At 39.4% G+C, this 72089-nt stretch overlaps 5 protein-coding genes and 2 long non-coding RNA genes across 11 annotated transcripts; 4 read left to right on the top strand and 3 right to left on the bottom strand.

Annotated features, from left to right (window-relative positions):
* Positions 1-33825: 33825 nt before the first annotated feature.
* LOC139780124 (uncharacterized) lies at positions 33826-35700 on the top strand. The gene is made up of 6 exons (XM_071718629.1): positions 33826-34125; positions 34297-34429; positions 34529-34729; positions 34816-35002; positions 35097-35278; positions 35375-35700. The coding sequence occupies exons 1-6, from the start codon at positions 34114-34116 to the stop codon at positions 35620-35622; spliced, it is 963 nt and encodes a 320-aa protein (XP_071574730.1). The 5' UTR covers positions 33826-34113; the 3' UTR covers positions 35623-35700.
* Positions 35635-37899, bottom strand: LOC139780122 (putative nuclease HARBI1). Its single transcript, XM_071718628.1, has 2 exons — positions 36623-37899; positions 35635-36503 (listed from the first exon to the last, which is right to left on the bottom strand). The coding sequence occupies exons 1-2, from the start codon at positions 37238-37240 to the stop codon at positions 35802-35804; spliced, it is 1320 nt and encodes a 439-aa protein (XP_071574729.1). The 5' UTR covers positions 37241-37899; the 3' UTR covers positions 35635-35801.
* Positions 37900-45144: 7245 nt separating this feature from the next.
* Positions 45145-68293, bottom strand: LOC139780128 (uncharacterized). The gene is made up of 8 exons (XM_071718634.1): positions 68153-68293; positions 47241-47595; positions 46906-47144; positions 46561-46825; positions 46136-46347; positions 45882-46047; positions 45574-45667; positions 45145-45413 (listed from the first exon to the last, which is right to left on the bottom strand). The coding sequence occupies exons 2-8, from the start codon at positions 47575-47577 to the stop codon at positions 45293-45295; spliced, it is 1434 nt and encodes a 477-aa protein (XP_071574735.1). The 5' UTR covers positions 47578-47595; positions 68153-68293; the 3' UTR covers positions 45145-45292.
* LOC139780127 (uncharacterized) lies at positions 50051-54281 on the bottom strand. 3 transcript variants are annotated; one of them, XM_071718633.1, is made up of 10 exons: positions 54141-54281; positions 53836-53896; positions 53455-53671; positions 52856-52980; positions 51965-52444; positions 51675-51849; positions 51504-51572; positions 51160-51275; positions 50590-50803; positions 50051-50518 (listed from the first exon to the last, which is right to left on the bottom strand). In XM_071718633.1, the coding sequence occupies exons 3-9, from the start codon at positions 53663-53665 to the stop codon at positions 50744-50746; spliced, it is 1236 nt and encodes a 411-aa protein (XP_071574734.1). In that variant the 5' UTR covers positions 53666-53671; positions 53836-53896; positions 54141-54281; the 3' UTR covers positions 50051-50518; positions 50590-50743. The 3 variants fall into 3 exon arrangements, with proteins under 3 accessions (XP_071574734.1, XP_071574732.1, XP_071574733.1); XM_071718631.1 differs by having other exon boundaries at positions 53836-53963; positions 54141-54262; XM_071718632.1 differs by having other exon boundaries at positions 53836-53954; positions 54141-54226.
* LOC139780130 (uncharacterized) lies at positions 54607-59008 on the top strand. Of its 3 annotated transcripts, XR_011720135.1 has the most exons (6): positions 54607-54745; positions 54844-54909; positions 55380-55516; positions 55628-55681; positions 56428-56712; positions 57016-59008. It is a non-coding gene; the product is annotated as an uncharacterized lncRNA (long non-coding RNA). The 3 variants fall into 3 exon arrangements; XR_011720133.1 differs by lacking the exon at positions 55628-55681; XR_011720134.1 differs by having other exon boundaries at positions 55380-55681.
* LOC139780131 (uncharacterized) lies at positions 60636-61871 on the top strand. Its single transcript, XR_011720136.1, has 3 exons — positions 60636-60879; positions 61028-61590; positions 61683-61871. It is a non-coding gene; the product is annotated as an uncharacterized lncRNA (long non-coding RNA).
* LOC139780112 (uncharacterized) lies at positions 62763-65662 on the top strand. Its single transcript, XM_071718613.1, has 2 exons — positions 62763-65589; positions 65637-65662. The coding sequence occupies exons 1-2, from the start codon at positions 62763-62765 to the stop codon at positions 65660-65662; spliced, it is 2853 nt and encodes a 950-aa protein (XP_071574714.1).
* Positions 68294-72089: the final 3796 nt, after the last annotated feature.

The following is a 72089-nucleotide window of genomic DNA, read 5'->3' as shown; positions in this document are numbered from 1 at the left end:
ATCTGCGAGCGAGGAGAGAGCCCTCGGCACAGCGGCGAACCTTTTATTATCTCCGAGACGAGGCTCTCTCCGAGCTAATCACCAATAACTTTATCGCATTTGACAACATAGAAGGTTGTTAAAGGACTCAAGTGCGTGATTGGTAGCCACAGGCCGCTCGCGGAAACGTACGCGCCTGACACGCGCGGCGCTCGGATTTCGGGAGGGTGATTGGCCATCGGCGGCCCACGTCATCGCACCTACGTCACAATTTTCGGTCGGCGATCCGAAGAGATCGTTGCTTGTTTGCGATCACGATGTTATAGCATGGATTTTTTGCTTGTTTGTGCGAACTGTTAGCTTGACTTTGTTATTAACGAAATGTTAGCGAATGTTCCGGAATGCGATGAAAAAATCCATGCTATGACTTGACAATGTGAAAGGACCACGCACTAATTATATGAAAAAAGTGGCCGTCGTTAAAATCGACCAAAACTACGGAAAAGTGTAGTTTGTGTGATGCCGATCAAAAGTTCGAATGGGCACAACCCTCAAAATATGCTAGTTTTTAAGCTACGAGCCTATAAAGGTAATATTGGTGGTATAAAACGTACACATATTATACATAGTATACCCACTCTTAGCGTTACCCAAGATCAACCAGCGTGGAGGTGGTGAGTGTCTGATCTCCTTTTTTGTTCTTGTTTTTTTGTTCTTATTTTTTAAATATTTTTTATAAAACAAGAAATTTCGTCGGCCTAACTGGCAGTAAAGTTAAATAGTTTAAATTTTCATTGCGAAAAAATATTACCCCAGCCAGGGTTTGAACCTGGAACCTCCCGTATACCGTGCGGGTGTCGTGCCAATTCGACCACTGGGGCTGTGGTAATATTTTATCGCAATAACAATTATAAAATCGACCATGATATATAACGTCTTTCCGATATGAACATAAAAAAACTGTGAGCCAACTTGCTTTGTCGGATTCACACAGTACTTTTTCGGATCAAACATCGAGACATTATTAATTTCGACCATGGGTTTTTGGTCAGTTGATGTAATTTCTAGAAACCTTCCATTCCGTTGGGACACCATTACTAGGCCAGGTGTATCAAATTCAATAAAATAATTCCTTGCCAGTGATCAAATAATAAAACAAGAAATTTCGTCGGCCTAACTGGCAGTAAAGTTAAATAGTTTAAATTTTCATTGCGAAAAAATATTACCCCAGCCAGGGTTTGAACCTGGAACCTCCCGTATACCGTGCGGGTGTCGTGCCAATTCGTCTATTTTTCTATGTTCATATCGGAAAGACGTTATATATCATGGTCGATTTTATAATTGTTATTGCGTTAAAATATTACCACAGCCCCAGTGGTCGAATTGGCACGACACCCGCACGGTATACGGGAGGTTCCAGGTTCAAACCCTGGCTGGGGTAATATTTTTTCGCAATGAAAATTTAAACTATTTAACTTTACTGCCAGTTAGGCCGACGAAATTTCTTGTTTTATTATTTGATCACTGGCGAGGAATTATTTTATTGAATATTTTTTATTTTATATTTTTTTAATATTTTTTATTTTTTTTATATTTTATATTTTTTGTTTTTTTTTCTTTTTATTTCAAAGTGTTTTTCTATTGTCTCAAACTCCTTGATTTGCCCTATTACCAGCATCAATGATGTTATGCAATAATGCATTGCTTGGATATTTTACATTTGGTTGATGACGCGCATATCCGAGATACCAAATCACGCTTGCAATATGTGCACAGGTTCCCAGCGTTTTTGCCCCAGTCTTGCAAGTACAGTAATAACTCAATATAGGCTGTTTTCCTTTTAGTGACACAGAGAACACACTCGTTTCAAATTGACACACCTCGCTTTCCATTTACGAGTGTGTTACAACTAAAGCAGACACACTTTGACTGTTCTGAAGAGCTACGCTTTTCTTTTAGGCGACACAGGCGACATACTCGTTTCAAACTGACACACCTCACTTTCTATTTACGAATATGTTAAAACTAATACAGTCACACTTCGACTCTGCTGAAAAGAAGAGTCGCAGAGTGTGTGATTCAATTGAATCCAATCCAAGTGCGTCGCACGAAAGTACATAGGTTAGGGTTGATACCTTCTGTAGGAGATTTAGGGCCGTAGGGCCGGTATTGATGGGAGATCGGAGAAATTAGCGTAGTAGTGGAGCAGTCGTGGGGTAGCAGCCTAATACTACGTTTACGCGAGCGTTAATTTTTCCGTTAATTTTTCCTGTCGCTTACACTTCTTAATGCCTCATATGCACGTCGCGGATTTTATACTACTGGAGTGGTAACGCCGACCTCTATACTTTCCGACCACTTGTATACTAGCCTATCTATTCGTATCTCAAATAATTCATTATTTCGCAGCAGCCTGTGAGTCATTACGACACCGTCGTTAAACTCGTCGAGCGGCCTCCGCCTCTCGGCGGTCTCGGCGTTATTCGAGAGCTTCACCAACGAGCCAACTCTCTCGTGAAACCTCAACCTGTTCTCCCTTATCGCGGCAGGAGTTGGATTCTTCGGTAAATTAACGTTTACATTGACACTTAGATTAACATTTAAGTTAGCGACTAGATTTGTTGTCGAAGAACTAGAGGTTTCCCCCACAGCGTAGTCATTATTAATTTCGACTTCGTCTTTCGGCAGTTTCGGCACATTACACAAAGCGGCAAGTCTCGGGTGAGCAACGCTGACCTGTACGCAATCACCGTTGTTACGTCCCGAGGGATCGCGGCCGCGACGCGGTGCTCGGTTGTCTAACGGGGCTAGGTCGCTTTGTCGGGTCGTTAAGCCGAGGGGCTCTACCCGGGGATACCCGCGACCGGGGTAATTCGCTATCCGGATCCCGTTACCAGCGGGTCGCTCCAATTCGAATCCTCACGGGGAGAGCTTAATTATGGGGTTCTTCGCGTGCGTTTAAGATGTATCGTTCAAATATTTCTTCGACCTCGGTGCAATAGTAGCACTCGAGCGCGGGGCGGTGGTCGGCTAGGATTTTGTTGCAATCAGAACACGTTGTAAACTCCGTTTGCGGACCGTATTGCACGAAATGCCAAAGGACGCCCTCGAACTCTTGTCGAGCGGCCTGGTGGTTATTGAGTAGGCAATCCTCGCAAATGATCGCGTGAGTAGCTCTGTTTCGAAAGAATATCGAATATACACAAATCCCGGTCATCAACCAAATCTTAAGGGGAAGTAGGGGGAGTGATTATCCCTAGAGGTCGACGATTGACCGGGTGTCTGGGACACATTGATGATAGTGTTTCCAATTTTATCGACCGTTGGGTGACGGTAATAGTGTTCTTAATTTTACCGACCACTGGATGTCGGTAATAGCGTTCTCGATTTTATCGATCGTTGGATGTTGGTAATAGCGTTCTTGTTTTTATCGACCGTTGGATGTCGGTAGTAGCGTTCTTGATTTTATCGACCGTTGGATGTCAGTAATAACGTTTTCGATTTACCGACCGTTGGATGTCGGTAATAGCGTTCTCGATTTATCGACCGTTGGATGTTGGTAGTAACGTTTCCGATTTTATCGACCGTTGGATGTCGGTAATAGCGTTCTCGATTTACCGGCCGTTGGATGTCGGTAATAGCGTTCTCGATTTACCGACTGTTGAATGTTGGTAGTAACGTTTTCGATTTTATCGGTCTCTGATTTGGGAGATTTGGCGATAATAGTAGGCTCTATGTCTAAATGTTGTTGCCCCCCTTCGTGTATCACCGAGCGCGTTACGTCAAGGTATATCTCTGAACACGTGGAACACCCCGTGGGTCCCTGGATTTCCCCGATTATAACGTCGCACGCGTCGCACTCCTCTAATTTGTACCGGAACCCGATATGCAGGTAATGTCGGACCAGGAGGTTGTAGTGGCTGCGCTGTTGCGCCGTTAAGTCGCGGTAACACGATTCGCAGAGGTAATGTTTACTGTTTTGATTCTGATAACACAACGCGAAAACGCAGATCGCGCGGGACAGCCAATTCCTACGCGTAACTCGAGAGACCAGGGGCGAGAGTCGGCGGGTGGTGGATCGCAATTGGGTCTCGCTCATATCGGCTAATTAAATTTAGGGGCGTCGCCACTTACCTTCAATCGAGCTCCAGCGGGTGATCCGCAGTCCCCCAGTGTTCAGGCGTAGGGGCGTCCCAGTCCAGGTGCAGGATCTCAGCACGGCGTTGTATCTGTCGAATCCGGCGGGGATCGTCCTCTCGAATGGCCGCGATAAACTCACAGGAGGGAATGGGACGGGCCGATGGCAGCGTTACCGGAACCAGTCGATAGCCCTGATTCCTTAGTGCCCGGTATTCGGCTCGTGATTTGGCTTTGTCCAATGGGATGTAACTGCACTGCTCACTTCCGTCTTCGCGCACTAAAGCTAGATCCTTGGCGCTCGGTTTCCAATCCGCTTTGCGCGCGGTATTCGCGTTAAAGTCTCTCTCGTACTCGAGATTCGACGCGCACTCGAACTCGACTCCCAGCAATGGATTCAGGAGAGAGGTATGTAGAAGGCGGTTTAGTCGGCGGGTGCGCCACTTGATTCTTCCTTGGCGACACCTTGGCATTTGTTTTAACCAGGTAATATAAAGATTTACAGAAAGGAGCGTTCTCTGGTTGATTCCCTGTTGCTACGGCGAGAAAGCGTGCCACTCGTATAGCACTGCCTCTTTCCGGACACCCGCAGCCGAAAGCGTGCCACTCGTATAGCACTGCCTCGTATGCGGATGTGGCGCAAGGGGAGGACCAATGATTGCGGTACTCTATGTGAGCACTGAGTAATTGATGTTAATGGTGGAATCAGCGTTACCCGATGGATGTGGGATACGTGAAGGTTGGCGAAAGAACACGTGTAGTACGAAGGTTCGGTTAAACAATAATGTATTACTATAACTTTACACGATAACTTCACATAAACTGTTACAACTAAACGCTTTGTTAATATTACAACTTGAATAGACGCGTGGTGACGCTTCTAGATTATTCGACTGATGCAATGCTACGCATGGGCCTTGAAGGTTTCGGATATACAACTGGCTGGAAGGTTTCGGGTGTACAACTTAATTCGGTCCGTTTTTTGGCTTGAAAAACGCATTTATTTGAACGATAAAATGAATTAATACCTTATTCAAAGTACTGTCCATCGCTAGCCACTACTTTTTCCCATCTTTCTGGCAATTTATGGATTCCGTCGCGGAAGAAGCGCTCATCTTTTGAAGCCAAGAATGAATCGAGCCAATTTTTGATACCCTGTTCTGAAGTGAAGCGTATTCCAGTCAAAGCGTTCTGCATCGATCGAAACAAATGGTAGTCGGAAGGGGCAAGGTCTGGGCTATAAGGCGGGTGAGCCAGAACTTCCCATCCGATATTTTCCAAATAGTTTTTAACCGGAACAGCAACATGAGGCCGAGCGTTGTCATGGTGAAAGATTATGGATTCGTGTCTGGTCACATATTCTGGACGTTTTTCGGCTATAGCTCGCTTTAAACGGATCAATTGTTGCCTGTAGAAGTCTCCCGTGATGGTTTGACCAGGATTTAGCAGCTCATAGTGGATCACACCCTTCTGATCCCACCAAATACAGAGCATTACCTTGGCACCATGGATATTTGGCTACGGCGTTGATGTTCCCGGTTGGCCGGGCTTTACATACGATTTTTTGCGTTTCGGGTTGTCGTAGTGAATCCATTTTTCGTCCCCGGTAATGATTCGATGCAGAAAAGACTTCTTTTTGTACGGTTCAAGCAACATTTCGGACATGCAAAATCGTCGTTCGATATCTTCGGTTTCAATTCATATGGGACCCAATTTCCTTGCTTTTGGATGTATCCCGCGGCTTTGAGTCGTTTCGAAATAGCTTGTTGAGTAACTTCCAATGTTTTTGCGAGCTCTTCTTGCGTTTGACACGAATCTTGATCGAGTAATGTTTTTAATTCTTCATCTTCAAACTTTTTTGGTTGACCCGAACGCTCTTTGTCTTCAACACTAAAATCACCACTTTTAAATCGTCGAAACCATTCTCTGCAAGATTTATCCGATGGTGCAGATTCACCATACACTTCCACAAGCATTCGATGCGCTTCAGCTGCACTTTTCTTCCAATTGAAACAGAAAATCAAAACTTCCCGCAAATGGTGCTTATTTGGAACGATACTCGACATTTTCAACGCAGTAAAAATTAAACTTGTTGTGCAAAACTCAAAGGCTTGTAAACAATATTTGGTTGACAGATGTTGACACTTCACGATACAACAAAAATCAGCTGTCGCTGTCAACCATTTACAGCACCTAGAGCCATCTTTTGAAAACGGACCGAACTAAGTTGTACACCCAATAGAAGGATATGGAAGGCTTTGGATGTAGAAGGATATAGAAGAATATGGTAATGCTCACTCTAAACTGGGAAGTAGTGTCAAGTCCGCGTCCGAAGGATAACTGAACTTGTCCCTCGGGATGCTCGTCCTTATATTCCCATTTGCCTGGTGGCGGGGGTGGTTGAGTGGAAGGGTTGAGTTGGCGAGAGAGGAAGGGTTGCGTCATTGGTCCTGTCTTCGCTTCTTCTCCTTATATGGTCATGTTCCTGGTTTCCTTCCTTCCCGTTTGCCTGATAGCGGGGGTGGTCGAATGGAAGGGTTGGTGAGAGATGGAAGGGCTGCGTTGCGTCATCGGCTCTGTCTTCGATTTCTCTCCTTATATGGTCATGTTTTCGATTTCCCTCCTTATATGGTCATGCGGTTCGTTGGGTCGAGTGGATGATTCGATAGTTTTCCGGAAGGTCCGAAAAAGTCTGAAAGGGTCAGGAAGGGTTTATGTTGCTTGAGGAAAAGGGATGCGGTGTTCTCTTGAACCAAAGGTTGTAAGTTCTATCGTTCGTAAATTAACTCCTTACGGCTAAGATTAAAATAGGCCTTATAGGCATCGCAATGACTTATACTCATTGTTTATATGCTATGTGGAACTATCGTTGGTATGTAACTAATTCTGATGTACGAGGTCCGATTGTCGGTGGGTTCGACTGTCGGTAGGTTTAGCTGTCGGTAAGTTCGATTGTCAGTGAGTCTTATCGATGGTAAGTCTGATTGTTGGTAAGTCCGAATAACAGGGTTGACTGTCGGTGAGTCTTACTGATGGTAAGTTCAACTGTCGGTAATTCTGATCGTTGGTAATTCTGATCGTTGGTAACTTTCGAATGATAGATTCGACTAGTGGTAAGCTTTACCAATGATAAGTGACTTAACTATGGTTACTCTTATAACTAAAGTCTTGATTTCTCTGGTGGGCTATACTTATTCGTGGCTTGGGGATTTAAACCTTCTCCGGGGAATAAAGGGATTTTCCGAGAAATAACGGGACTTTTTCCGGGAAATAACGGAACTTTTTCCGCGAAATAACGGGACTTTTCGAGGAATAACGGGACTTTTTCCGAGAAATAACGGGACTTTTTCGAGGAATAACGGGACTTTTTCCGAGAAATAAACGGGATAAAGGTTTTCAGTGTATGCCACGTCTTTTACTCTTATCACTTATTTCTAAAGTTAAAAGTTTTAAAACTTTCCGAAAGTGTGTTGGGGCGGACGTAACAATGTACAATAGCCTGTCATGACTTACGTTTATCTCTACCTTGCTTTACGTCCACGACTACGGCAGATGTAAGCGCCTACGTTTTCTGCCATCAACCTTATCTCTTGCTACTATCTCTTCCTGACGTTGTTCTGGGCAGCGATCACGTAACTTTTCCCGTAGGGCAAAAACGTGAAAAATAAAAAGTTTCATGTAACTATCTCTTTCTATTGGTGTTGAATCGAAAGAGATAGTTACATGAAATTTTTCACTTTTCACGTTTTTACTCTAAGAAAAAAGTTACGTAAGCGCTGCCCTGACGACGTAATTTGTGGCGGTAAACGACGTTCGCTATGGAGATCGTAGAGTTTGAATTGCTCGAATACCGCATGAAGAAAAAGCGGTAAAAACATTCCCTTATCCTTATTCCAAATAGACTATTAAAAGAATATACGCTTCGTTCCAGATTATCAATTTTAATGTCACGAATTACGATCGCTAATGTTCTATCTTCCAGATAGAATTACGGATCTGGAAGATAGAACATTAGCGATCGTAATTCGTGACATCAAAATTGATAGTCTGGAACGAAGCGTATTTTCATTAACCAAATCAAATAATTACAAGCTACATCTTATTATAAAAAAAACCACATTTTTTTATTGTATTAACTCTTGGAGTAATTGGCATTTCTCTTTTTCGACCCGCATTCGATCTCTGTGACGTTCATCTTTATTTTTCATTTTGCGTTTTTGAACTGTTTCTTTCCACAATAACTGTTTTTGTTTCAGCAATAATTTTTTTTTTAGAGCATTTCTTTCATCAATTCTAATTAATTTTTCATTCTCCTTTTCTTTGTTCGCAGATAACATTTGCAGATGTTCGAGACATTGTTTTTCCAGTTCTAATTTTGTCTTAGCGACATATGTCGTTAAACCACTATGAACTTTATTCGCTTTTTTCACAGGCGATGTTAACTGCTTGGAAAATGAAAATTGTAATGTATGATCGCAGTTGATATTCTTTCTATGTCCAAACATATCCTGCATTTCATTGAAATAAGGAAACATCTTTGGATCTCTTCCAGATTTGGAATTATGATTAACGCATTCTTTATATTTTTTTATTAAGGAATTCATTTTTTTCCATCGTGTTTGATCAGAAGTTACCTAAAAATTATTTTTGATGAGTTATTTTTTTGACATTGATTCAAATGTTGTATATGGATCTATAGATTCCACAGTATAAACAGTAGCGACAGTGAACATTTTTAGTGGGTCCCAATTCCGGTTAGTGGGAATACACCAGGAATATGACGGCCTGTATGTATGACAAAGAGAAAGATACTTCTCTCTTTTTCTCTTAAGCGTTCATGCAATCAGAAAGACGGCAGCAAGTCATGTGACCTGGCAACCACTACATCAAAAATGCAGACGCTTACTGTCGCTATTGTTTATACTGTGTAAATTCGTTTAAAAGCAATTACATATATATATATATTAATAGTAGACCCTCAAAAATTCAAACACAGAAGAAGACAGGGCTATCAGGGTCGAACGCAGGTTTTGGTGCGTGATGTCAATCAGTAGATTTATTCATCTAAATACAATAGTCCGAACGTTTCGGCTCCATTCGAGCCATCCTCAGCAATAACAATAATGTGTCACACGTTCCACATGCCATATGGTAAGTTTACCGATTAGAATTGTCGGAAACATCGACCAAATGATCGATATCTGAAAATTATCTATGTTAGAGTCAAGTAATAAAAACCGAAACTTCAGCAACTCACCAAAGGGCCGAACAACGCGGAAAATAAAACGGTGTATAAGCAGAATAACTCGCGAGGAGACTCAATAGTCTCATCGACACGCCAAACAACGATGAAATGACAATCTTTCAAGGGAGAAGCGTGTCAGCAGTCTAAACAGTAGCGCGGATAATACATAGTGTGTAAAGTCGATGAGAAAAATAATAGAATAAGTATAACCAATTGCAGGGCAGGATCTAGCCGCGTCACCAAGTTTTTTATCTACAGATAGTAAAAAGTACATAGGTGTGACTTATAATTTATTTAAGACCTCTATATATGCGTGGTGTAAAAATTCAGTATCATTTTGTGAATTAATCCCGTTTTTTTTGTAGCTTAATGTGAGTCATCTCAGAGACCAGTCTTCTGGAGAGATATCTTTCACTATCTAAAATTTCGACATTCTCCCAATCAAAATCATGATCAAAATTCAATCTGTGATCAGTAATAACCGATTGAGTCGTGGTGCTTCTGTGAATGTGGTTACGGTGTTCTGAGATTCTCGTTCTCAATTGCCTCTTCGTCTGGCCTACATACGACGCGTCACAGTTTTTACAGGAAATTTTGTAAACCACATTCTTATTAGATTGAAATGGGAGAATGTCTTTTTGTACTTTGATAAATTTCTGAAGTTTATTTAGACTATAGAAAGACAGATTGACATTTATGTCCTTAACAACCCTTCTAAACTCTTCAGAAATACTCGGAACATATGAGACAGTAAACCAATTCCGACGATCCTCTTCACTCGTGGAAGGGGGTACATTTTGTTTACGAGTACATTTGTAAAGTAGTGATTTTATTCGCGTGTTAATGGTATCATAGATAAATGCCACAGGGTAGTCATTATCCAGAAGAACGTCTATAATGAGCTTAATGTTCTTAGCATGGTATTTTGGATGAGAGAGTAAAAAGGCTCTATCCACCATACCCATGATCGTGCCTCTTTTTTGAGAGATAGGGTGCTGCGACAAGAAGTTAAGATAACGACCAGAAAACGTTGGTTTGTGATACCAGTCAAATTCTATTATGTTTTCATTATTAATGATTGTCAAATCTAAAAAATTTAACCTATCGCCCCCTACTTCAATAGTGAACTGAAGTCTAGGATGATAAGAATTAAAAAGTTTCAAAATAGTGTCAAGAGCGTAAAAAGGCACCGCCATGGCTATGTCATCCACGTATCTAAAATAAAAAGGTAAAATAAAGGTGAGTTGTCGCAAAACACTATCTTCTAGATCCTGCATTACTATATCCGCTGCAATGGGAGAAAACGGAGAGCCCATGGGAGAACCAAATTTTTGTTTGTAAATAATCTTGTCAAAGCAAAAATAAGTAGAATTTAGTATTAGTTCGACAGCTTTAATAAAATCGTCTTTAGGTATCTTGCAGTTTTTTGAGATATGTGACCATCTATTTGAAATACTTTCTAAAACTAAATCTGTCGGAATGTTCGTAAAAAGGGAGATCTAAAGAAATCAATACGTAATCGTTATTCAATTGAGTTCCGTTTAGTTTCTTAGCAAGTTCAAAACTGTTATCAATGTGGCTATCAGGTTTCGGAATACTTTCGGAAATAATCTTATGTAGAAAAAATGCTAATGCGTATGTAGGACTGTCAATAGAAGAAACTATGATTCTGAAGGGATTACCTGTTTTATGAATTTTTGGTAATCCATAAGCTCTCGGGAGAACCCCATCGGTACACAACAATTGATTGTATTTCTGCTCAGAGATATATTTCTGATTTTTCCATCTCACGATAATCTCCCTAATTTTTCTAGTGAGTATTTGAGTAGGATCTTTATTGATTGTCGAATATGTGGTTGTGTCCGATAACAAATCTGTGATGCTTTGTCTGTAATGTTCTTTATCTATGATACCATTAACACGCGAATAAAATCACTACTTTACAAATGTACTCGTACGGTTCGGTCTTCCGTGTCTTCCACGTTTAATCAGCACTTCGATATTAATTAATTTTTATCTCGAAAAGGATGCGTTATATCGAAAAATCGCAAGAGGGCATTTATACTTCAAATTTGACGCAGAATATGACCATATTTTTTTTAATTACAAATTTTAAGTTTCGATTTTTTGTCCGCCATATTGGATCCGCCATTTTGAATTTTTTTAAATCCAATATACCTAACGTAAAGTACACGAATGAACACACAATTTAGATGCAAAACAAAATTTTACTCTGTGGTTTTATAATTTTTTTTTCAAGTTATAACTTTTTATTGTGTGACTCTCTTTATTCTAGGCGCCATACTGAGTCCGCCATTTTGAATTTTTTAAAATGCGCACTCGGTATTCGAAAGCTAATATGTTTACATAAATTTTGCACCCCAAAACAAATTTTTAAACCCTCTCAAATTTTGGGCGTGGCGCTGTTCCGGTTGACATGGAATGTCCCATATATATATATATATATATTGTATATATATTGTATATATACTAGGTGCGCAACTAAGTTTCCGGGTTTTTTTGATCAATAAAAAATGGAAAATTTCAAGAAAAATACAAAAAATGGTTTATTCAAAGTATCGTCCCTCGCTAGCTATACATTTTCGCCATCTCTCTGGCAATACATGAATACCGCGACAATAAAACGACGCGTCTTTGGACCGAAACCATTCATCCAACCAGTTTTGCACTTCTTCGAAATTGGTCAAGTGTAGCCCAGCCAAGCCATGCGCCATCGACCGGAACAAGTGATAATCGAAAGGCGCCAGGTCTGGCGAATACGGCGGGTGCGGTAGCAGATCCCATTTCAGCGTTTTGATGGTGTCCTGGACGATGGAACTGCGATGGCACGGAGCGTTGTCGTGCTGCAATATCACTCGTTCGTGTCTCGTGTCCCATTCTGGCCGTTTTTCGAGCAATGTATGGTTTAAATTGATCAGTTGTTGTCGGTAGCGATGCCCATTGACAGTTTCGCCCGGTTTCAGCAGCTCATAGTACACGATTCCTTTCTGGTCCCACCAAACGCAGAGCATTGTCTTCTTTCCAAAACGATTTGGCCGTGCCGTCGATGTTGATTCTTCACCAGGTGAAAGCCACGATTTTTTGCGTTTGGGACTCTCTAAATATATCCACTTCTCATCGCCAGTAACAATTCGATGAAGAAAACTCTTTCTTTCATGCCGCAAAAGCAAAATTTCGGAAGTGGCTCTTCGATTTTCCATCTGTCTCTCAGTCAACTCATGCGGCACCCATTTTCCTTCTTTTTTAATTTTTCCCATGGCATGTAAACGTTTGGAAATACCTTGGTGAGTCATGTTTAATGCCTCCGCAAGTTGATCTTGTGTTTGCGTATCATCTTCATCCAATAACGCTTGCAGATCGGCGTCCTCAATTGTTTTTGGTCTTCCGGAGCGCTCCTTGTCCTCAGTGTCGAAATCGCCACTTCTGAAGCGTTTAAACCAATCTTCACAGGTAGTTTTCGATGGTGCATGTTCGCCGTAGGCCTCCTCAAGCAAACGACGTGCTTCAGCTGCATTTTTTTTTCAAGTTAAAGCAGAAAAGCAAAGCTTCCCGCAAATGCTGTTTATTTGGCACAAAACTCGACATCTCCGTTGTTAGAAAAAATATTTTTGCGTTGCGATATGTGTTTATATAACGACTGGTTATTGTTAACAGATGTCCAAGCTATAACTTCAGACAACTTCAGACATGTAAGTCGAGTACATGTGTTATTGGTGCCATCTATGTGTGAAACCCGGAAACTTAGTTGCGCACCTAGTATATATATAAATCAGTTACTTTGACGACGATTTCTAGTACGAATTGGCAAATTTGACGACTTCTGGCTATTTTGACAACGGTCGTCAAAATTTTACCAGTAAATCGTATACTTCAGCGACGTCGTCAAACTAACCCGGAACAGAGAAATAGTTACTTTGCCGACACTGTATACTTTGACTACATTATATTTATTTTTCAGCGATTTTGACGACAGTACCCATACAGCACAAAATATTTTTTAGGAAGATTAAAATAATTCACAAAAATATTTTTAGGGTGTTTCTATGTCCGCCAGATCATGTCAGGAAAATTTTTTCAAAAATATTTTTAAAAGATTGCAAATAAATATATTCAATAATATTTGTAAAATCTTTTAGAAATATTGCTTACAAAAATAAAATATGTTTAACCCAATTAGCAATCATAGTTTCACGTTTGAAAGATTTTTTTAATATTTGAAAAATATACATCTTTACATTTTACTTTGGAAAACATTATTTTGTATATCTATATTCTATATCATCGCACAGCAGTGTTGAATGAGCTATGCGTTGTATTGCTGGCAAAGATATGTCTTACAAATGAACGAATGTCATGATTTTGCTTCGCCGGAGGCCTACTTATATTAGACCCCAACAGAAATTTACTTACGAGTTGGTCTTACCGTTATGCGTCGCCTAGCGGCGTTGTTGCAAACTAGCATGGAAAGATGCGCTACCATGCATCTTTCTTAATTAAGAATATTTCATAAGATTTCACAAATATTTGAAAAAAGATTATAAATAAATCAATAATAAATTTTAAAATATTTTTTAAATATTTTGGACCGAGATTATAAAACAATAAATATGTAGATTTGAATTAATATTTCAAAAATATATTTCAAATATTTAATAAAATATTGTCTGGGTGATAAAAAAGAACATTTTTATAAATATTTTTAAAAAATTCTTAAAATATTCTTAAAAATGTTACGATACAAGGTTTTTAAACTTTTTAAAAATATTCTTAAAACTATTTTAAAATGTTTCTTGCAATATTTTTATAGAAACTGTAACGGCCTGACTTTAATCGAACGCGGACTGGTGCGTTGGATCGGGAGTTCGATGACAGGCCCAGAGACAATAAGCAAGTGGTAGTTTACACGGAAGATTTATTCCAGAGATTACATGAGTGGCGGAACGCGGTATATTACATATAATCGCGGGACGCGATACACGACAACGGTCGGTAGGAAACGCGGGATATCGCACGGCGGATTTCGACGGAACGCGGCTTACAATCACATAAGTGACGGAACGCGGTATATTACATATAATCGCGGGACGCGGTACAAGACAACGGTCGGTAGGAAACGCGGTATGTTACATGAGTGGCGGAACGCGGTATATTACATATAATCGCGGGACGCGATACACGACAACGGTCGGTAGGAAACGCGGTATATTGCACGGCGGGTTTCGACGGGACGCGGCTTACAATTACATACGTGACGGAACGCGGTATATTACATATAATCGCGGGACGCGGTACAAGACAACGGTCGGTAGGAAACGCGGTAGGTTACCGCGGGCGGGCGTGCATATGCCCTCGGTGCGGTGCCGGAGTACGGAGCGCGATGACGCAGGAGTGCGGAGTCCCGGGGTCACGGCGGTGAGAACCCTCGCGACGAGGCCGAGCACGCTCGACCTCGTTGGGCCGTGGCCGTCGGGAGCAAGTGGGCTGGAGCTCGGGGACGCTTGAGAACACTCACTCGAGGCCCACACTCTGGATTTCGTTTAGCGCGTCGCCCTAGGATATGGTGGGTAGGCTTCGTCAGGAACAGGCGGATTGCCGTGGTAGAGACGAAGTGCCGTCTCGCCGCGCGTGCCGGCTTATATACCGCTCGGCGCGGCGAGTCCGGCAGGAGGGAGGCCGATCGTCAGGCGCGCCGCGTGGTGGTGGGAGCGGCGCGATTCCGCGCGTTTGTCTTCGGCGGGGATCGGCTCCCGTCGGCGCCCGTCGGCGTCGTGCGGGAAGGCACCGGTGCGGCGGGTTTCCCGCGCACACGGTGCGTTTCGAAAGATTTAAAAAATTGGGCGCACCGCGCCCTGTCCCCGCCCGACGGAGGACGGTCGGACGGCATCCGGCGGGTGGTGGCCGGGAACGATGCCTTATTAAAGGGCGCATCGTTACACCACCCCTCCCCTTAGATGTGCCTGAATCGAGGGGCACAGTGTCCGGCTGGTTGATGGTGCCGGTCGGTCGTGTGGCCTCTTAGGCTGGCGGCTTCCGGGATTTATCCTTCACCCAACGGACGGAGCCGTCCCCGTTGAAGCGGATGTGCCAGCGCCGATCCCCGATCGTGCGCTTATATTGCCGGGCGACATGGCACGAAAAATGGGGGACCTCCACGATCACCCCGGGTGCGACCTGGACCGAGATCGGGGGTGCCGGTAGCGGCCCCATCACTCGGGCGGGTTGGAGCGTCGGCCGCGGTCGTCGGGGGGCCTCGGCCAGTGGTCGTGGGCGCCGTGGTGGCGGTGGTGGCGGGGCCAGAAGCCATGCCTGCTTCGCCCGATTGGCCGCATCGGATCGTTGCACGATCGTGCCGACCCGCGGCACGGTCCTCGGCGGGGCCGGTCTGGTCGGCGGCGGCGGCGGCGGTGCTGCGTCGGGCTCGCCCCGGTACAGGGTGGCCCACCCTTGCCCGATCCCGGGGTTGGCCGGATCGTACTCCTCTTCGTCTTCGCCGAGGATCTTGGCGATCTCCGTGAGGATGTCTCTCTCCTGCGTCGCTGTTTCGTCCGTCATGGTTGCGGTCGCTCTGACGATCGGTTCGCTTCTGTCTCGGGACGCCTGGTGCTCTAGCGCTTGTTATCATTTTTCGGCGGTTGACAATGTTTGGGTCGCGGTAGGTCGCGTGACAGCGGTTCGTTCGTCGGCGCTCTCGTCGGGACGCGCGCTTTCCGGTCGCGTATGTTTGCACGGCGGCGATGGTCGGCGCGAGCGCGTCCCCCCCACCGAGGTCCGGGCCAGGTACGTCGGGTGGTGTGTCGGCCGGGGCGCGCTTCAGATCCTGCACGTGGACGTGCCGGTACCATTTTCCCGCGCGGCTGCGGAGGTCCACTATGACGGGCGAGATAATGCGACGGATCTCTAGCGGGCCGATAAATTTTGGCGCGAGCTTGGCGTTAAACGCCGCTGCTTTGTTGGAGAGCGGGCGGTCCCGCTTCCATACCCACTCCCCGATGCGCGGTCTCCATTTCCGCCGGCGGAGGTTATAGTGTTTTTCCTGGTGCTGGAACGCGCGGGCCAACTGGACCTTCACCAGTTCGTACGCTTCTGCTAAACGGCGATGCATGTGGGTCGGCGGCGTTGGTTCGTCGCGCGGCGCGTCCTCCCCGGGGCGGCGTAACTCGCGGCCGTGATTTAAAAACGCGGGCGTGTAGCCCGTCGCGTCGTGGGTTGCGGTATTATAGGCGAACTGGAGTTCTGGCAGGTGTTCGTCCCAGGTTTTGTGCCGTTTCGCGTACTGTGCGATCATGGTCTTGATTACGCGGTTGGTACGCTCCACGGGGTTGCAATGTGGCGCGTATGCCGGCGTGAAGCGGTGGCGGATTCCACAGTCGGCGAGGAGTTTCGCGAGCTGCCGGGATTTTAATTGGGTGCCATTGTCCGACAGGATTTCGTCCGGGCATCCGTGTCGGAGAATAATGGCTTCGGTTACGTGTTTCACGATGGCCGGCGCGGTGGCCCGTCGTAATGGCCGGAGCTCGACCCACTTCGTAAACCGGTCCTGGATGTTGAGGAGCCAGATATGGCCGGCGGCGGATCGTGGGAGCGGGCCGACGAGATCGAGGGTGACCTGTTGCCACGGGTGGCCGAGTGCGGTCGGGTGTAATTGCCCGGCGGGCTTTTCTTGCGCGACTTTATGGGCGAGGCACGTCGGGCACTCGCGGACGTAGCGAGCAATGTCGCGGAACATTCCGGGCCAATAATATCTGTGCGCGATTCTCGCGATGGTCTTTGCTATTCCAAGGTGGCCGGCGGTCGGCGCGTCGTGGTACTGTTCGAGGAGCGGTCCTCGTTGGTCCTTCGGTACGCATTCTTTCCACTGCTCGGCTGCTGGGGTGTCTTTGAAATCCAGGCTGTGGAGCACGTGCTTCCACAACCGGCCTTGGTTGATCCTGAGATCCGGCACCTCGTGGGGCGTAGCTTCGGCCGCGTGCCACATGCGCGTGTACCATGGGCATTTCGCTTGCGTGACGCCGAGGATTTCTGGTTGTCGGGACAACGCGTCGGCTACCTTGTTGAGCACCCCTTTTCGGTATTTGATCTCGAAGTCATATTGTTGCAACTCGAAGGACCATCGTCCTAACCGGCCGGACGGGGACTCTAGTTTTTGTAACCACCTTAGTGACTGGTGATCGGTGATCACCGTGAATCGGTAGCCCTCGAGGTAGCCGCGCATCCGTCGGATTCCCCAGACTACTGCCAGGCACTCCAGTACGGTCGCGCTATAATTTCGCTCGGCGTTGTTTAACGTGCGGCTGGCGTACGCGATAACGCGCTCGCCCTCGGGGAAGTATTGCGTCAGCACGGCGCCCAGGCCGGTGGTGCTGGCGTCGGTTTGAAGGTGGAACTGGCGCGAAAAATCCGGACACGCGAGGACGGGCGCGGTGGTCAGGACTGTCTTGAGGGTTGCGAACGCGTGTTGCTCGGCTTCCCCCCACATCCACCGGGCCTGCTTCCGGGTCAAGGCGGTGAGCGGCGCGGCGAGGGTCGCGAAATCCTTGATGAAGCGGCGGTACCACGATGCGACCCCGAGGAACTGCCGGATCTGGCGGACGTTTTGCGGCGCGGGCCAGTTCGCGACGGCGCTGACTTTATCTGGGTCGGTTCGGATCCCGTCCCGGTCGACGATATGGCCGAGGTATTTAATCTGCTCGGCGCAGAATCGGCACTTCTCGGGGTTTATGCGGAGGTTGGCCTCGCGGAGCCGGCGGAAGACTTCGCGCATAATGCGGAGGTGCTCGTCAAACGTTTCGCTAATGATGACGATGTCGTCTAAGTAAACGAACACGTGCGGCTCTAGATCCGGGCCCAGAATTGTGTCCAGCAGGCGTTGGAACGTGGCCGGTGCCGAATGCAGCCCGAACGGCATTACTTTAAACTGCATCAACCCCTTGCCGGGGACGGTGAAAGCGGTCACGGGTCGGCTTTCTGGCGAAAGGGGCACTTGCCAATAGCCGTTTTTCAGATCGAGCGTGGACAGGTAGCGCGCCCCCCGTAGTTTGTCCAACGTCGCGGTGATATGAGGCAGTGGATACGCGTCTTTCTCGGTGACCTCGTTGACCAGACGGAAGTCTATGCAGAAACGGGGTTTGCCGTCCTTTTTTCGCACGATCACGACTGGCGAGCTCCACGCGCTATGTGACGGCTCGATAATGCCGTCGCGGAGCATCTGGTCGACTTCCGCGTCGATGATCGCCTGCATGGCGGGGTTTCGCGGCCGGTAGCGTTGCTTAATCGGTCTGTCGGTCTTGACGCGTATCACGTGCTGCCCGCGGTCGGTGGGGCCCTGCACGGCCTCGAACTTCGCAAGTTCGATGGCCAGGAAGCGACGGAGGCGTTCCGCCTCTGTTGTCGTGTCCTCCGCGGACGTGTTTTCGACGGCGGCGGTCCGCGGGTCGGCGTCGGGCGGGCCCGGCGGCGGTATGGCGAAATCCATTTTCGCCCACAGATCCACGCCTATCAGGACGTCGCAGTCTAACATCGGCATAATCTGGAATCGGTGCCAGAATAGCCGTCCCTGCACGGTAACGGGGAAGGTGATTAGCCCTGGGATGGACGTGCTCGACCCGTCGGCGAGGTGCACCTGTCCGTTAACCGGCTGAATCGGGAATTCGCGGGATATTTTGTCGGCGGTCGGTGCGTTGATGAAGGAGGCTTCGGATCCGGTATCCAGGAGTGCCTCGAATGGCTGTTTTGCTACTATCACGGTCAGGTGCGGACGGGGCGTATATGCTATGCGGAGGACCGGGGGACGGCCGCTTCGTCCCCGGCCCGAGCGGCATTTCCCGGCGGCGGGTGACAATCTTTTGTGAAGACGCCATCCCTGCCGCATTGGGAGCAGAACCGGCGCGGCGGTCGTCGGCAGTCGAACCGGGTGTGCCCCCGCTGCTTGCATCGCCAGCAGCACTCTCGGCGGTCGTATGCTGCGGCGGCGACCGCGGGACTCGGGGCGGCGGTTTGCCGGGCGCGCGTCTGCTCTTCGATATGCTCGAATTCCTCTGCCAGGCGCAATATGTCTCGCGTGCGCGTCACGGTGTCGCGGCGGATGTACATCTGATACCGCGGATGCATATTGTCATAGAGCGCGTCGACTTGCTCCTCCTCCGCGAATCCGGTGGCCCGTCGCATCATCGTTAGCATTTCCGTCGCGAACTTCCGGTACGGCTCGTCCGGTTTTTGCAGGCGTGTTTGTATTTCGCGGACCAGTCTGGTGCGATACCGGCGCGGCAGGTAGTATTCGCGGAAGTCGGCGCAGAAGTCTTCCCACCCCCGCCAGTTGGCTCGGTTGTTCCGGCACCATAGGAGGGCGTCGCCCTTGAACATTTCCGGTAGCCCCATTAATAGCTGCGCGCCGGAATATTGGTACGCGTCCTTTAGCTCGTCGAGCCGCTCGAGGAAAGCCACGGGGTCTTTCCCGTCAAAATGGCACCCCCATTTCCGTATCTGGTCCATGACCTGGGCGGGGTTGTCGTGGGGGCGGTCATTCGCGACCGGGCGCGGGAATTCGAACGGTGTCGGTGTTAGGGGCGGCGTGCGAAACGGCAGGTTCGGTGATAGCGGCGGGCGCGTGTCGGTCGCCGGTACGCGGAGGTCTCCCGATGGATCCACGGTGATTAGGGGTGCAGCCTGCGTCTGGCTGCCCCCCGTGGCGATGGACTGCACCGTTTTCGGGTGTGCGGTTACGTAGGCGCTCAAGCGTCGGCGTAGCTCGTCGATCGAGCCGTCGGGGTTTAGTTTGAGCTGTTCGAGCTCTACGATGAGCTGGCTCTTGGATAACGCGTATATCCACGCTTTCGGCATAATGTACCCTGCTTACTGTCTCTCGGAACGGATCAAAACGGTCCCTGTTCGGGCGCCATGTAACGGCCTGACTTTAATCGAACGCGGACTGGTGCGTTGGATCGGGAGTTCGATGACAGGCCCAGAGACAATAAGCAAGTGGTAGTTTACACGGAAGATTTATTCCAGAGATTACATGAGTGGCGGAACGCGGTATATTACATATAATCGCGGGACGCGATACACGACAACGGTCGGTAGGAAACGCGGGATATCGCACGGCGGATTTCGACGGGACGCGGCTTACAATCACATAAGTGACGGAACGCGGTATATTACATATAATCGCGGGACGCGGTACAAGACAACGGTCGGTAGGAAACGCGGTATGTTACATGAGTGGCGGAACGCGGTATATTACATATAATCGCGGGACGCGATACACGACAACGGTCGGTAGGAAACGCGGTATATCGCACGGCGGGTTTCGACGGGACGCGGCTTACAATTACATACGTGACGGAACGCGGTATATTACATATAATCGCGGGACGCGGTACAAGACAACGGTCGGTAGGAAACGCGGTATGTTACATGAGTGGCGGAGCGCAGTAGGTTACCGCGGGCGGGCATGCATATGCCCTCGGTGCGGTGCCGGAGTACGGAGCGCGATGACGCAGGAGTGCGGAGTCCCGGGGTCACGGCGGTGAGAACCCTCGCGACGAGGCCGAGCACGCTCGACCTCGTTGGGCCGTGGCCGTCGGGAGCAAGTGGGCTGGAGCTCGGGGACGCTTGAGAACACTCACTCGAGGCCCACACTCTGGACCTCGTTTAGCGCGTCGCCCTAGGATATGGTGGGTAGGCTTCGTCAGGAACAGGCGGATTGCTGTGGTAGAGACGAAGTGCCGTCTCGCCGCGCGTGCCGGCTTATATACCGCTCGGCGCGGCGAGTCCGGCAGGAGGGAGGCCGATCGTCAGGCGCGCCGCGTGGTGGTGGGAGCGGCGCGATCCCGCGCGTTTGTCTTCGGCGGGGATCGGCTCCCGTCGGCGCTCGTCGGCGTCGTGCGGGAAGGCACCGGTGCGGCGGGTTTCCCGCGCACACGGTACGTTTCGAAAGATTTAAAAAATTGGGCGCACCGCGCCCTGTCCCCGCCCGACGGAGGACGGTCGGACGGCATCCGGCGGGTGGTGGCCGGGAACTATGCCTTATTAAAGGGCGCATCGTTACAAAACATTCAGAAATATTTTTTGAAAACATTTTGTGCTGTATGGGTAAGAGAAACTTGTAAAAAAAAAGATAAAAACAGACTTTTACATAACGCTTAACGCATAAAGGAATGAATTAAATTAAAGTTTTTCTATCCTCAGAAGAGAAAGGAAAGACTTTGATTATTTCATTTCATTATGCGTTAACGCATAACACATGACGCAAGCTGTAGTGCTCTTTAAAGGCCATCGCACACACAATAGCTTAGCATAAGCGTAACACAAGACCGCTAAACCAATGAGCATCCAGCATAAAGTCGCCATATTAATTTACATAAGATGCTAATTGGTCCAGCGGTCTTATGCTACGCTTATGCTAAGCTATGCATTTTGTGTGCGATGGCTTTAAAGCGGGGAGCACACACTTCTGCACAACGCATAATGCGTAAGCATAAGAAAATTGATTGGTCCATACACATGTGCATAAGGAAATAGACCAATCAGTTTTCTTATGCTTACGTATTATGCGTTATGCAAAAGTCTGTGTTCCCCGCTTATACCTTTTTTTTTTTTTTGCGTGGGGAAATTTTCAACTACCGGGTTCCCGGACCTGACTATAAATAGTGCAGGTCCGGTATATGGTCCGATAGCCCCCTCTTGGCGGGAGGGGGAAAACGCCCCCACCCCCGGGAGGGGCGGGGGGAGTGTCGGATTTCTACCGACTAAAACCCCACGGATGACCATCTGAGGCGCGTTTTTCAGTAGTGAGGGGAGGCCCCGGGAAACGCGATGATTCTTCCGGGACCCCTCCCCCCCGCGCTGCGCCCATTTGGGCATCCTCGTTGATGGCTTTGGTGCCCTCAGTGGCCTATCGCACTTTCCGTTGTGCAGGCCTAGCTGTCCTGATGTGGCGGGCCGGAGGGCCATCAGCCCCGACCCGCCGTTCCTCGTGTGGGGGGCATATTCGGCGGACGTGTGGTTTACCCCGCCCCCACGCCCGCGCCCCCCAGTTGACTCCCCTGTAGAAGAGGGGGGAGTCTAGTCCCTCGTAGTTCCGAGGCTCGCTCGTGTGCGAGCGAGTGCCAGCGTATGGGGAGGGGGAAGGATAGAGCCACCGATCGCGGGTGCGGTGCTCCCGCCCCGTTGGGACAGGGCGGGGGGCGGGCCTATAAAAAGCCCTCAGCCAAAAACCGCACCGTGCGGCATGCGTGCGCGGTGCTCCCGTCCCTCAAAAGAGGGGCAGCGCTTATACCTAAACCGCTCCATTAAGGCATAGTTTCCACTGAGCGCGTCACGCGTCGCGTTATCCGTCACGACCAATCAAAACATCGTATTTTATTACATTATTTGTGACGGGATGTTTAGATTGGTTAACGACACATGACGCGACGCGTGATGCGCTCAGTGGAAACTCTGCCTAAGGCAGAGATTGAAAAGAGACAGCATATACGTACGTGTGCGTCGTGTACGGTGTACTCTCAGTGCAGACAGTGCGTTTAGCGCGTTCAGCGCGCTCGTGCTGTCAGCTGTCAGTCAGTTATAACCTAAAAATATATATCGTGCATCACCGTGGTCTCTCATCTTAATGTTTCGAGAAAAGGGACTTTGAAAGTTAATAAAATATGCGTGTATTGTATAATAAAATATATTACAAAAGATAATATTTTTTCAGTAATGGAAATTATTTAATGAATTACATGTATACTCTATAAAAGCGAATAAGTGGACTGCTATAAACACATTAGAAACTTTACCGCCAACATCCGCACATTCTGCAACAATACATAGGAACTTAATGGTCATTTTTGGCGGAGTCTGCAATGGATATAGGTATATTTTTGTAAAATTATGTATACACGTACAGAAACAAAACATGTACATATATTTATGCATCATATTGCTTGTTTTGTAGCTCCAATGATGTATGGTGCTTAAATTTGGACTCATATACCTGGCACAAGCAAAGTACATCAAATTTGAAGCCGCAGCCACGTTACGGCCAGTCGCAAATTGAACTTGGGAAGAAGCATCTACTTGTGCTTGGTATTCTTAATTATTCTTAAGATTACATTTTGATACTGAAATAAATGTTGCTTTTGTATTAATTTTATTTACATAAGAAACAGTAGTGTTACGTCCTGCGAACTCCACGATTTCCCTTTTTCGCGGAAATTCCTATTAAGCGCTTAAGATATCCCTTAAGGTAGGGATGAGTAAACTGAGCACGGACGGTTATCGATCGGCGAGTGAGCTTCGATCTCCTCACAATCCCTTTTTACGATCAACCACCTATTTGGTTGGGCAACTAAAAGCAGCCCTCCAGATGACAAATTACTGACGGACGGGGCATATGGTGACCAGATTCTCATGAACCTTATCGGGCCCATAACTATAAACCCGGCGACACAACGCGAAAAAGGGGCCTTATTTCCAGACAGGGGTTGATGGGGATCTGTATTATATCATGCGACTAGCTCGAATTGCCCGCGCGATGCTCCGGCAAGCAGAAACGAAATCTAACACGTGGTTTTAGAAATCTTAAGAGCACGTGGCGGAAGTTTCTGTTTGCACTTACAAGGGAACCTCGCGAAGTGGAAAATTCTGATTTTAATGAAACTTTCCACACATGTAGGGGGAGTAAAAAGATGAATTTAGATATTTTTTGTAGCGGCCCAAAAACGGTTTTAAGGGGTGAAACCACTTCTCATATGTAGAGCGGTTTTTTGCTTTTCTCGATATATCTCGAAAAATATTTGAGATATCAAAAAATGTTTCAAATAAAAGTTTTATAGTAAAATCTCCTCTATTCAACAACATTAATATAATATTTTATAAAAATAATTTTTTAAACAAAACTTTTTTTTTCAAAATTTTGTTAATGTTGTTGAATAGAGGAGATTTTACTATAAAACTTTTATTTGAAACATTTTTTGATATCTCGAATATTTTTCGAAATATATCGAGAAAAGCAAAAAACCGCTCTACATATGAGCAGTGGTTTCACCCCTTAAAACCGTTTTTGGGCCGCTACAAAAAATATCTAAATTCATCTTTTTACTCCTCCTACATGTGTGGAAAGTTTCATTAAAATCAGAATTTTCCACTTCGCGAGGTTCCCTTGTTAGCAATAAAACTGCAATAAAATTGCACTTAAGATTAAAAGGATATGGGTCGTCTGTCGGTAGTTCGAGGAGGGTCGCGAGATGAATAAGGGACCCTAATAAAAGAGAAATTGGCGATAGTAAAAAACAAATGAGTCACTGGAAGAATCGCTGGGTTGCACCCCCGATAAGACAGTGGGGGCCTTACGAGACAACTCACCAATGAACAGCCGGAAAAATCGATAACCGTCTCCAAGCTTCTAGGATAGGCAAAGACTTAAGAATCTAGCTCTTGGGTGAGAAACATCTCGCCCAATAAGAAATCCTTTAGACAAAAATTAGAAACATCCCGCCAACCAGAAGTTCCCAAAATGAAAACCAGACACATCCCACACGAAACCCATCCCTTCCATTCCTTACATTTTCCTATATAAACCCTGACATTGCGGCACTCACGTACACAAAAAGCTTTCGACTCTCTTCAAGCGTCTCAAGCCTTAGTCTCGCCCTTTTAATCTCGGCATTATAATCGTGATCTCTTTGAGCCACGATTCCGCACTTAGAGTCAGTGCAAGAAATCCGACAGCAGATCAGTCGCCCCGACTCATCCTCCAACTAAGGTCCATTCAGAAAAAGGGGCCGCTCCACAGTGGCCTAATTCCAGAAAAAAGCGGACATAAATCCAAAATTAGTTTGATTGAAACAAAAAATGGTATATAAGGGTTTTCAAGGTCGCTAATTATGAATTTGATATTATTTTTTTCAAAATTCAAAATGGCGGATCCAAAATGACTTAGTTTTAAATAAAAAATATAACGTATATTTGTTATTTTTTCAATTTATTTACAAACATTACAATACATACGAATTTAATCGCTACAGTCGTCCGTCGTATTTGAACTGACATTCGAGGTGGAAGACTCCTCGGTTCCGTGCACGTAAGGACTTAATAACTGTATGGCCTCGAATGACAGTGCTTCGCTTTTTTTCGGAGGTGTTATGCGCAAACTCGAGATTACCGGATCGGAAGACACAAGCAACCACTGAAACACGTCTCTCATGGTACTTTCCCTAGAATGCTTTCGCGAATAATTTTCTCTGTATTTCTTGATATCTTTGTTTCGCGATTCTTGGGCTTCCTCGGATAGTTGCCCGATCGGCAATGGTGCCCATTCAATAATGAGGGGACCATGAATCAACACTTCATGAATGGACGTTGGCATGCAATACCACGGAAAACTTTGCACTAACATATTCGCAGTTTCTATGCAATAACTTTTAAAAAGATCTACATTCACAGCGTATCCGCATGACAGAACTTGCATTATAATGTGAGCACGATTTAGCAATTCAGCGTCCAAACCCAAAATTTCGGCCGACTCAGACGAATAAGCAAAAAATCGCCTAGCAGTATTGCCATCATTACTGGTACCGAATCCTCCCACTTTTGGAGCATCAACAATGAGTCCAAATCGCAATTTGAAACCCTTTTGTATAGCCTCTTTTCGCATTTTTACATTTTCTTTGTCTTCTTTCGATCGTGCTTGCCATTTCTTCGTACCCAGTTTATAACCTAAATGTAAGAAATACTCCATAAGTCACTCCGCAAATTTTTTTCGTCTACTGGTAATAAACTAACTTCATCAAATAAATCAATCAAAATCTTTACTTGTATTCTTTATAATTTTTTATTGACCATTAAGTTATTTCAATTTTAAAATACAATTTCATTTATTATTGTTACCTGCAGTTGTATTGTTCCCTTAAGCCATTCACTATTCTTATTATAAAAGCGTGAGACTGTTCGGTTGCCCTCGATCCACTTAGTTTTTAAAGTGTGGAAGAGGTTTTTCAGTGCCACCTTGTCGTCTGCGTGACATTGAAATGGTTTCTTTGTTTTCAGTGATATATAATTTTCTAATTCTTTTACTTTTTCGCCATATTCTGATAGAAGCTGCGTGCGAATGGCATCAAAAATTTCTTGTCGATTGCATGAGACACAACTGGAATTTGCTGTTATAAAATAATAATAATAATAATAAACCTGTAATTAATTAAGTATACAAATTTTGAACTAACATTGAACTAAACATACGGGGTGGGAGAAAAGTATGGAAACCCTGAAAAATCTCGAAAACTATAAGTTTTACAGAAAAATGTTTCAGACAAAAGTTGTTTGGTTTCGAGGGGGCCATAAGATGGTATCATTGGTTTGACCTTGGATGGTCGTTTAAAGCTCACGTAAACGACACCTTTAATTTCTTAAATGGAAACCCCTATTTTTCAATGCATATTCTTGTAGCTAATCTCGAGAGCTTTTCAAAACACTATAATAAAGTATTTTTTCATTAAGAACTTTTGGAATTATGAGGCTTGAAAGTTCTAGTGTTTTGACATAAAATACAAAATATCTTGTAAAACATTAAGTTTTCGGTAATGTTACCTTAATACTTTTATGCACAGAATAATGAGACGAATCAATTGGTATGAAAAAAAGGCACAGTTCCTTTAAGAAAAAATATGTAATTTGCAACACGCATCTGCATACTTTTTCTTAAAAGCAACTATGTCTTTTTTTCATACCAATTGATTTGTCTCATTATTCTGTGCATAAAAGTATTAAGGTAACATTACCGAAAACTTAATGTTTTACAAGATATTTTGTATTTTATGTCAAAATACTTGAACTTTCAAGCCTCATAATTCCAAAAGTTCTTAATGAAAAAATACTTTATTATAGTGTTTTGAAAAACTCTCGAGATTCGCTACAAGAATATGCATTGAAAAATAGGGGTTTCCATTTAAGAAATTAAAGGTGTTGTTTACGTAAGCTTTAAACGACCATCCAAGGTCAAACCAATGGTACCATCTTATGGCCCCCTCGAAACCAAACAACTTTTGTGTGAAACATTTTTCTGTAAAACTTATAGTTTTCGAGATTTTGCAGGGTTTCCATACTTTTCTCCCACCCTGTAGATTATTTCAATTTCAAATCGAGTTAAATGAAACCATACCGTTTTTTTAATTGAGATGAAAATAACGGAAATTGGTGTAAAAAACGAAGGGGTACCTCGGGGTAAGTAAATCTTTTCAACAATTAATCTTTATACCCTAAATTTTGTTAAAAAATAAGGCGGACCATCCAACTCGATCAAACTCTCAACTATTTTTTATAAACAAAATAATAAACAACGCAATATTTCTCTTCAATATTTACACCCCTTAAAAATTTAAATAACGATTAACCACGTATGGATGATGATTACTTACCTTCAATTTCACCTTCCATCACACTGGATTGCAAAAAAACACGTTTGAACAAAAGTTACAAACAAACCGCGAGAACATGCGGGCGAGACCAGTGCCCAGCTGACTCAGTTTGACCTGCTCTCATACGTTATGCAGACGGCATAACTGACTGTCGGTCTGCACCGAGGTGCAGTGGTGCCCCCTATACGGGATTACGGGGTACTAAGGTCAAAATTCCGAACTTCACTTTTTTCATTTTTGTCCGCGTTTTTCTGGAATTGGGCCACTGTGCGCTCCCACGTTTGAAATTCAACAAGTAGTAAGTCTCGTAATTCCTTTTTCCTTTTCTTTCTCGTGTTATCGTTCCCCTTCTCAAGTGGTCTATCGATTGTTGGATCCCCGGGAGTTTATTATGACGAGTCTACTAACGTCGTGGCTTTGGGTCGATCGGTGTAGGTATTGAGTTCCCGGCGGTCGTTGGCGTTGTCGCGGGTCTGGCTGACTTGTCGGCCTTTGACTCCCGGCGTCTTCGTCGCTGTTGCGGACTCAGCTGGTTCACCGACCCCCCTGAGCCCGTAACGATTTCCTTGTTCGTTTGTATGCTTCCGACCGGATCCGAGGGAGATCGACCACTAAATAAATAAAATAATTTTAGTGGACCCGAAAGTTCCACCCCTTCAAGGACAGAATCTCCGCATGATCAAGCGGAAGAGAAATCGACGGAACAAACGGGCGCGAAGGGAACTTGACTTCCCTCAGGAGTCAGGCAACGCAAGTCCTCCGCGACTCGCCACTCCCCCGCCTCCACCAGCTCTTGAAGAACCCTGTTCGTCACAGGAGAATCGCCCCGTTGTTCCACTTTCTCGCCCTGTCGTCCTACCTTCTCGCCCTGATCCCGCACCTTCTCGGCCTGTTTGTCGCGTGGCCCCTTTTCGCGTGGTCCCCGTCAACCCCGATCCCGCCCGCTTACTAGAACCTCCCGATTCCCCCTCCTCTTCCCGAAGTCCGTCCCCGACCTCCTCGACCGCCTCGACTCTCGATCTTGAGGAAGTAGGCGATCCTGAGATCGTAACCTTAGATTAATAACTGTAGAATAAATTTATTTATCTTAATTCTCATATGTTTTAGCTTAATCAATTTACAAACATACATAACACTTAGCTAAATTCATGTAATCTCACTTCTGATTCCGATTGTAATAATAGCAGGCAGGATGTTCACTTCCAATTAGGTTGTGACCGGAACAACGAATGGAATTACTAAAATTGAAATATAGCCACTTACTACTTGGGCTGTGTTTACGGTCGCCACTGTATTTTCAGGCTTAAATACAGAAACCTGATACAACTGCGTTGCCCCGTCCTTCCTTCTTTCAGCAAGATGGCTGTCGTTTCTACGTCGCAGGCGCGTTCAAGGCCGTCGGCCACGCCCTTGTTAAGCGAAGCGTGTATACGGAATATCGGATAGGATGTTCACTGGGGTCGCGAAGTAATGCTTTTGTTTATTATAAACAAATAATAGTTTATTAAAAAATAGATTGTACAGCAATCTCTCCTAGCGCGCGTGTTCGCTCGATCGCGTGTAACTACGTCGAGTTGTTGTCGAAACGCCGCTTATTCGGTTAATGCGGATCTTAACGATCAATATAAGCGCAATAGGAATATTCCCGTATCACGCACTCACTGTCTCTAACAATAGATTAATCACGCTACTGACGCTAGCGGATAACGGGATAAGACCGCCTTTTTCGATGTGTATGACGCAACCGGTATCTCTACGAATTAACGTCTCGAAAGTTCGCGACGGACTGTCCGTGATAATATTTCGTTCACGCTACTAACGCTAGCGGATAACGGGATAAGAACGCCTTTTCCGATTTGTATGGCGCAACACGTGTTGACGCCTCGAAAACTCACGACGGACTGTCCGGGAGGAACGGGTCGAGTTCTCCCACCTTAGACTCACGCATGCGCTGAGTCGTCAATTTAGGCGCGCAACCTTCGCACGGGCGGAGCGCACCTTCGGGTGTAGATGGTACGACTCCATCTGCACTTCGCTTGCCGAGTCGTTCTTGGGACTCGGCACCTTTTCGTGAGATGCTACACTAAAGTGCAACGGCGCGACTTGGCTTTCGCACTCGCGTGAACCAAACGCGTCGCTGCACGCAACTTCGCGCAAGCGAACCAAAAGTCACTCGACTCGCATCGAGTGACTCTCAACGTCACAACAGACGAATCCTATGAAACCAGGTAAGTATTAATTTTCTCTTTCTTTCAGGTACCCGGGATCGCTATGGAATCGTCTCATCTAATCACCGGAATCGGTGTAATAAAGGTAAGTATAAAAGGTAAGTGTAACGCGGCTTAAAATTACCGCACGCATAATTGCATAATAATAAAATCTTAAATTGACAGGGAATAATGTTTAAGTATCAAAATCATGAATATAATATCAAATTGGCTGAATGCCGTCTAAAAGTGTAGAAAGTTCACAAAAGTGTAATAAAGTGTAACTGAATATAATGAAAATCAATGCATAACGCAATGTGAAATAAATCTTTGCCTGGAACAACTCCATTTGGCCGTTCTCTCTTCCGTGAGATGTAACTGTAAATAATATACGTAAAATTTAATGAAATTAAGGAATCTGCACTCGGAGTGCTAAAAGTGTATCAAAAGTGTAACTGCCGTGGCTGGCTCATCTCGCACGCTTATTCTAAGACGTCGAGTGTAGAAAGTGTAAAGGGTGTTGCACCTTTCGGTGACTCGGTTCCGCACGCTGAAATCTAACATGCAGGTGTAAATGGTGTATAAGTGTTGCACCTTTCGGTGGCTTCGTCTCGCCCGCTGAAATCAATCATGCAGGTGTAAAAGTTGTAGGAAGTGTCGTTAAAGTGTAGAGCCTTCGCCGGCTCGTCTCGCACGCTGAAATTGACATGCAAGTGTAGAAAGTGTCAAAAGTGTAAACAAAGGTGTAGAGCCTTCGCTGGATCGTCTCGCACGCTGAATCTTAGAAACAGGTGTAAGTGGTGTATCAAAGTGTACTGAAAGTGTAATCGCTTGAAACGCGTTAAATTATGTGAACTTTCGCTACATACTCGGGAATTCGTCCCGCTCGTTGTTTGTATTAGTATTATAAATAAAATTAAATAAATGAAATATCTTTTAAACGAATTGTATCGTCCAGCTGTCATTCTTTGATCAGCCGTGGATCTACTCCTACGCCTAGTATTAATATGTAGAGTGTAAATAATAAATATAGTGTTATGACCATGTCTGTGTCAGGGAAATTGATAATTAATGGAAAAAATATGATTATTGAAATTATTAAGAATTCTGAAAGTCTCATGTTAAAAATTGTGGTTCCGAACTGTTTTTAGCTGCGTAAACTAATAGGATTATATATATTATGAAAATTGTAAAAAGTATGAGAATAAACGTTATGATTGTTATATAGAACTTATCTGAATGCATTTCTTATTTGGTGATCTTTGTGTGAATAAACTAAAAGTAATATGCAAATTATCGCAATGGCAAATAGAACGAATATTATAGTTAATATCGTTAGCCTGCACTTCTCCGAAGGCATTTGATCTCTATCGAGTTATTGTTGTTGGATAGGATCTTGTAATTAGGGTAATTATCTGTTATTGTGTAACATGTTGTTTATTGTTTCTCCTTGCTTTCGTAGCATGTAGTGTGTTGAGAAAATGTAAATGTTTACACCTCGCTGGTGTATTGTTGCTTCATGCAAATAAAAATGATATAAAATAAAATTGAATAACTTATATGTCATACAACAAAAATAAATATAAAATGGACTTGGTGTCCCACGCTTCACAGGCTGGTATATTCCTGCGAGTCGGTCGCTCCCGGCTGCCCCTCCTCCTGCACTTCGACCGTCATGGGCTGCACCTCCTGCCGCCCGGCCTGTCCAGCGGGCTGTTCGCCCACCTGTAGCAACCTGCTAACCTCCTCGTCCGCCTCCTGCGTGTATCTCTGGGTATAGACCTGGCTGTCAGCCTCGCACAGGCCGCTGTCAATCTCTGCCACGGTCTCTACGGTCTCAACGGGCACCGGTGTGGCTGCCCTCTGCTCCGTCCGCACTCCCTGCACCCTAGGTTGTTCCTTTGACATCTCCGTCGTTCTCGGGGTTGATTCCCGGCTTGTCTCGGAAACGGGTGCTCTGGCTAACGGTTCCAAGGTCTCCCTTCAAAAATCCTGCTCGATCACCCCCGTACCAATGTAACACCCGCGAAGAACACACAAACATATACCTTATACATACATTCTACACCTAAATTTACCTTAAATGTTTTCAATCTCGCGTTTAATTTGCCTTGTTCTCACTTATTATAATATTGATAGTTCACTCAACTTATATTTTTAATAAATGCTTTAGTTATGTTATGTAAATACATTCCCATTTATTTATAACTTCACTCACCACTCATCTCCCTCTCGAAATTGCACGAGGTCCGATCCTGAGTTAAAGGGATTAAATTCCCTGACTCGAAAGAGGACCTACGGTCGCACCGCTCACGGAAGGCGTCCTATCGTCTCTACGGACGTTGACCCTTCCTGAGCCATCGAAAGTGCGTCCGGCTCGCGCCACGCGCCTCAGAGCGTGTACCTGCGAGCAAATTTCTTAAGCGTCTATTGCGTCCTTCCTTACCCCGACCCCTCTGGTTAGCCTTTCCTTTGCTTCCCGGATTTTCTTATCCTAATCCCGGGGTTGGACGTAACAGTACATTAAAATTTCCTTTTATTAATGTCAGAATACATACAATTAGATAATTATATGCTTGTGCGTGTGGAAAATATATAGGAGGTTGCACAGGACCAAATGCTGCTATGAATGATGCTTGGTTGTTAACGTTGTTAACAATGGAAGGTGTGTCTTGGACGTGGAGGAAAATTATAATGCACAATACAGAGTGGGCACCAACGCGTATTTGGTGTCATCAAGCTTGTAAGGTAGTATCTAATTTAGTTTCCATTGAAACGCAAGTTCGTTGAATATAATTAGGCTACGTATACAGAGTGTCTCTGGAAAGTGACAACAAACTTAAAAGGGTTAGATTGGTCTGGCGCCTAGCACTTTAAAGAATCGTCGTCGGATACGAATTATTTAACAAAAGTTGTTCAGTTTGATCAATCAATGACTCTTTTAAGTTTATTGCCATTTTTTGGAAACACCCTGTACATTGCTAGATCTTAATACGGCCATGTAAACGTAATCTATGTATGATTTGCCATGTATTTCGCAAACGCTTGAAGCACTGCTTCTTTTTCATCGTCTGTCCATTGTATTCTTTTCATTTTTCCATTAGAAAATGCTAGAAGACAACAGAAAATGTTATATAATTTAATAAGTGTGGAAGTACTATATTGTACTAAAATTTAACGTAAGAATATTTTTATTAATGCTATAGTCGAACACTCTCATTTTATGTTTAACGGTATCAGATTAGATATATTATGTATGTAAAATGTTAAAGTTATATTAAAAATGTAAATAATATATATTTTTAAGAATAATTACTAGTTATTAATATCCCATGTGCGAATGTCGGACTTCTGCCAGAGTTGTCCGCATGGCCCAGAAGTGGCACAATATTGGCTGCCAAGACTTGATGGGTGGTGCTGCCCCAGTACGAATAAACCGCTAGATCAGTATTGTGCCAGTACCCCCATGCAACCATATTCTGTTCTGAGCCGAGTCTCGTCTCAGTACTGACCGTGTATAAGGCCAGAAATGATATTGATCTACGGCCGAGAGTCGGCTCAGTACTGGGCATGTATTGGGTCGACTTAGAAAATTTTCGCTCGGGCGGCGCCGGAGGTAACAACCGCGCGAAAGCAACACGCCGCGAGGGGAGTTGTCGCTAGAGCCCACGCCGGAGGTAACGACCGCGTTCATGCCGTCGTCGTCGCTCTCAGCGGTCAAGTCCCGATAGTCTCGATATTTCGCCTCCAGCGCCCGTAAGCGACCGTGCGTAAGACCGTGCGTCGCCGATCGCTCGGCCGGCCGGTTGGGTACTATAAGGGTGCCATTACATGGAGCGCGGAAACGCGGAAACGCGGAAAGAAAGTAACTAGATTCCGCGTTTCCGTCGCTTCTTTCTATCGCATTTGAGCGGAACAGCGGAAATCATGCGTGTTTTGTGTGTGTGTGTGCCAAGAAGTGCTAAACATCAAGTATATAACTTTAACAGTTAATATCTCGCTTCGCGGGGCAGAGCGGGACTTTTTTCTGCCAGATTCGTTCGTTTTGTGCAAAAACGCGTCGATTAAGCCTAAATTCAGCGAAATCGGTGAGGAAGGAGCTCTCCTTAAGTATTACCGTAAAACGTTTATAATGAACGGTCCAGTAAGTATTTGAGTATTGAGTATTAAGTATATTATAGTATTTGTAAATTAATAATAAATTGACATAACGTTTAAATCAAATTAAAAAAATTACTATTAATACCTACTGAATGAAGTCATAACCTCACTTTATGTGAAATAAAGATAATTAAACACTTGTATATGTTTGCAGGCTACAAAGTGTGGATACTGCGGTTACATTTTACGTGGATCATGTGGAACAATTTTAGACCATCATTGTTTTGGTGCATATGATGAAAATACTGACGTCATAAATGTTGACGAAAATGCTGTGGCTACTATGAGTATGTTAAACAATGGTTCTTTTATAAATGATTATAGTGACAATTGCATAAAAAGCTATTATTTATTAAGTTATTTATTTATTTTTATTTATTTTACAGGAAAAAGACATGAAACTGAAGATTATATCGATATACCGCATACGAAAGAAATAGATGTACAGTCTGCATTCACACAAGATGAGTTGCTCATTGAATTAGTTCGTACCCGAAAGGCTTTGTGGGACCATTCTATTCCATTGAAACAAAGGACAAAATTAAAAAAAGAAAATCTTTGGCAAGAAATTGTAAACGTATTTGATGGTGAGATCATTCTTTAATTATTTATATGAATTATATTATTTGCATGATAAAGTAAATAATTTACGATTCTCTGTACAATATCATAGGATCTCTATCTGTGCAAGAAGTAAAGCAGAAATGGAAACAACTTCGAGATGTGTATATAAAGGCTAGAAAGAAAATGCGAGGATACGTGCGAAGTGGTTCTGGGGCGGAATCTGGCCATCCGTTACGTAGTTCTTTCGCTCATTATGAAGAAATGAAATTTCTCGACGATACTGAAAAGACAGCACCGTAAGTATTTATATTATCTTTCAACTAAGATTTTACAAACATTCAAATTGCGTGCAATTGAATGTCATAATTTGTAAAATTGTTTTGTTTCCAGGACTGTCAGCTCCATCCAGCACCTTTTAGAAGCAAATTCATCCTGTGTTGATGAGAATGATATGCAAAGGAATGACATGGCTGCAGACCACTCGACTTGTGATGATTCCATGATGGACGTTGCAAGTACATCAAACGCATCATCACGAAGATCATGTTCACCATCAGAGGCAAGAAATAAAAGTATGCGGCAATTGTCTTTTGGTTTTATGTATTTAGATACTCATCATGTATTATTAAGTACCGATTATTAATTAGGCATATATTATTTACTTACAGAAGCAAAGATTGCACAAAGGCAAGCTGATATGGAAACTAAATTTCTCAGTATGATTGATGAAGCGTCACGGAAAAAACGTGATGTAGTGGACAGCTATTTAGATCAGCTTGGTGACATTTTACGCCGACTACCCTACATACGACGCAGAAATCTGCAAAGAAAAATTATGGATCTTGCTATCCAAGAGGAGGATATTGAGCATATTGAGGAGCGTATTGAGGAACGTATTGAGCGAGAGAATCCCTAATAAAAATATTACTTTGTTGACATATTTTTTTATTTCATGTATATATATATATAATAAAATATTTTTTTATTCGATTCATTACATTGTACGAATTATTAAACTATAGAAATATAGATCGTCAAAACAGGCTACATACGAATATTACATACAAATACAATGCATTAAATGGAAACTGTGTTTTAAAAGTTGTTAGTTAAAACTTTGTCCAACTGCCATGATAGAGGATTTACATGTTCAAAATAATAAGCAAAGTTATCTCGAATTTTCAGTGCTGCAGACTTTTGCGAAACATTTCTATGACTTACAGCTGTAAGTCCGGTACTTGTAACTAGGAGGTTGTGTTCTTCTTCTTGTATATTAGAATACTGTCTTGCTGCAAATGGTAGATCTAATTCATGATTAATAATAAAATTATGTAAGACAACCGTTGCTTGTACAGCTTTCACAGCAGTACGTGTGCATGCAACCAGAGGTTGACGATATATTCTCCATCTTGCAACCAAAAGCCCGAAAGCACATTCTACTGTTCTCCTTGCTCGACTCAGGCGATAGTTAAAAATTTTTCTGTTGATATTCAGCCGTCTACTCCGAGGGTACGGTCGCATCATATAGGTGCTCAGAGGAAAGGCCTCATCTCCCAATAAAACGTATGGAAAATCCGAATCCATATTATTTAGACGTGTAGGTAGAGGCAAATGGAGAGCATTTGTTTCCAGTAGATGTGGTAATCCGCTGCTTTCGAAAACACCTCCGTCGCTTTGCCTTCCCTCAGCTCCAATGTCCACAATAAGAAAACGGTTCTTGGCATCACTTACTGCGAGCAAGTTTATGCTGTGCCTTCCTTTATAATTGTAGTAGCATGAGCCACTACGAGGCGGTGCCTGCAAATTGAAAACCATTATTGTGTTATATATATTTCTCATTTCACATATGTCATTGCATTATTAATGTGTAATATATTGAACCTGAATTATTGTAAATAAATTCATAATATACATACCTGAATTTCGACATGCTTCCCATCGATAGCGCCTATGCAGTGTGGAAATTGGCATATCAGTTCGAAATCTTCTGCAATCCTACTCCAATTTTCTTGAGTTGGATCAACCATAATCTTCTTCTGTAGAGAGAGCCACATTGCTTCACACGTTTCCGGAATAAGATGTGATAGTGTACATTGGGCAATGCGATAAGCATATGATAGCGATGTCATGCTATCACCAGATGCCAACCAACGTAGAGTCACCTCCAATCTCGTCCTAGCCGGTATTGGTTTTCGAATTACTGTTTGTTTTTCGATCAATGGTCCAACAAGCTTGAGTAACTCATTGAAGATTGTTGATGACATTCTGAGATAGTTGAAGTATTTTTCGGGATCTGTCAATCTCATCTCTACAAGTAAATTGTTGCTGTCACCTTGTGCAAGTCTTCTTTCTTCGGTAAAAATTGGTCGTACCCATATTCTTCGATTCTTTTTGTCTTCCAATTTCTTGTAACGCAAGTACAAATAATACATTGAAGTCACTTTTTTCATTGTTATTTCTGCATGTCTCATCGGTTCATCTCTTGCTTGTATGAGAAACTTCATAATAACCATTAACATGATATTTGGATCCATGATATACTTTTAAAATAATTAGTAAAATACACGAAGTACAAAATAACTTTTTCTTCCGAGATTTGTAATCGATAGAATATATTTGGAGTCTTTCGCACGTGCCACAACTAGCCTGCACTAGGAGTCACGGCTATAGAGCACTTATGCATTAGCGCTTGTTCTACCGAATAGTTTATAACAATTAAATCACTTTTCCAATTTCACGGAGAAATATCCACAATATTCTAAGCGGGATAGAATATATTATAAAAATACATAACCTATCTGAGGTATCTGCGTGCAACAGTACAGAGAAAAAGAACGAACATTTGACGCGTCCGTTCCGCGAGTTTGTTTCTCCTTATATTACATGGAGCACAATTTGCGCGGAAAAGCGGAACAGTATAGTGACAAATAGACATTTGTATTCATTTCTTAAAATTGTGTTTACTTAATTCATTGCAATTATTATTAATATGCTTATCTTTTTAGCTTATCTATTGAATACAAGCATTTTAATCAATAAATACCGTTAAAAATTAATATTTTATAATTCTCCGTTCCGCTTTTCCGCTCAAAATGTGCTCCATGTAATATAAGGCATTCAAAACAGACGGAACGGATCGACGGAAATCTAGTAAATTTTGTCTTCCGCGCTTCCGCGTTTCCGCGTTTCCGCGCTCCATGTAATGGCACCCTAAGAGGTGCGGTGCGCCCGGCGAGCCAAGCGACACGAGCGATACGTACGGACGTGCAAACGCGTTTCGCTTGGTCCGTACAAATGTGTAAAACGTTTGTGCACAAACGTATTCCATGGAATACGTACACGAAAGGGGCACATACGACGAAGTCAATGCGGGGAGCATCGTTTCCCGTTCGCTCGCGCTCGTAGTCGATCGCCACCGTCGTGTAACTTATACGAACACAGCATTGCCACGAGTATCGAAAGACCGAATTGGACTTGGAGAAATTCTCGCTCGAGCGGCGCCGGAGGTAACAACCGCGCGAAAGCAACACGCCGCGAGGGGATTTAGAAAGCTTTTTGCTCGAGCGGCGCCGGAAGTAACGACCGCGGCACGAAAGCAACACGCCGCGAGTATGATATGGCAATCAGTGTTATCCCCGTACTAGTACTCTGTGTCGGGCCAAAGTTGGCGCCAAGAGTTGGCCCAATACTGGCAATCAGTGTTGTCCCCGTACTAGTACTCTGTGTCGGGCCAAAGTTGGCGCCAAGACTGGGACCCGCGTTATCATTCCGACATTGCCCCAGTAATGACCCCGATCTTAGCTTGTACTGGCCCAGAATCGTCAGCCAGTACTGGTAACTCTGGCAGCAGTACCAAGCCAGCACTGAGCCTTTATGAAATTCGCACATGGGATAGAATAAGGAAAATAAACTTGCATTATTGGAAGTCGTATAGCCATGGATTGGCAACAAATAAAAAAATTACTTACTACTACGTTTTCGTTCTCCACCTTATTTATCAGCTTGGTTTTGACATCATTTTGTGTATTACTCAATGACATATCTATAATAAACGATGTGTTATAACTATTATGAATAATGTAGTAAGAGTACTTCTATATAAATTACACATAAGTATTATAATCATGGATTGGCAATAATAGATTAGAAGCATTAATTACTATTGCGTTTCCGTTTTTCTCTTTCTTTATCTGTTTGATTTTGACATTTTAGAATCATTTGATGTGTTACACAATGTTATATCTACAATAAATGTGTTAAAACTATTATTATAATATAGTAAGAGTACTTTTATATAAATTACACAAGCATCAAAAGCAATGTAAACCATGTAAATATTAAGATTGTAATTTCCATGTCCTGTATAACGACATGGACTTAAACATCAAATAACATTATACTAGTCAGTTATTAATATTAATTTTACGTCAGTTATTATTACTTCTCGAGTTTTTTTGGACTCTGTCCAATGCAAAATCAGTAATTACAACCTGTACATCTTAATTCTTGTACAGCTTTTAAATATTGAATATATCTCTACCTGTGGTTACCAACAATGTTCTCCATATATTCTATCAGAATGGCATAAATGTGATAAGATCCCTGAAACGTCAAAATCATTGAAATTGAATTGAATACTGTGTTACTGTTTTCATAACGCGCAACTAGTTGACCGACTTGCGTGGCAATTCTCTTGCCAATATTCAAATTAAAACATGTTCTTAGATGTCAGAGTAATCTGTATTGATAAAAGGTTATCCAAAGATCTTTACATTGTAAAGATTTTTACATTAACTTCTTTATAAATTTTTACGATTAAAGTAATCTAATCAATAAGATCATTTGATCACAGTAAAACAGATATTATACGTCCCAAATTCTTTCTGATACAAAATAAGTCATATCTCTTAGCAGTTTTCCTATCTTCTATAGTTAATGATTTATGTTACTCGTTTTATCTGATGAGAATTTTATATTTATCCTATAATAAACAGTATATATTTATCCTATATAATCCTATAATGAACAACTTTCTTTCCAGTAAATTCTACTAGATATCTTGAAATGAGGAAAAAATTACCAAAAGTGAGAAAATTCACTAGAGTGTCTACACTAGATTTTATTTGTCGAAATCTAATGCAATCTATTCACTTTTATAATTTTCACCTCGTTTGAAGATACACAATCGATCCCCTGACTATGAATATCGGCCATATACATATTATATACGTCATTGCTCGAAATGCTCGCCGTACAGCACGAGGTAGCCAATTAACGTACCGAATTTCCAGAACCAGATTTTTATTGGCTAAAGCGTCGCTTTCCGCTGCGCGGCTAGCGTTTCTATGTGCAAAAACTGTAATAAGGTTGCATGCCCTTGGAGAAAAAAATAGCAGAACGGAATTAAAATGGAATTACTCTGGGTAGCGATCATGTAACTTTTTCCCTAGAGCGGAAACGTGAAAAGTTAAAAGTTTCATGTAACTATCTCTTTCTATTGGTGTTGAATAGAAAGAGAACTTTTCACTTTTCACGTTCCGTCCTAGGGAAAAAGTTACATGATCGATCCCCTGGGCACGTATTATGAAACTTTTCGGAATGGATTCCGATCGGAATTGTTCAGTTATTTCTTAGATTTCTATCGTATTTTCTAGGGAAAACGGAATAATTCCGATTGGAATTCATTCCGAAAAGTTCCATAATATGTGCCCTGATTGGCTAATCTCCAGATAGGAGCTCTCTAGGTGGCATATTAGCTAATCGAAGTAATTCCGTTTTAATTCCGTTTCGCTATTTTTTTCTCCATGGAGATACAGCCTAAAGTTATAAAACGCAGTCCAGCAGAATACGAACACGTGATTGATGACGGTAACGCGCGCGAAAAGTATTTCAAAAGACCGTTACATTCTATATTGCATTGTTGACGATTCTTCATTGTTCTGATTTTCTCCTGCTGGAATAAACGATCTTCTCAAGTCTTCTACGCTTGCTTTGTATTTTAAAAGTGCTATCTAATAAACTACGTTAAGACTGCGGTTCACTTGACGAGCCTAAGTGTTACTTGAAAGTTTTATTAAGCGTTATTTCAATTTCGATTGTTCTAATATGTACGCAATAGTCCGATTTTACGATAATGTGCACTATGTGTGCTCCATTAACCAGGTTTATGCCACTAAAAATCGTATTACAAAAGCCAGATACAGGGATGGATTTAGATATCCCGCAATCTAAAAATTATCAAAAAACCGTAAGTATAAAAATACTTCATACATTAAACTGTACTGTTCATATTACATCGCATTAACATATTACTGATTACAGTATGTTCCGTAATTTTCGCGATCGCGGATCAATACCGTACCGGTAACGCCATCCGTCAGTCGCTCTCCGAACGAAGGGATTTCGCGCCGCTCCCCCCGTCAACCCTTACCGCGAAGTTTCTCGCGACGCGTATCGATCCTGTCATGCCGTGATTGCATGATCCCGGAAACGCAGGTGATTGGTCGATACGCGTCGCGCAAACGAAAGCTCCCGAAACACGAGAGTTCGCGTTCAGTAGCTAAAAGTACTCCGGTTCACGAGGTCGTATACCGCCGTGCTTCCGTTAACGTTTACTGCGGTTCACGCGGTCTCAAATATACCGTCGTGCATCCGAGTTTACTGCTCTGTCAGAGCACTGCTAATTATCGCGCCGTTCGTGCGTGCTGCAATTCGCTCTCGTCTCCGCGAGCAGTGAACATTCGCGTATAAGTCACCCTGCGTGCCTCGCCATTGAGCGCTCGATCATCGTGATCGATTCGACTATTTGTGAACATTCTCGCGTTTTGTGTTACGAACAAGTGCGACTGCTGCATAACGCCTCAAGTGCGTTCATCAAGTGCAAGCTACATTGCGCGTCTTAATTGCCATCGCCTCCGCGCTCGACGAACACTTTCGTGTCACGTGACCAGCGCTCATCGAATCACGTGCGCGCCGAGTGTCGTGCTCAAATGAGAGTGCGTCAACCATCATTTGTACTAAACTGACTATTAAACAATACTTGTGCATTCCTCCCAAATCAAGTGTCTCTTTCTAACCGCACGTCGGATCCCTGTCGGGGTCGACCCGGCATCTTACGCCAATTGGCGAACCGGAGTTACGCCCGGAAACCATAAAATTCGCCAACACAGTAAAATAATTGGAAAATTTAGCATTTGGACTATAAATAAAACGTTAAATATGCTTTTCTGATTCAAAATATTATTCTGAATGTAACTTTGCTAGGTTCACCTTGCCAAGTAAATCAAAGGTCACGTACTCTCCTCTCAATTTAAAAATAAATAACAAAATGTACAAATACAACTTTTTTATTATTACAGAGGATAAGAAGCTATTACAGACGATAGTTACAAATATTGATATCAAGAAACCTTATGTATCATGCAACAGAACTTACAAAGAACTTGCAAGTGATAAATCTAGTACACAAATTCTAGATTGCAATGATCGAAGAAACGTTATTGTACCAACATTCTGTGGTATGTTCTTACTTCTTAACCTTATACGTGTTCTCGAACTATGTGTTACTATCAATATAATATTAAAATAGATTACATTAACACTGCACTGACACCGCGTTTCTGGAGCACTCACCCTGGGACTTTTAAGTCCAAAGGGTTTTTGAAAGCGCCTCTGTGTTACAACAAAATCTATAAAAATTCATGCATCATCTTTAAGGTTTCGAAAAGTGATTTCTATAGGCCAGAAAGTTTGCAATTTTTTTTAAGTATTGAAACGACAGGAGAACACGGTAAAAACTGTATAAATGAAAAATCAGCTGTGCCTTAAAAGGCTCAAGGTGTCCGCGCAGTGTTATAGATGATACTATTATTTTAATGAGATACTACTATTTCATACTATTTTTAATTAGGTACTACCAAACATAAAATCTTTAATGATACAAGTGCAAATAAAGATGAGACTGTAACACTACACAAACCAGACATTGATTGTCATAACATTCACGTGAAAACATTTCATGGTGAGTAAACACTTATTTGTAATATAATTTGCTTCTAAACGCGGGTTATTATTACAAGTATTATGGCAATCTAGTATCCTTTAGTAAATATTCCAACAACTGTAGACTTTAATATTGCAAGCCGTTGCTTGCATATAATGTTTGTAATAATCTGCAAATACAGGAATATCTTTAATAAGTATAATGAGATAAAGACACATCAACGTTTATCTTACAACTGACGTCCCGATTAGAGATATCTATAACGATAGATATCTCTAATCGGGACGTCAGTTGTAAGATAAACGTTGATGTGTCTTTATCTCATTATACTTATTAAAGATATTCCTGTATTTGCAGATTATTACAAACATTATATGCTCTTTTTATATGTTCAGCAAATATTAGCAAAACGATAAATTGTAATGATAGATGTGCTAAAAACGATGAGATTTATAATATCAACTGTTCGGACATTCATTATGAAAATTCTTGTGTCCGCATCTAATTATGATCACGCATTTGTTTACATACTTGTCTTAAATACAAATGTCTAAAAATGTTACACGAAAATCTATTATTTTTAAAACTTTCATTTCATCCGGCTATAATTGGCAAACACTCATCGTGACGATTCGACCATTGGTTTTGGTCCTCGTCGTCAAGACGTTAATAATAATCTTTGATACTTATATATATATACTTATATATACTTATATATATAAGTATCAAAGATTATTAAGGTCTTGATGAATCGTCACGATGAGTGTTTGCCAATTATAGCCGGATGAAATAAAAGTTTTATTATATTGGCAATTTACGAATCTACTTTAGGTCTATTATTTTTGATTAGGAAATAACGAATCAATGAACTGTGATAAAATGAGTGCAAATAACGATGAGTGCAATAACGAGACTGATATTCTCAATCAAAAGGACAGTTGTAGGAGAAACGTTGATAAATCTTTGTCTCATGGTAAGACTGTACTTATTAGAGATATTCCTGTATTTGCAGATTATTACAAACGTTATATGCTAATTTGTTTTTATATGGACAGGAGATATTAACAAAACGATAAACTGTAATGATGAATATACTAATAATGAAAACGATGAGAATGATGCCAACTATTCAAACTCTGATTGCCAGAGGAATATTCTTATGCCTATATCTTGTAGTTAATATACATATAGATACAAGAACTCCTATAAATGCAGATTTTTAGAAATATTATATGTATATACCCCATTTTTGTCTTTGTAGTATATACAAGCAATATCAGGGATTCTGATGATAAAAATACAACTACTAATGAGACTAAGAACTGCAGTCCAAAATGTAATTCACTGAAAAGCGTTGACTTATTACGTGATGCCTGTGATGGTGAGTATACCATTATTTAGTAATCCTGTCTTGTAAGTACTAATTGTTATAAATGCTTTATAATCCCTTATCTATATGTTTATGTCAGTAACTATTACAACAATACATTCTAATGAAGGAAGTGGTGGAAATGACGAAACTGAAATCTCTGTCCAAGATTTCTTTACTGAAGAATGTGATATGATGCTTCCTGTAATTGGTGGTGAGTACATTGATAATGTCGAGAAATACTCTAGTAAATATTACCTATTATAAGTATTATAGAGGATTTTGAATCCATCTTTCGATTTCAGATATTAACAGCAATTTGTATGACGTAAATGTAATCAATCAGAGAGATATTGATACAGAAAGCGAAAACATTGAAGTCTCAGTTTCTTGTAAGCAATAATGATTTTCATATTTTATTAAACTTCGCATACTATATATGATAATATATTAATGTGATGAAATATTCCAATGTGCCAACTTGTATATTGGAGCAAAGTATAATAGACAATACTTTACTTTACAACCCAATCAGCAAAGAAATGTTTTTAAAAATATTTTTAAGAACATTTTGAAAACATTTTTGAAAACATTTTTAAAAATGTTAAAAATTATGGGTTAACACACCTTTTTTCATTAAAAAAACATTTATTTTAACATTTAAAAAAACATTTTTTTAATGTTCAAAAACGTTTATTTTAACGTTTAAGAAAAAGTGTTTTTTTAATGTTAAAAAAACGTTTATTTTAACGTTTAAAAGGACATTTTTTCAATGTTTGGAAATGTTTATTTTAACGTTTGAAAAAGTGTTTTTTTTTATGTTACAAAAACATCTATTTTAACGTGTTCTAAAATGTTTTTTTAACGTTTGACAAACGTTAATTTAAGATTTAAATAAATATTTCTTTCACATTAGAGAAAAATTTTTTTAATATTTGAAAAACATCTTCAAAAAATTGTTCTTTTATATATATTTATATTATTATATAGTTGTATGAAAATCTTAGTATTCGTATTATCTTAGTATTCGTATGTGCTCATTGATAGGTTTTAAAACAACAAAGTACTTTATTAAAATTGAAAAAATAAAAATTTTATTTTTTTTATTATATAATTTTAATATATTTCTACACGAAATAATATGTCTGTATGTTATATATATATATTTTTTCTTTCTTACATGTCTAATATATTTATCATATACTAAAAATATCTTTATGGGAGATTTTTTTCCTCATCATTCTTTTCCTCATTGCTCTCATCACTACTCTTATTGCAGTTTTCAGAGTCATCATCGTCGTCATCTGAATGAGCCTCGTTATTGTTGCCGATGTGTCTGTTAATGTTAAGTATATCAGTATTAATGAACAAATATAATTAATGCTGTACAGTCCAATGACTTCTTATAAATCTTTGACTTATAGATATATATCTATATAATAACCATAACCAAATCTGCAAAAAAAATCTTATATAATACTAAAATGTATATTTACTTTTTCATACGAAAAGTAGCCTGAGCTAGCCATGGTCCCGCTTTTCTACCAAACATCGTCTCGTTTATTGTTGGAAATTCCTTAGTCACCGCATCTGTAAGAAAAAATATAACATTATTATAGCAAGAAAAGATAAGTTAGAGTTAACAAGAGTCGAGATTAAAGTTTATGTACATTGGAAATTAGAAATGGACAAATTAGACTCTCTGCGGCAAAGTATACATTCGTGGCTTGCTTTCCCGTGCAGCGTAATGGTAGCAAATCAGCCGTAGCGAAAAGATTAACTGTAAAATAATATAAAATCTTACCGATCATTACTTTGGTTATTCGGCGCTTCGATAACTTCAATTTGGTTCCTCGTTGACCCTTCCAATTAAAAAGGCTTGCTAGTTTATCGTCCAGAACCATCCGAAGAACGGAATTGACCTTTTTCTGAACAGATTCTCCCATAACTGATAAATGTAGGGCATTGACCTATAAATTTTATAAAATTATAGTTTATATATATATATATATTATATATATGAAGATCGAGAGCTCGAGAAAGAATCAAATATCTTACCACTTCCGAATAAAAAGTTTCGTCTTTCTTTAGTCTATGTTCGATTTCTTTTAGATCGTCCAGATTTGTTATTGGAAATTCATCCAAAATATGCACTGCAGTTATAGTAGGTTTTTCAGTTGTAGGTTTTTTCGTCATCATCTCTGTTTCTAAAAAACTTTCTAAATTTTTGTCCGTTTTGCGCAAGTCCTGTTTACATAATAACATTTCAGCTGAAAGTAATAAAAAACAGAATGTTATTAACTTTGTTCTAAAAAATTAAACATTAATCAAATATAAACTCAATTTTGTGAAGTTTCTACTATAATATAATTGGCATAAACCATATTGTGAGCCAAACTAATGTAATAGTGTATTAAAACATTTATTTTCAATTATAATATAATTTTATTACTAAAATAGTAACAACGATATTATCAACATACCATTGAGATAACAAACTGCATCTGCTACAGATTCTAACGTGACTTCTCCTTCAGAGGTATAAGCACATCTATGACTTTTTTTATGTATTTTACATCCTTTGGCACTCAAAGAAAATTTTGGAGAATTGCATATCCCTTCTGAAGTAGCTGTATTAGGCTTTGATTTGCGTACTTCTGTACAAAAGGAACTCTCTTTTGAGAGTTTTACTTCCTCACAGTGTATATCATCATCTTTGTTTTTCGATATTTCACGAACATTTATTTCCTATAAGAAAAAATCGGTTGTTATTTATTGTTATCTAAACATGTTAAAACTTCATCTACATATATGTATAACCGTTTTACCATTTTCTCCACTTTGTCAGTGTCAGACAATGGCCGATTCGTCCGCGACTTGCTCGACAATTTTGGTATTGGTGGTATCAACTTTCGTCTTTTTTCGAAATTTTCTTTGTCCGATTCAAAATGTTTTATTGGTTTCTTCAAGCGTTTCCCTTTGCCTTTTTCTTCCATGTCCAAATATACTTTAGCATTAGGATATTTAGCAATTTTTATGAGCATTTTCATCCCTTGATCATAGTTTTCTGCAAAAATCATGAATTTCATTAATAAGTGCAAGAATGTATAAATCATTGAAAAACAAATTATTTGTCAAAAAATTATCTCATTGTAAACATTACCAATGCCTTCTTGTATCTTCTGGGTACAAAAACAATTCCATTTCAAATCGGCTTTTACACACTGTTTCACTAATTTACGTATTGTCGCTTTATGTTCAGCCATAGGATACCAACTCAATGCTCCCATATTCGTAATCCATGAAGATGGAATAAGATCGTTAAAACCTTCAATATCCTCTTCTTCGTCACTTTCAAAGTAAACAATAGACCACTCTTTCACATCGTCTTCAGTACACATTTTACTAGCAAGTACTGATTTTTCACCAGTAACTTTATCATTTACATCTGGTAAATTATTGTTCATATTTGTATCTGTTGCATTAATTGGATCACTCATATTAATTATCCTTAACTTCTGTGGAAATACAAAAAATACGTACATTCGTAAGATTTTATAATTGTTATTAGATTAACAATATTCAAAGAAAAATTTTGTAATACTATTACGCAAATTTTTTGGGGGAAAACTTGAATATGATTATTTATAATGGAGTCATTCGTAAGTACAAAAATTAGGTGTGCTATTATTAGACTTATAAAGAACTGATGAACCTTTTCATTTAAAATACTGCATTGTTGGGCTTGATAAAAAAACAATCCCAACTCTGGTAATTGTGTAATACCAATTCAATTAAATTTAGAAAAATACACTATACTGTATTTTTTCAATGTGCAATTATTTAAATAAATAATTTTGCAAATATGACTTTATATTCGTAATCAACTATCCAAAATTTCCTATATCTTGTATTACCATTTATGTGCAAAAATGAAAAGACATGGATGAAATATTTTTCGTAGTTCTATATTTGTGCCAAATATAGAATACTTTATACTTTAAACGAATATCAAAATGTTAAATAAATATCAAAACTACACACAATTATATTAGGTATTCAATATTTATAATACATTTATTCCGGTTCCCCTTTAAGCTTTTAATTGTTCACGTTTTAGTGATTTAACTAAATGTATAGAGCTTATACAGTATTTAAAAAAGGGTTACATATTTTGAGAGCAGGTATAGTACTTATTAAAATAAGAATATAAAATGTCCAGTAAGCGGATCCTGAATCAAATACTTGTTGAGATATGGATTAATCTTTACTGTATATTATAGGAGGTGTTCCATGTGTTTCCCATTTATTGTCATATTTTAAATTTAAAAAAATACACATTTTTGCAATGTTTGTACGTCGTCAATGGATGTTGAATACACTAGGTCTTCAAATGATAAACATTGTCTTCTTCTTATATTAATGTTATCTCTGCCAATACAGTAAGGTTTGATCGTTAGTCAGTATTAAGTATTGAGGTTATAAGTACCAGTATATGGGGTTCTTGTAAGTACAGAGTAGTATATACAAAGTATAATAACTATAAATTAAGTATAATAACCCTGTATAATATAATCATAAGTGAATTACTTTTACCTCTAATATTTCTTGTCACAACGGTGATATACGCTTCGTTGATATCAGATACGATAATGCTAAGTATACACTCAGCATGAGATCGTCCCGTATCTATATCGCGAGCCGACGAGTTGCGAGTATCAAATTTCTATAATAGTTGATCCGATCAAGTTCTGAATAAGCCATTAAGATATAATACCAGATAAAGAGAGAAATGAAATGAAATAGAAAATAGAATAAAATAAAAAGAATAAAAATAGAATAAAATAGAATAAAATAGAATAGAATAAAAAATAAATGGAGTGAAATAGAAAAGTATAAGACATAGCATCCGAGGGTCTATTTAATAAGCGTATCACAATGTAAAATGGATGATATGCTTTATTAAAGTGTGTCACAATGTAAAATGGATGATATGCTCTATTAAAGTGTGTCACAATGTAAAATTGATGATACAACGTAACCGTTTTTGTACGGCAACTGTACATATTTTATAGTAATTTCTGACAATGGCCACGTTTTGAGATTAGATAATTTTTTAACTTTAAATATCCCTACGCGGGAACTCTCAGAAGGTATAGTGTAAAAGTCGCATTTGTTAATAAATTCTTTACCAATAACAATTGGAACCTGTAAACGCTCTGAAAAAGCTATATTCTCAACTTGAATGATAGTTCCGGCAATAGTGCCACAGCAATTATTAGGACTTTGGTTTGTTATTTTGAATTTTGGAAGAGCAACTCCACGATACTGACGCGTGCAACCTGGTAACACCGGACCGGTATTATGGGGATAAAGAAACTTTGGAAATTGATTATCTTGGCGATTTTCCGTTAAATAATGAGACTCAAACGACATTATTTCTCCAATTCGTCGTCCTATTTGTTCAAGCCCTACTGAAAAAAATCATGTGAGAACACACATGAGATCTCATATGTGCTCTCATATGAGGTCTCATACACTAACACATATAATTCTCTTATGAGATCTCATATCATGTATCGTGCCAAAATCTCATATGAGATCTGAAATGCGATCTCATATATCATATAGGTTCTACGTTTTATAATTTCATAATGTGTGTGTGAATTGTTGATTAAAAATAAAATATTTTTAATATTATTAAAAAAGAATATAAGAAATAGTGCATATATAAAATAATGATTTGATATTGAACAGTAGAAATCATACTGATAGCTAATAAAGTGAGAAGTAATATTTTAGAAATTTTATAAGTAAATCTAGCAATAATAAAATGTAACTTCGTAACTTTTGAAATGTAATGAACTGTAATTGTTCTAAGTATATGGCGGTCATTATTTTTCTATCTAAAGAATACTAACTTGATATTAATTTTTCATTGATAGTTTCAAATAATGTAATTAAAACATACAATAAAATTAAATATTATTTATTAAATAATATGTATGTACATTTTAAGATAATATATATTATATCACAGTAATAATATTTAAATTACATTAGTAAACCTTATCTAAAGTTTTTAAACTTGCGAGATAAATTGAGGATCTAGATCGACAAACTCGCTCTACATTCGAAAACGGATAAAACTATTCTCCAAGCGTTAAGCATTAAAATACTAAAACCTTAATTAAATTTTTCAAACGTAAAACATTTTAATGATTTAACATTAATATAAAATATTATATTAAAAAAAAAATTTTTATGACTCAGCATAACAAAAGTACTTAATAATAATGAAAAACAACTTTTATGTGACTTTGTAAAGTGATTTACGAAGATCTCTTATTTTATAACCAATCTGTTTGTTTAAGTCTCTTAGAATTTTCGCTTTCTTCGTTGAATGTCCGTAAGTTTTATTTAGATAATCTTTAAATAGGCCTAAACAATAAAAAAGAAATCAATAATTATTTTTATTTTTAAATCATGATTATTATATGTATAATACTTACGTCGTAAAATACTATATTTTTGAGGAGTAAAACGTTTTCTAGGAGACCTATTTTCAAGTTCGGTAGTTATCCTTGATGTTTTGAAACAACGATTTACCAATGCTTCTCTTGTCCACAAAATTTCCAACAACTCTCTTAGAAATACCCAATGACCTCAATGTTTCATATATTCCCAGAAAGCTAAATTTATCATTTTTCCGCAACCAATATATATCTAAAAAATATTTTCGTTGTAGATTTGTCAAAAACATCAGTTAATGTTAAAAGTTTATATACTAGTTATTGCTTACTAATTAATAAACTTTTATTAATCAGAAGCATTGCTTTCATATAAGATAAATAAAATTAAAAATTAAAATAAAACCGTGAATTCGAAATTAGGTAAATTTTCTAAATAATTGTTCATTGTACTATTGATGAAATCGTACCTTTCATGGTGATTATTATATGTTAATAACCATAAAATAGTAGAGAATAAAATAGTAAAATATAAAATAATAAAATAGTAGAGAATACTTGATAGAGAATAATTGATATAATTAGGAATGCAGCGTTCATTCATAATTGTACCTCGTCACCTTCGATGTCATATAACTGCTTTTCTTCAGGATTTACGTCCCTTGTATCAGGACGCATTGAGTTGTCATACTCATTTGCAGCCTCTTCATCAGAATCGTATGGTGCATCTAAATTATGAAAAAATTGACAAATACTGTTTTCACTGTTTTATAAAAGTTTGAGAAGTTTCAAGTTTTATACGTTATTTACTATTTTTTGTTTTTAAATTACACAAGTATTAAATCAATTGTGTAATGAACAAATCTACTACAATTTACAATTCAGGTTGTAATTATAACTATTGAGACAACTTTTTATCAAGTATTTATAAATATACCTACAATAAATATACCTACCTTGTAATTTTAATCGGTAAACCTTGTTTCTTCTGAATCGTGGTCTATGTCGTGGAGTCTCAGTAATTCCTATTAATACAAATTATTCAGTTTAGTCTTATTCGAAATGAATTAAAAAGACATCTATTTAATTTTATAATTTCTTATATGATGTTCTATCATGGTTTATACTCTGATTGTCATTGTGATTTGTATCATCTTCTTGATTTTCAAATATTCGCGATTGTTTTGCTAACATATTGCCTGACTCGTTATTTTCTGTGTCACTTTCATCTTCGGAATGTCTGCTTCTACCCGGCAGACTAATCTTTGTTCTCTCTAAATTCTTTCGTTTTTTCTGTAACATCTAGAATAAATAATAACAAATGAAAATGTAGCTTTAGATAGTAATTGATTAAAATATAAGTCACAATTTTCCGAGATTTCAATAGCAACGACAATATCAGTAACAATAACTGTACCACTGATTGATCATTTTCATCTTCTAAAGACAGGTCTTCAACATTATGCGAGGACTTTGTACATTTTTTGGATTGCGTTTCATTTGAAGGCCTAGGTTGTGGTGATATTTCGTGTGTAGAATGATCTGTTGTATCTTCATCATTGTCAGATAGTGGAACATTATGCGAGAACTTTGTACATTTTTTGGATTGCGTTTCATTTAAAGGCCTAGGTTGTGGTGATATTTCATGTGTAGAATGATCTGTTGGATCTTCATCATTGTCAGATAGTGGAACATTATGCAAGGACTTTGTACATTTTTTGGATTGCGTTTCATTTGAAGGCCTAGGTTGTGGTGATATTTCGTGTGTAGAATGATCTGTTGTATCTTCATCATTGTCAGATAGTGGATTTAAACATTTTCTATTACTTAAAAATTTTTCTAGTTGCTGTTTCCCATTATGTGCTATACCTAATTTTTTTAGTTTCTGTTTCATAATCTATAAGCAATAATACTAACATATTATTTAAATTAATGAAAACTTTTTGAAATTTAAGCAAAATTAATTTTTACGTTGTCAAATATATATTAGGCTCCTAGGTACCGACCGCGGCCATTTTGAAACGTGATGTCAGAAGCAAGAAATTTTACGGTGACAATTGCAAACTACTGTAAAATAAAGAAATCTTTCAATAAAAACACACTACAAATCGTTTTAACACACTACAGTGTGCTATAGCGACCTACAGTGTGTTTTAATCAAAATATCTTTTTATTTGACAGTAAATTGCAATGTAATTTCTCGCTTCTGACGTTTCGATTTCAATATGGTCGGCGAGGGACCAGGAGCCTTAAAACATGTATGAAGAATTTAATGTACTTGTATGATCATTTTACCTTAAACACTTACTTTGATATTCTTTTTTGATGTTTTCTGTTTTTCTTCCATTTTTAATCGCAGTTGTTGAAGAGCATCACTATGGCGTTTTTTTGAAAATTTATATCTCCCTTTTTTATTTAATAAATGTTCTTCACCTTGAAAAAAAATTATTTTTCATAAAAAATGCATGTTTTTTACTTCATGAATTTTATAATTATTTATTACAATTTATAAAAGTTTGCGGACAACTAATATTTTTGTATATGTAATATATAAATGTAAGTAGTTGAGATAAACTGAAATTACTGATATTTACAAAACTTATTACTAATTTTAGAATTTTATTTATTTTTTAAAGAGATATCAATATAAAAAAATATTTAACAACTCTTAGAAGTAATGAGTCATTACTAATGACAAATAAGAAAGTAAATCTTTAAAATATGCTACGTATAGATTAAATACATTTCAGACTCATAGCTTTTTGATAACATTCTCAAAATTTAAGTCAAAGAATTAAATAAATACCATTATAAGATTTATTATTAATTACTTTTACTTATATTTATGAAAAAAACATGAAGAAGTGTTTTAATTATAAACATATTATATTAATGGCTGTCACTTACTTCCGACAGATAATACCTCAGCTGGTGATAGATGAAAATTGTTCTTCTGATTATCATATCTTTTTACATAATATGGTTCATTGAAACAAATTTTCCCATTAAAGTTTTCTATATCTTTGGTAGATATGATCTCAACTTTTCTCCTTTCATCGGAATAGAAACGAATAGCAGCATGTGTTGGTTCAGATATTGCTATCATATTCGTATCCATAATTACCTATTAGGAAAAAATGATACATTATTATTGCTTAATATTTTATATGAAAATGTAAGAACATATTTTATGATACAAAATTTAGATATAATTATAACCATTAATGGTTACAATTGTAGTCAATGAAACAGATATATTTTATTAAAAATAAAATAATATAATAATACCTATTATCCTCGATGGTATCACAGAATTTGTTTTCTTTGACGAAGCCTTTTTATTCTGTTGCTGTTACACATTTAACCCGCGTGTTCGTAAAATTCGTGATTTCACATTCACAAGTTTTCTATGACCGCTGTTACACGGCGCCGTTAATCGGGTTTAATAACATCGGTAGTTCTTAGACTAGCCAATCACACTCATTCTTCAGAAGAAGGAAATAGCTGTGATTTGCCAGCCTAAGAACTACCGATGTTATTAAACCCGACGTGTAACAGCGGTCTATGACTGCGTTCAATTTAGCGCGTATTACATCCTGTCGGATAGGACCTGTCCTCGCCTCTCGGGCTGTGTTCCGATATTCACTGCCAGTACTGCAAATCTATAGTTTATGTCACGCACATTATAAATTTTAGGTACTGACAGTGAATTTCGGAACACAGCCTCGGTAGCATTTGGTAATATGGGTGAGGGAAATAGTGGGGATGGTCTCGTGACGCACGTCGCACACACAAGGATGCCAGCAGCCAGACTGGCGGTTTTCGACAGCCACTGCCAGCCAGTGGTGGGGATGGGCAGAGATGCCAACTTTACGTTTCAGCAGCCAGCTTCGAGCGTCGAGCGGTAGAAGAAGATAGATAGATCTCTGCTGTCTAACCGACAATCGGAAAACCGCCAATCTGGCATCCTTGGTGCAAGGGGCTTTAAAGGAAAAATTTTTAAAGGTTGCTGATGCAACTTTACGTTTTGAAATAACCTCGCTCCTAAGTGGGCATAAGATATCGCTATTTGGCCGTATTGTGTCTCGGCAGAGATCAGGTGCCAGAAAAATTAAGAAGAAGAAGAATAGTGCTTCCGTGTATCATGTTATCCTTGTTGTTCACCAGTTAAACAAATATAAAAATTCATTGATACATGGTATGTATAACACATGGTATATAATTTATAATTTTTATTATATATTATTATAAAAAGTATGTACATATCGTTAATGTTTCACAATTTCCTTTTTATAGGTTAACGTTCACATTACCTGGAATTTTTTGTTATTTACCTCTTATACTTTCTTTTGAATTTAATAGGTGAGTGTTGATGAAGAATATAATAAATAGTTTTTATTATCTTTGAAATCAACTTATAATGATTTACAAATGTAATTAATAGCCGTATGTTTATTCAATTTTTTATCAATATATTAAATAATGAATATCTGTGAAACAATTGTACATAATTTTACTATTTCATGTACGTATCAGAAAATATTTTGATAAGTTATTAATATCTGAAGAAATATCGTTATATTTTATTAATTCAGTTAATACGTCAAATAAAAAAAAATTATTTTAAAACTAGAAATTACTATTCTTATTTATCGGTTACTATGGAGAAATATTTTAATCATTTTTAATTTCATACATTTAACAGGAGAATAAGAGATGTTAAATAATTCATTGTTTATACACTCGCGTGCTATGTGTTCAATTCCTCTCGAATATTGTTGTATGGTTTATAAATTTATTAATAAACAATATTAATATTGTATTGTATGTAGAAAATTCTGCACGAATTATGGTTGAGAAACATCCCAGAAGATATAAAAATTATTTGCGCTCATGCAATATAGAAGATGTTAGTCCAAGGATTAAGAAAAGATTAAAATATAAATCTGTAATGCCAGCATATAGTCTTGTAAGTAATTGTTAAGTAAACCTACATTATTTTAACGATTAAAGGTTTCGTCATAAAATTGAAACATATCCGTGCTGGGAATGGCCCATAATAGTCGAATAACTTATTAAGGTACAACACAGCTGAAAAATGGACTAATTATTGGATTTTTTGCATATGGTAGAAGTAAGTGATTTTTCTTTTTTCAATTTGTTTCTAAGAAAATGTGTAATAATTACTTTTATTTATTATTTTTTGCAAAATCAAAAAATATCAATCGATCCTGTAGGAAAAATGAAGAAAAATGTGTCTACAACATTTCTTTGTAACAGATTTACGTTTGCCTCAAACAATTAAAGATATATATCACAAACAATTAAAGTGTAATATCTTGTGACGAAATTCTTCGTATAAAAATTCCTGATGGTATCTTCCTCATTGAATATGTAGACGAATTAGCAGCTTTTATAGAGACAACCCAATTGCGGTGAAATAATGTGATTTGCCCTGTTAACTTCTGGACGGATTATTTTTTTTATCAGTCGTAATATAGTTATATCGATTTTTACACGAAATCGATTGGATTGAAATGTGGAAATTGGTACCAAAATTAAGACTGAATCAATTGAATTTTTATTGGTTTTAATCGATTTTTTCTGCTTTTTGTAATAATACCTACAAACAATAGTTGTATAAAAATCACAGAACCTTATATTTGTAATGTCTATAAATTATATTTCATAATGCCATTTTTATCCAATCGCTTTTATAGTTCTCAGTGAGATACTTTCATATACCATGTAACAAGTTATAAAAGTAGCTACTAAATTAAATTTTTTTCAAAATAACATTTGTCGAATACAGCGAATAATATTTATAAATAAAGTTTATTATGAAAATAAAAATAAATAAATATTAATCATTTGTTTTAGAATTTTGAAGACGTCGATAATGCTACAAAAAGTCATCAAAATGTTGAAATGGAAGGGGCTCATTGCACGAATAGTAATACATCTTTTAATAACGATGTCGATACAATGCACGAAATTTTAAATAATGACGAAGAAATGGAAGAAGTTGAACAATTCATCAACATCATAGATGAAGAAAAGAAATTTATTGACGATCAACGTGAAGTGCTACAGGATTCAATTCACAATATTCATGAAATTCAGCAAATAACAAATGTTAATTCCACTGATATCTATGATGACCAGGTTAACAAATTTAATAACAAATAATTTTTTAAATATTATTTAAATAACTTTTCCATTCATTCATAATGCTCATCTATATACAAATTTCAAATTACTACTATTTTACTGGAATGTACTTTTCTAAAAAATTATTAATTATTCAATAATATTGAATATTATAAACACAAAGTTGTTTTCTGATTACACTACAACAATAATTAATTAATAAGCTTTCTTTATGACAAAGTCAATTGTTAAACATGCTTCAATAAAATTAAAAAACAATTTCAAAATGTATTTAATAATAAATAAAAAATGTTTCAGATTTATTGTAGAAGAAGCCAACAACTGGAATGGGATGTGAATATATATGACGATTTAAGAGATTACGATGATAAAGATAATGATATTTGCCGCTCACGAAATTTAAAAGATTTTATTTGTAACGATAATTTTTTAGCTTGTATTGATATTTGTGTTGATAAATCAAGAAGCGAAATATTTTTGATGGTTCTTGAGCATAGCTTAAGACATAGGTCATCTTTAAGTGAAATATGTAGTTTACTGAGACTTATTAATACCATTTTTTCACGAACATTGTTGCCTGATACAAGATGGATATTTGACAATATTGTAAATTCGAAAAGTACATTAGAGTATCATGGAATATGCCCTAATTGTAGTAAATATCTTGGAAAAATAAGAGATTTAAAATCTTCTATGACTTGTGAAGTATGTTTAGGAATAGTTGAATTTGATGGTCCATCATCTTCAAATATTTTCTTACTCATTGATCCAACAGAAAGTATTAAACTGTTACTGGAAGATAATCAACAATATTATGAATACATTGTAAAAGAAAGAAAATATGATGGAAGAATTAGAGATATATTTGATGGCAAATGCTACAGATCTTTTGTAAAAAGTTTACCTACTAATGAAAGGCACAATTACGTCACAACTATTTTCAATACTGATGGCGCACCTCGTTTTGAATGCTCCCAGTACTCTATCTGGCCTATATATTTACAGTTGAACGAAATTCCTGTTGAATCGAGATTAAAACGAATCATAACTTGTGGTATGTGGTTTGGCAAGAACAAACCTGAAATGACAGCCTTCTTACAACCTTTTACTGACACAATAGTTCGATTATCAACGGAAGGTATTGATTGCACTATTAATAATGAGAAGCGTTTGATTAAAGTCTACACTTTAATTTGTTGCGTTGACTCGGTTGCGCGGGCTCCTATGCAAGGAGTTAAATTGTTTAATGGACAGTATGGATGTAATTGGTGTTTACATAAAGGCGAGTGGTACGAAGGTAGTATGAGGTACCCCATTTTACAATCTTGTCCAGAAGAAAGAACCAAGAGAAATATGATTGAGTTTATGACAAGGGCTACAATCGAAGAATGTGACGATGTTTATGGAGTGAAGTGTACTTCACCTCTAATCAATTTACCTTATTTTGATATTGTACAGGGATTCGTTCCTGATTACATGCATTCTTGCCTTAGTGGTGTTGGAAAGCAAATCACGAAGTATTTTTTAAAGTGCATGATAGAAACATCAACAGTGGAAGAAATGAACAAAATTCTGTTACAGATAAAAGTTCCCCATCAAATAGGTCGATTGAGTAGATCTTTTGATGATATTAATCAGTGGAAAAGTAGAGAATGGGAAAACTTCATTCTTTATTATAGTCTGCCATTATTTCGATTGACTTTAAATGAACGCATGGTGAAATATTGGATTTTGTTTGTTGAAAGCTTGCATACATTACTAAGATGTGATATAAGCATTAATGATTTGAATAAAGTTGATGAAGACTTATACAAGTTTGCATTTTTAACAGAAAAACTATTTTCAAAGAAAGGTATGACTTTTAATGTGCATCAACTTTTTCACATATCACAAAGTGTTCTTAATTGGGGACCTCTTTGGGCTCACTCTACGTTTCCCTTCGAATCTGCAAATCACGATACACTTCAAGCAATTTATTGCGCAAAAGGTGTAAATTTACAAATCGTCCGTTACATTAACATGCAACATAGTGTGCATGTTTTACGTAATAGTATATACCCTCATGCTTCACCTTTAGTAATCGATTATTGCGAGGAACTGTCGACTAAAAAAATTCAAAAAAGTTGTAAGCTAGCGACAGTAACATATTTAGGAAATGGAACAAGTATCGATAAAAATACCTTAAAAGATTTTAATGTTTGTGTAAAATCTACAATAGTATACGAAAGAGTTGTAAAAGAAGGCTGTCTGCTTATGTCATCGACAAGAAAAAATAAACGTTCTGACAACAGTTTCGCAATGCTCTCCGACAATACCTTTATTCGAATACTCTATTTTTTAGTAGATAATAAAAATAAAAAAGAAATTACTCTTTGTAATATTGTGAATACATCAACTTCAATATGTAATTTTTTAATTTTAATACGTAATATTGGAACTGAAATTATAGCTATAGAAACAAAAAAAATTAAACAAGTATGCGTTTTTATACAAGTACATGAAAATTGCTATATAGCAACATTGCCAAATAGTTATCATTATTAATGTATTTACGTATAACACTAAACATTTTAAAAATATCGTTGAAATATTAATTGTATTGTAAATATTATTGTAATATAGACAAAATAATCACAGGAATCTTATCAATACCGTGAGCATTTCAAATATCACATTACACAATATACAAAGTATAGAAAAAAAAGTAATATGTTCAATAGTATCCATTATATCATTTATATCAATTGTATTAAATAAAATTATATCCTTTTTTAATAATATTAAAAATATTTTATTTTTAATCAACAACTTTTATTATTTTTGCACCTTTTCACCAAATATTTCAGGATATAAAATTCTACAATACTATTTCGTTAACTATTATATCTGATAATTTCTGTAAAGATCGTACACACGCATGCACGCCGCATACACACAAATTATGAAATTATAAAAGTAGAACCTATATGATATATGAGATCGCATTTCAGATCTCATATGAGATTTTGGCACGATACATGATATGAGATCTCATAAGAGAATTATATGTGTTAGTGTATGAGACCTCATATGAGAGCACATATGAGGTCTCATGTGTGTTCTCACATGATTTTTTTCAGTAGGGAGTGGCTTACTGCGTCCTCTGACTTTTTTTTCTCTTAATGTCCTGCATAAAATTTTCAAAAGGAAATGCAGATATCGTATCTAGGGAGAAATCATCTAACTTGTTGACAAAATAATCTGCATCTTCAGCTATGTGAATGTTATTATGGAAATTGTGGGTAATAAAATTTTTATCGTACAATATTGCAGTCGACTAAACAAAATGTCTTAAAAGAGCTTTAGCAAATTCACGAAGTTCCTGCTCTTTACAAAAATTCGCGTTTAATAAAATTCTTAGTGCAAAATGAAATTCTAAGAAATGAATATATTTCTCTTCACTCAGAACATTTTTGAGAACAATTGGCCCTAGATACAAAATAAATAATCTGAATTCCGTTCCTTTCCACCGTAAAACAATGTACAGCTCTCTAGGTTTTCTCGCAAACTCTACGGGAATATAGCGTTGAAACCGAACAAGAAGGTTTGAGATTAATTCAATTTGAGCAGCCGAAAGTCTATGAGGAATTGCTCCCTTGTACCACATATTCACTATCAACGAACGCATTACGCCAAGGCAATCCAAGTGTAAATAGTCGAGAATAAAATGACGCACAAAATTTAAACCCGCAATTCTAGTAAGAGGAGTATCTCGGCGACGAAAATTCGGATCTGTCCATTGTATAAAATCGTCACAAGTGCGAGCAGGACTGTCTAAATCAATGAAGATTCGTCGATTGTCTGAGGTGACACCTCGAACAGTACACCTAGTGCAGGAATGAAATCCTGTATGTGATACGGTTCCCATAATATAACTTTTCGCTGGAGCATCGCAAACAAAATAAACACCATCTAACTGTGCAGTATGATTCTCAAAATGAAGGCCATTCTCATGGAGACTATTAATTTCAGTTATAAAATCTGTTAAATAATCTTCTAAATTTACAGGTTTTTCTTTACCGTAATAAATTCCTACAGGAAATACTTGTTTACGCAATTCTGGAACGGATACTACAGTGCATAATATAGGATACACTTGATCAGGCGAACTTCTAAACAGAGGTAATCCATCAATGTTTATTAATAACTTAAAAGAATCTACGGTTTTCAAATACTTAGGAGCAATTTTTAGTAATTGTTTTTGCAATCCAATGTGTATGTAATAACCAGGCTCAACAACTTTTTTAATTAATTTTACGTCTGTTTTCAGCAGTGTTCGTGCACTGACAGAGAATCTGGATTCTAATTCATCAGCAAAACATTCGTGATTTTCTTTTAAACCTTTCAATAAGGCTGAAGTGGCTTCGTGCGTTATATTATATTTTAAAGCCCAACCGCGGAGAAATTTGAGCACTTTTGAGTTAGCAGAAACTGAATTTGTACTAGATCCAGAATAACTCGAATTAGATGGTGAATCCGAATAGTGGAAAGGATCATTAGGGTCAATATTTTCATATAAAATATTATCTTCTCTATAATCATCGTTATTCTCAAAATCAAAGTGTTCAGAGTACTCAAAATGATCAGAATTATTAGAAAATTCAGAATGGTGAGCAAGTTCAGAATGATGAGAAAGTTCAGAATGAGAAAGTTCAGATTCTTTTTGATTATGAAGAGAATCTGGTATTACGGAAGTTTGGCTTTTAATGGAAGCATGTGCTTGCTGAATATGCGATTGATCGAATTCAATTGAAGAATCTGTTGAATTGAGTTCTTCTACAACTTCAAGATTTACTTTCCGCCTTTTAACTGACTTGGAAAACTTATGAAACGGTATGTTTTTTGGCATGTTCTGAAATAAACTGCAAGTAATGGAAAAAAATATAACAAAATTAAAAAAAATGACAGTATAAAATAAACTATAGGAAGGAAGGCTGGCCGATACAGATAAAAAGGATAGAGAACGAAGCTGCATACTTTGGACTGACTTACCAGTAAATGTAGCTAAGACCTACACTACGACATAGTATAGACCTTAGGCACAGTTAATGTATATACGAGTTGTCAAAAATAGAATGAAATAAGTCAAATAATAAAATTGTTACTGTTATCTATACCGTTGTTATTATTATCAAACGATATTATTTATTATTTGACAGTTGTTAGAGATACAGTTGCATTAATTCTGATCCACCGCGCGTCGACACGGTACGATAATTCTGAGTAAGTCCGCGGTGACAGCACCTGCCGGGCACTCGTGAACTTGATTCCCCCTCCATGTAAGATACTATCTGTTCATACGAAATTCGGCAGAACTGCCTCGTGCCTCGTCGCGGATAGATTATAATCCCGACTGTTCTCATTAGCGAATCGAAGACTCCAGCATTTGACTCGAAGTCCAAAAGTGTACGCAATCATCAGCTGAAATAAAGTCAACGTGTTCTCCATCAGTCAAAGTGTGCTCCATTTATTTATCCGGAGGATTACCTCGCCGTGTCTGAACAAAATTTGGTCCTTCGAGCCGGATGTTCATCGGCATTAGTTCAACGGCGGCCATCCAGACGGTATTTCGGAGCGATCTGACTGGCACATCCTATAATAACGCAGTAAGTGGCGTTTACGGAGGAAGTGAGAGCCAAATTGACCAGGCAAATTGATTGCGAATGAAGAAGTTAGTTCCTTCGCGTGGCGATGTGTGGGCCTCGCCAGACAACCGTCGCACCTCCGAACAAGTGATCATCACGTGCTTGGAGCGTGTTTGAAGTTCACGCGTCTGCTGTATAGAAGGACGTAAGGAAGTGATCCTTACGCGTTGGAGCGTGATTGGAGTTCACGCGCCTGTCGTATAGAAAGACGCACGGCGGTGATCATCACGTGCTGGGAGCGTGTTTGGAATCACGCGTCTGCATCACAAAAGGACGGAAGGAAGTGATCACGTGCTTGGAGCGTGTTTGCAGTATATACTCGAAACAACAAGTTCCACACCGCGTTACTAAACGGTCGCCATGGAACACCAGCTGAGGGAGCAGCGTGTCACGATCGGCCTTATTAGCCGTACCGTGGAGAACTTCAAGAAAGTCGGGCAGAAGAACTTCACGGCAGCGATTATTCGTAATCGACAGCAAATCCTGAAGGAACATTGGTCACGGTGTCAGCGTCTCCATGTCAACATCGATGCCGGTGCGACTCCTGAGGATCGAGAAAAGGAGCCATACTTCGTAGACGACGAGTTTCTCACGGCAGAGGAGGTCTACATGGCTGCATCGGACTTCCTGTCCGAAGCTTTAGAGAAGTTCACTAAACCCGTTGCGAATTCGACCAGTATTAACGACTCATCTATTACGACCGAGAATAATTCGACTATGATTCAATTGCCTCGTATATTATTGCCAAGGTTCTCGGGTCGATACACCGATTGGGCGAATTTCCGCGATATCTTCGAATCTTTGGTGGCGAATAATGAGTCTCTTTCGAATGTACAGCGATTACATTATTTAAAGTCAAGCCTCATCGATGAGGCTAGTCTAGTCATTAAAAATATCACTGTAACCGACGCAAATTACCGAACCGCGTGGTCTGAATTGAAAAGTCGATATGAAAATCAACGCGCGATTATTGCTTCTTACCTACAGACCATCTTTAACATATCTCCTATGAAGTCGGAATCTGTTGCTGCATTAAAACTTGTTCGTGATACAACTAATGATGCTCTCTCCGCATTGCGAAATTTAGGTAGACCGGTAGATACCTGGGACGATTTACTAGTTTTCAATACTGTACAAAACTTAGATCCGCGAACGCGGAAGGAGTGGGAACTGAGCTTAGGCGATTCCGTTGAGCAACCGACCTATAAGGATTTAAATAGTTTCCTTTCTACTAGAATTCGAGCATTGGAAGCTGCTAACAGTTCCATTGATAACTCGTCTACAAAATTTAACCGTTCAGCTGGAACTAAGTCCCATGTATCCGCTGTGTCTACATCGAAATGCTTATCTTGTCAGTCATCTCATGCGTTATCACAATGTACTCAATTCAAATCTCTTTCTTCTGAACAGCGTCGAGCGTTTGCGAAGCAGCAACACTGCTGTTTTAACTGCTTGCGTACAGGGCATTTTCCTCGGGATTGTCCATCTCAGGGGCGTTGCACCCGCTGCAAACGTAGGCATCACACTTTGCTGCATTACGAGAGTGACGTGGAGGATAATGCCACTAAGGTAACCACTCCGACAAAATCTCCCGCCTCGGGCAACTCGGTAAGTGACACGACCTCGACCAATTTGTCATTAAAGGTTCACACTGCTGGGAGACAGGGAAATAAATGCTCTATCTTACTGGCTACTGCCCGAGTGCTCGTAAGAACCCCGAATGGCAGATCTTGTCGTATTCGGGCGTTAATCGATCCGGGTTCAGAAGCCACATTTATTACTGAAAGGGTAGCGCAACTGCTAAAGGCAAAGCGCCAAAAAACCCACGTAAAGGTCTCCGGTTTAGGGGGTCAATCAACGGGTACAGCTAATTACACGGTTTATCTGAATTTAAGCTCATGCAACGGCAACGGCCCGTCAATCCCAGTCAACGCGCTGGTTTTTTCTACGCTCACTTCGTATTGCCCTGCTCAATCTATTTGCAGTCAAGAGTATCCTCACTTGCAAGGACTACACCTTGCCGACACTGATCCCTCTAGCCGAGAATCTATCGGAATGCTGATTGGAGCGGATTTATATGGCTCTATCTTGTTGGATGGCCTACGACGAGGACCCAGTGATACTCCGGTGGCTCAACATACCATCTTTGGATGGATACTGCTTGGCCCCGTTAGCGAGAATCAGTCCGCATCTCATGTTAGCACGTTACATTGCTCTGTTCTCCCAGATGTGGATGATTCGTTAAAGCGCTTTTGGGAAATAGAAGAGCCTCCTAAAGCCTCCACCACTTTGAGCGAGGAGGAAAGACTGTGCGAGAAACACTTCTCGTCCACTCACTCTCGATTGCCAAACGGCCGATATATGGTACGACTGCCGTTTAAAGGTATATCTGTCGATTTAGGTGACTCCTTTCAGACTGCGTCTAAATGCTGGGATAGATTAGAGAGACGCTTAGCACGGAATCCTAAATTGCATGAGGCGTATAGTGAATTCCTTCGCGAATACGAAGACCTCGGGCACATGAACCCAATTCTACCACACGAGACAGCACCGGGCTCTTCTTTCTACATCCCGCATCACCCCGTTTTCAAGGAAAGTACGACCTCACCCTTGCGAGTAGTCTTTAACGCCTCAAGCCCTACTACTAATGGGACCTCGCTCAATGATCACCTTATGATCGGGCCCAAGCTTCAGAGAAACCTTCCTTCGATTATAATGCGCTGGCGAAAACATCGTCTAGTTTTTATCGCGGACATTGCAAAAATGTTCCGCCAAATCCTTGTGCACCCGGCTGACACTGATTATCAACGGATTTTGTGGCGTCCCCATCCTGATTTACCACTCCTGATTTACCGCTTGTTAACGGTCACCTATGGGACCGCTGCGGCCCCATACCTTGCTATGCGAGTCTTACTCCAACTATGTATTGATGAAGGATCTCTTTATCCTCTGGCAGTCGTTGTTTTGGAAGAGGATACTTACGTGGATGACGCCTTGTTTGGAGCAGACGATGTCTCCACCATCTTAGAAATGCGACGACAACTGATTCTCTTATTGAAACTAGGAGGCTTTCATTTACGGAAATGGGCGACAAATTACGATGAGCTCTTAACCGAAATTCCTGTTTCAGATTGTGTTAATCTAGATCAACTCCCTTTAGAGGAGGAACCTTCCATGAAAGTGTTAGGTATTAACTGGAATCCCCAGCTAGACTGCTTTAAATTCGACTTACAGCTTCCCACCTTAGAAACGGTGACTAAACGCTCGGTGTTGTCCGTTATTGCTCGTATTTATGATCCGTTGGGTTGGATTACCCCTGTCGTGATTACGGCGAAGATACTTATGCAGGAACTGTGGATTCGACGTATTGACTGGGACTCTGCATTCCCCGCTGACCTTGAGGAGCGTTGGACTTTGTTTTGTCAAGATTTGCTCCATCTAAAGCCCCTCTCGATACCACGCTGGACACAGCAAACCAATTCTACACTTGGTTGTGAACTACATGGATTTGCTGATGCTTCCACTCGCGCCTATGCGGCGGTAGTGTATATACGCGTCATTTCGTCGTTAGATAATTTTAACGTAACACTCCTCATAGGGAAGTCTAAGGTGTCGCCTATCAAAACAATAAGTGTTCCCCGCTTAGAATTGTGTGCGGCTGTATTGCTTGCACGACTTGTAGAATTTGTACAAGGCGCTCTAAAATTAGGTCAAGTCCCTACCTATTGCTGGTCTGACTCCATGGTCACACTTGCTTGGCTCAAACGCCACCCATCCTATTGGAAAACGTTTGTTGCAGGTAGAGTTTCTGATATTCAAACTCGTATACCATCAGCACAGTGGCTTTATGTAGACACGAAGAATAATCCTGCGGACTGTGCGTCACGCGGTGCCACCGCCAAGGAACTTAAGAACCATCCACTCTGGTGGACTGGCCCTCCGTGGCTGCGTGCCCACTCCACTTCCTGGCCAGACCAGCCCGTAACCTTAACGGCCGACGTTAGTTCGGAGGAACGCTCCACTCCAGTACATCTAACTCTAAATGAGAATGTAGAGTGGGACTTGCCTTATAACGTTTCGTCATGGCCGAAACTTCTTCGGATCACCGCTTATTGTATACAGTTTAAGGATACCCTTTTTTCGCGGATAGGCGGTAACAAGATGTCTCCCGCTGATTCATCTTTGAGCGCTAATATTAAACGAGCTAGACAGTTTTGGATTGGTTATGTTCAAGGGCTTCACTTCTCGTCAGAAATTCAGGCTATTAAAAAGCAAACAGGGTTATTAAAGTCTAGTAAATTAAAGAATTTGAGTCCGCTCTTGGACTGCCAGGGGCTCTTGCGTGTTGGTGGGCGCTTGGAGCGTTCTCTGCTGTCGTATAATGAAAAGCATCCTCTCATCTTACCACGTCATCGTATATCCGAGCTTATAATTGATCATGCTCATAAACAGGTGCTCCACGGCGGACCACAACTAACGTTACGAATCTTAAGGCAAAACTTCTGGATATTAGGCGCTCGCAATCTTGTTAAACATCACATTCACAAGTGTGTTGCTTGCGTTCGTCAAAGAGCATTGCCAATGGAACAGCTCATGGGTAATCTTCCAGCCTCCCGAGTCAAACCTACCCCCCCCCCCCTTTCAACACTGTGGAGTAGACTACGCCGGACCAATCCACGTATTACCTATTGTAGGCCGAGGTCAACGCATCCACAAAGCATATATTGCGGTATTCGTCTGTTTAACCACCAAGGCCATCCATCTAGAATTGGTAAACGATTACTCAACTAATGGCTTCTTATCAGCGTTTCGAAGATTCTCCTCACGCAGAGGTATTCCCACATTGTTATTAAGTGATAATGGTACAAATTTTCGTGGAGCGGAGAGAGAGCTTGCTCGTACCTTTAGAGCTCTAGCTCGTAACCCGGAACTCGCCGCCCATTTGGCCTCTAACGGCATAACTTGGCAGTTTATTCCTCCCGCGGCCCCCCACTTCGGTGGAATTTGGGAAGCGGGCGTGAAGTCGGTAAAGCTCCACTTAAAACGTGTAATTGGCTCGCACACCCTATCGATTGAAGAACTTATTACCTTATTGACTCAGATTGAGGCGTGTCTAAATTCGCGTCCCATCGCTCCTCTCACCGATGATCCGACAGACCTCACCTCCCTCACTCCAGGTCACTTTCTAATAGGGGGACCATTGGTCACAATTCCTGAAGAGTCCCTCCTCGACCTTAAGGAATCACGTCTTAGCCGTTGGCAGCGTGTGCAACGCATGCTTGAGCAGTTCTGGCGTATTTGGTCAAAGGATTACTTACATACCTTGCAACAAAGGTACAAATGGCGAAAGGACCAACCTAATTTAAAGGTCACTGATTTAGTTATTGTGCGCGACAGTTTGCTCCCTCCGTCGAAATGGGAGCTAGGACGAATTGTTGCAGTGTTTCCGGATGTCGAAGGACGCGTGAGAGTTGCTGAGGTGAAGACCCTCACTCGTATAACTAAACGTTCTATCACTCAATTATGCAGACTTCCTATTGATCCTATTGACAACGAAACACTGAAATAATTGTCGCATGTCGGGCGGTACCATTCGTTGCCCGACTGTACCATATAGTTTGACTCATTACGTTAGTCGTTAAGTTGAATCTATTTTGTAAACTGTTGAATCGTTCTGCGTTAAGAATAAGTAACAATTCTATCCTAGGTTAAGATTAGGTAGACTAAGTTGTAAATAGCTTGTTTCGTACCGTACGGCTACGAGTCGGGCGGTTTGTTAGAGATACAGTTGCATTAATTCTGATCCACCGCGCGTCGACACGGTACGATAATTCTGAGTAAGTCCGCGGTGACAGCACCTGCCGGGCACTCGTGAACTTGATTCCCCCTCCATGTAAGATACTATCTGTTCATACGAAATTCGGCAGAACTGCCTCGTGCCTCGTCGCGGATAGATTATAATCCCGACTGTTCTCATTAGCGAATCGAAGACTCCAGCATTTGACTCGAAGTCCAAAAGTGTACGCAATCATCAGCTGAAATAAAGTCAACGTGTTCTCCATCAGTCAAAGTGTGCTCCATTTATTTATCCGGAGGATTACCTCGCCGTGTCTGAACAACAGTATAAAATTGTAATGCATATATTAAAATTACATGTATAAAAAGCTTATCTAATTAACGCTTAAAAATATGAATTAAGAATAAAATAGAAAAAAACATTATTTTTTTAAATCTTAAACCTCAATTATATTGACTGTTAATATCTCAAAAAAAAATTTTGTTTTTAATAAAATACAATTCCAAATAAAATATTAATTAAAAAGAAATCAACTTAAATGTATTAAATATTACAGCGTGTTTTAAAACAAAAACATCTTGAAGATATTTACAACCTGTTTTTATTACCAATATGTTGTTACTTATATCTATACTGTTGTTACTATTATCAAACGATTATTTATAATTTATTATTTAACAATATAAAATTGTGATGCATATATTAAAATTGCATGTATTAAAAGCCATCAAAATACATACAGTCTAACTCTTCAAGTGGACTTACCAAAATGTGATAAGCAATTGCCAGATGCACACAGCAGTGAAATTTAAAGCTCTCAAATATAACGTCAATTCCAAACCTCCAATTTCTTTCCAATCCTCAATCTTCGAAGGATATCAGCAAAATCGGAAATTTTATGAGAAGCAATGGCGGTCTACCTGGAGATGAAAAATCCAAGGATCAATACACTCATTTATATCTAACTAAGCATGAAAATCAAAAGTATTATGTATGAAAATACTTAATATGCAATATATAAAATAGCTACGAAATGCGTATTTTGGTAAAATGTAAAGAAAGAAGGGTTTCACAGATCTGTTAATTTAAATTAGACTGACGTTCGAGTCAATTAGATCGCACGGAAAATGCGTGATAAGCTGCGGTCCACTTAATGCTACGAATACTTCGAAGCATTCCTTTTCTCCGTTGTTTCAATAAAGGAAGAAAGAAAAGAAGAACGCTTCAGAGCATTTACTGCACAAATGTAAACGCTAGTCGTTTGCCTATCAACCAACAGCCTGTTGCCTGGAATTGTGCAAGGGGCTTTAGCCACGTCGCACGCAGCTAAAACGTGATATATATACACGAATGCCGGATATAAAAAATGACCTATCCTTGGTGTACGTCTTACATGTCCTTGTTTGTCCTTCTTTCTTTGACAAACAACGAACGATTCCAAGAGCGTTGCGAACGCCAAATGGAACGCAGCTCTCACACGTAGAACGGAAAATAATACATAAAAAGGCCATCAAAATTTGACTAAAACCGACGTTAAATACGTACGTCCGCAGAGCCACGTGTCTACAAACTGCTGCTGCTGGCACCAGACTTGCCTTCCAATGGATCCTCGTTAAAGGATTTTCCGAATACAAAAACCGCCTCTGCCGTGACGGAGATGACTCGCCTGGATAGCGCGAAAGCCTCGTGGCTGAGCTTTCCGTCGTACGTTCTCTTCTCGCTGCGGGTCTGAGAATACTCGGTGTCCCGCTTTATTGTCGTCTCGTCTCGACACCTCGCGATTGCGCTCGTCCTTCTCGACTTTCTAAGAAAGTTTCGGAAAACGAGCCGATCGCTTGTCCTCCTTTCCAGACACGGTGGAGCCGGATTTCAAGTGTAATATACGCTATTGGAACTTAATCGATGATCGACAAACGATGATCCACGACACGCTACGTACACAGTACTGGTGAGCAGTGAGCACAAGAGCAGCAAGAGCTGCACGCCTGCACGCGACAAACGAAACGGCGACGACGCGGGGCGAGACTTGCGGGAGTAGGGAGAGGGAACGTCGCGCGGGATTCGAAACGCGGCCTAATTGAAAAGCAGAGATAGAAGGGATACTCACACAAATAGGAACCATGCACATGTCCGTGCAGGCGCTGAGCTTACACGAGAGAAGATGATCGCCGTGTAGATTCCAGACTGAAAAGCGGGAAACAAGCTGATTAGTTATTTCTAATGGAACAAAACGTTACGAGTTTTCTATTTATACAAAATTTTTATAATTGTATACATACCAAATATTTATAGATCAATTATTAATCCACACTTTATTATAGTAATTCACTTTTCACACGATATCACCATTATTAAATATAAAATTATATGTTTCAATGTTCTGATACATAATATATGTGTGATGTGTGTGTGAATTCATCCATCTTTAATCGACTGATAATTATCACACATACATATCTATATATATATAATATATATATCAGCTTTATATATATAGATACGTGACGCGGAAATTTGCCACAATTAAAATGGCATTTTTATAGAGCAAAATAAGAACAGAAAAATGATAAAACATCTCTTATAATGAAATAATTAATATAAAATAATATTTAAAGTAAATAATAAATTAATATTAAATAAATGTTAAATAAATGTTTTTCAAATCATTATTGCAAATAAATGAGTAATGTAAAGTAATTATTAAATTAATGTCGAATAAATGTTAAATAAACGTTTTTTTAAAAACATTATTGCAAATAAATGAGTAACGTTAAGTAATTATTAAATTAATGTCGAATAATGTTAAATAAACGTTTTTTTAAATCATTATTGCAAATAAATGAGTAATGTAAAGTAATTATTAAATTAATGTCGAATAAATGTTAAATAAACGTTTTTTTAAATCATTATTGCAAATAAATGAGTAACGTTAAGTAATTATTAAATTAATGTCGAATAAATGTTAAATAAACGTTTTTTTTAATCATTATTGCAAATAAATAATTAATGTAAAATAATTATATTAAAATAATGTCGAGTAAATATTAAATAAATGTTTTTTTTAACATTATTGCAAATAAATGAGTAATGTAAAGTAATTATTAAATTAATGTCAAATAAATGTTAAATAAACGTTTTTTTAAATCATTATTGCAAATAAATGAGTAATGTAAAGTAATTATTAAATTAATGTCGAATAAATGTTAAATAAACGTTTTTTTTAAATAATTATTGCAAATAAATGAGTAATGTAAAGTAATTATTAAATTAATGTCGAATAAATGTTAAATAAACGTTTTTTAAAATCATTATTGCAAATAAATAATTAATGTAAAATAATTATATTAAAATAATGTCGAATAAATATTAAATAAGTGATTTTTCAAATCATTATTGCAAATGAATAATTAATATAAAATAAATATTAAATTAATGTCGAATAAATATTAAATAAATAATTTTTCAAATCATTATTGCAATAAAATTATTAATGTAAAAGAAATATTAAATAAATGTTAAATAAACGTTAAATAAATAATTTTTTAAATTATTATTGCAAATGAATTATTAATGTAAAAGAAATATTAAATAAATGTTAAATAAACGTTTAATAAATAATGTTTTAAATCATTACTTCAAATGAATTATTAATGAAAAAGAAATATTAAATAAATGTTAAATAAACGTTTAATAAATATTTTTTTTAAATCATTACTTCAAATAAATAATCAATGTGAAATAAATATTTAATAAACATTAAATAATTATTATTTTTACAATGAATTGTACAAATGTATAATTAATAAAAAATAAATATTAAAAATACATTTAAAAAACATTGTCTGCTGATTGGGAAACTATAAAAACACAACACATACTTTTTTCTAAAT

The sequence above is a fragment of the Temnothorax nylanderi genome, unplaced genomic scaffold (genome assembly GCF_030848795.1).
Source record: "Temnothorax nylanderi isolate EJ_2023f unplaced genomic scaffold, tnyl_v1.0 TNYL_tig0263_pilon, whole genome shotgun sequence".
Lineage (NCBI taxonomy): Eukaryota > Metazoa > Arthropoda > Insecta > Hymenoptera > Formicidae > Temnothorax > Temnothorax nylanderi.
This window is presented reverse-complemented; position numbering and strand designations above follow the sequence as displayed.

Excerpts from the sequence above, each read along its gene's own strand:
- LOC139780124 (XM_071718629.1), top strand. Across the intron at positions 35,003-35,096 it reads GATACTGAAAAGACAGCACC|GACTGTCAGCTCCATCCAGC; the intron begins GTAAGTATTTAT and ends TTTTGTTTCCAG. Across the intron at positions 35,279-35,374 it reads ATCAGAGGCAAGAAATAAAA|AAGCAAAGATTGCACAAAGG; the intron begins GTATGCGGCAAT and ends ATTTACTTACAG.
- LOC139780122 (XM_071718628.1), bottom strand. The coding sequence starts at position 37,240 with ATGGATCCAAATATCATGTTAATGGTTATTATGAAGTTTCTCATACAA. Across the intron at positions 36,504-36,622 it reads GGAAGCATGTCGAAATTCAG|GCACCGCCTCGTAGTGGCTC; the intron begins GTATGTATATTA and ends TTCAATTTGCAG.
- LOC139780128 (XM_071718634.1), bottom strand. The coding sequence starts at position 47,577 with ATGAGTGATCCAATTAATGCAACAGATACAAATATGAACAATAATTTA. Across the intron at positions 47,145-47,240 it reads GAAGATACAAGAAGGCATTG|AAAACTATGATCAAGGGATG; the intron begins GTAATGTTTACA and ends TGATTTTTGCAG. Across the intron at positions 46,348-46,560 it reads TGCAGTTTGTTATCTCAATG|CTGAAATGTTATTATGTAAA; the intron begins GTATGTTGATAA and ends TATTACTTTCAG.
- LOC139780127 (XM_071718633.1), bottom strand. The coding sequence starts at position 53,665 with ATGGATACGAATATGATAGCAATATCTGAACCAACACATGCTGCTATT. Across the intron at positions 51,850-51,964 it reads ATGAAAATGATCAATCAGTG|ATGTTACAGAAAAAACGAAA; the intron begins GTACAGTTATTG and ends TATTTATTCTAG. Across the intron at positions 50,804-51,159 it reads ATGACATCGAAGGTGACGAG|ATATATATTGGTTGCGGAAA; the intron begins GTACAATTATGA and ends AATATTTTTTAG.
- LOC139780112 (XM_071718613.1), top strand. The coding sequence starts at position 62,763 with ATGGAACACCAGCTGAGGGAGCAGCGTGTCACGATCGGCCTTATTAGC. Across the intron at positions 65,590-65,636 it reads ACCTTCCATGAAAGTGTTAG|CTTCCCACCTTAGAAACGGT; the intron begins GTATTAACTGGA and ends TTCGACTTACAG.